The following is a 72,089-nucleotide window of genomic DNA, read 5'->3' as shown; positions in this document are numbered from 1 at the left end:
CTCGGCAGGTGTTGCCCTTCCAGAGGACCCAGCAGCAGTCACATCTGGCAGCTCACCACTACCTGAAACTCCAGTTCCAGGGGATCAGATGCCTTCTTCTGGTCTTCTCAGAAACCTGGCCTTCTCAAATAGTGGAACACTAAAATACATTCAGTTATATACACACAGACATTCAAAAAATAAATAAATAACATTTAAATTACAAATAAAAGATGGGAGGAGGTGGGTCACAGAGGGAGGGGAAACTACATCAGGATGGAATAAATGAGAAAATAATAAAAAGATTTTTAAAAGAATACTGGGGCCGAAGAGATGGCTCAGCAATTAAGAGCACTGACTGCTCTTCCAGAGGTCCTGAGTTCAATTCCCAGCAACCACATGGTGGCTCACAACCATCTGTAATGGAGTCCGATGCCCTCTTATGGTGTGACTGAAGACAGCCATAATGTTCTCATGTAAGTAAATAATACATAAATAAATAATGGGTTTTTTTTAAATGGAGAAAAAAATAATACATTAACCATAGTTACCATGTTATGACACATCTCACAGAGCTTCCTCCTAACCAAACTCTGTACCCGATGACTAACATGTCCTATTCGCCAGTGATCACAATTCTCCACCCAGTATGTTTGTTTTAGACTCTGTATAAAGATCATACAGTATTAATCCTTTTGTAACTAAATTATGTCACTTGGTAGAGTGTCCTCTAGGTTTATCCAGGCTACCACAAATTAATTCCCTTCCTTTTTTAAAGCTGGAACAATTAACATTACTTTAATATGAGAAAACTAAAGCTTCCCTGGTAAGACCGGGAACAAGGTTCGATAATCCCCTCGCGCCATTTGCTTTCAGCATCTCTCTCAAAGTCCTACCTAAAGTAATAAAAAGAATAGAGAAGGCACTTTTGTTGGGAACAATGACAGAGAAAGTCTCTGTCCACAGCAAGATCATTGAGGCGGAAGAACAACAGAAATGAACAAAAACTTAGAATACATTAATATAGCAAACGCATGACCACTTAGGCGTAAAACAAAAACACATAGATCTACGCGATCTGTATGATAAAAAAGACACAACTTTGAAGCTGTCAGTGAACTAAATGAAATGATACCCATCCATGTTCACTGACAGCAAAACGACAAACAAAGCTCCATGAGTATCCAAATGTCAGAGCTTCCCAACTCGATCTATAGACCCAACAACATGCCAATCGGCGCTGTCAGCAAGTTCTCTTGTGGCTACTGGCAAACCGATTCTAACATTTCCATAGGGGACGAAAGGTCTCAGCATTGCCCAGCTCAACACTGAAAAGAAGCTGACCATGTGGTGCACAGCTATAAACCAGCACCAAGGACACTGGAGCAGGACTGAGTTCCAGGTCAAGCCTTGTAAACAGGCAAATGGAAGGATGGCACCAGTCAACTGGATTACTATAAAACTACAATTGGGGGAAAGGGGGAGACATCCTCTTGTAGATGGAGGAGGAGGTATGGGATGGGGTAGAAGAGTCAGAGGATGGACCAGGAAGGGGATAAACAGTCTGATTGTTAAATAAATAAAAATAAATAAATAAATAAATAAATAATTTTAAAAAAAAAAGATGAATTAAAATAACCAGTGTCAAGAAACTAGGAAAGGGGTCAGAAACTAGGTAGAGGCTTGCAAGCAAAGGTCCAGTCGGGTTCAGTTCAAAAAAATAGAAAAGAAAAAAAAAAAAAAAAAAAGAAACTAGGGAAAGGCTTGCATAAAGACAGTCTTCGGAAAGCTGAACGAAGCCATAAAAGGAAGCAAAGGTGGTATTGGAACAGGCATACAGTGCACGTGTACACAGACACACAAATCCACAACAAACCTGATTATCGTCACAACACTGAAAATGGATCACAGACCTAAGTGGAAAATACAAAGTTGGAAAACTCCAAGAAGAAAACTAAATGACGCCTGCTTCGGAAAATTAAAACTCTCCCCATATGGCTCAAAAACTTTAAATTCATTTATTGACAAATATTTGAGTGGACAAATTTATTTATATCAAACAACAACAAAAAACAAGTATCACAAAATAAGCTACAGTTATTACCGACTTGAAATTGATTCCTTTTTTCAAAGATCAGTGCTGGCCCACTGAATTATCATCTTTGAATAAGAAACCAAAAAGAAAAGGTAACATTTTAGAAAGAAAAATTATAGCTTCAAAAGAAATGCAATTCGTTTCATGAAAGCATACATTTTTCTTAATATGAATAAGAAAGGTTAATTACTTGGTAAAAATGACACACATTTTAACTTTAAAAACTACAGCAAACAAACAATAAAAAAAAAACTTGGTTAGTTCTATGCAGGCCTAAACTGAATCCAAGCATACTTACAACTAAACACCTAAAGTAGTTGAGAGGCACGTCTTTTTTTTTTTTTTTTTGGTTCTTTTTTTTCGGAGCTGGGGACCGAACTCAGGGCCTTGCTTTCCTAGGTAAGCGCCTACCACTGAGCTAAATCCCCAGCCCCAGGCACGTGCATTCTTAGTGGGGAGATTTAGGCCTCCCGTCTTTGTTAATTTTATTACCTAGTTCAACAAAATTGTTACATTTCCATGATGCACTATATACAAAGAAAAGTTGTTTTATCAGTAACTTTTCTGTGACTACAAAAAAATTTTAAGAAAAATTCTACAAAGCAAGCAAACTATGAAGCCTAGTGTGACCACAGCACTCTCAGCAGAAATGGGGTTTAAATCTCAGGTCAGCAGCCTGCCTATCAGAGGTGGGGCTGAACAGACTGGGAGCTCAAAAGCTCACCTAGGCCTCTGGGTGTCTCACCATGTACAAAGCTAAAGAGAGACCACCCGTTATCAACTCAGGGCTGATGTGGAAAAATGGAAAACCTTGTCATGTCCTATGATCATTTTACAGGAAAACTAAAAGAAAATTAGTGAGGAAGGTCGCCCAAATAATTTCAAAAATCAGAGCCCGCTGTGCTACTGCACACCTTTTTAGTCTGAGCACTGGGAGTGGGAGGGAGGCAGAGGTGGGTGGACCTCTCAGAATTCAAGGCCAGGCCAGCCTGGTCTATATAGTGGGCTCCAGGACAGCTAGGGAAATGTAGAGACCCTGTCTTAAAAAAAAAAAAAAAAAAAAAAAACATAATTCAAACAAGCAACAGCTATCTTAATGAAGCTTTAGACTCATGTAATAAACTTCTTAGCTACCTCTTAAGTAGAGATCTCTTCTGATGCAAAATTTCATGCAAATGAAGAATACTCTTCCCAGACAAAGAAACAGATTAAAGATTACGAGACTTATAAAGTAATTATACATTTATCAAACTGGAAAGAGTTTAACCTCCTCCTCTGCAAACGCACCAGCCACAGTAGTGAACATCACTGTGGTACTGCTAACATGGTCTCACCCTCAGCATCGAGCAGAGCAGGAGAGGACTTGATGAAAACGGCAAGGGCTGCGGACAGCTCTGTAGGGCTTCCATCTCCAGCTCGACCAAAGGGAACAGGAAGAAAACAACGCAAACGCTGCGGCATCCCTGCCCCAAGGACTCCCCAAACGCCACTTCTCAGCTTTCAATAGGTACACTACCTTACATAAGACACGCATCCTCTCGGTAAAGTGTCCAGTTATGAAACTGCTCGCCACTGAACACCATGAAAACACGTTAACCTGCTCAGGATGACAACTGAGAAGGCAGAGAAGGCTGGGCCTGTTAGAACAGTTTATCCGTTCACTGCACTGATTCTAGGAAAATCTACCTCCGTACTTCCTGTTGTGAGAGATTACACACCTCTGATTTAAAACCTAAAGGAAGGACGACCAGAAGCAGAGCATGTAGGGAGTAAAGGAAGGACACACAGTTTTACATACAATTACAAATATTAAATAAACTATATATATACATGTTATAAAGGAAAGGGGTTTTCCTTAAAACAAAAATGGTTTAAAAACTTTAATCTTCTAAAGACTTTTGCAGTAATATCAAGCTATGGCAATATACAAAACTGAAGTATGTAGAAACATTTTGTTGCCTGTTGTCTCCTGTCCAATCACAAAGTACTCAAAAATTCTTTGACCTGAAGGAAGGAAAAAAAATTAATACAATTCATTCAATTAATTTGATCATCTTCAACTAAAAGAAGAGCTGAACAGCCCAACTGTATAAATAATGATCACGATGGCACAGTTTTTATTTTCAAAGCAAATACCAAGTATTTCAGTAGTAGGATAAATAGCCTAAAATTGTTAATTTACATTTAAGGCTAATAAAAGTTTCAAAAGATTGATATAATTCTAAAAGACTCATAACACTAGTTTTATGGCCTATATGTATATGCATATATACATTAAGGCTGATAAAAGTTTTAAAAGATTGACACTATTCTAAAAGACCCATAACACTAGTTTTATGGTCTCTATGCACATGCATATGTACGTATGTACATTTAAATAAATGACAGATCTCTGACATATAAAGCTTTAATGTTGATAATCAGATAGATATTAAACATCTCTTCAATTCAAACATTTAAAGCTGCGGTATTAAGACACAATTTTCTTATTTTATCTTTTAAGTGAGAATATTTCATCTGTATGTCTATGTACCACGGGTGAGCCTGGTGCCAGGAGAAGCCAGAGAGGGTGTCAGATGCCCTGAAACTGGAGTCACGGCCAGTTGTAAGTCAGCATGCAGGTGCTGGGAAGCCAACTCCAGACTGCTGAGGCGTCTCTCCAGCCCCAAGGCATAAAGTTCTGGAATGTTAGTGCATGGACAAAGCTATGTGCCTTCTGAAACGAAGCCAGACTCTCCTTCTCCACTCTGGACTATAAAATTCTCCTCAGAGGGTAAGGGCTAGTGCCTTGTAAAAACATTCCCCCAGATTCTACGATTATTAATTTTTAAAAAGAATAATGCGAAATGATTCCAGGTCTAAGAAAGTAGGGCGTTTATTTAAAGCTAAGAAATGTGGTGCTGGAGAGATGACTGGGAGTTTTAAGAGCACTTGGTGATCTTGCACAGGACCCAGGTTTCATCCCCAGCTCCCATGACGGTTCACAACCACCTGCAGCTCCTGTTAACTGCAGGGGACCTGACATCTCCTGGCATCCTGGAGCACCATGCACATGTGTGTACTTATATACTCGCAGACAAGACTCTCACACTCATTAAAAGTAAATTAAATTTTAATAGGGACTAGAGAGACCGCTCAGTGGTTAACACCTGCTCTGCCAAAGGTCCTGGGTTCAAGTCCCACACCAGCATGACAGCTCACAACCATCTATGACTACAGTCCCATGAGATCCAATGTCCTCTTCTAGTACGCAGACATACATAAAGGCAATACACCAATGTGCATAGAATGATAAATAAATCTTTTTTTAAAAGATTTAAATAATAAAATAAAATTTAGAAAATGGTTTTACAGGTTCAGTTAAATTGATACTTGGTGTTTTCACAACTGCTATTAATTTTATTTTAATGTATCACATTAATTCTACCTTATGTTTTAATATCATAAATAGTAAGTCACTTGCGTTTTCCACTCATGTATTATTTATATGATGGGGAACCAACCATATATATAAAGAATCTTAAATACTGAGGCTTCCGATTTCTTTGAGATACAGTCTGGGTTTTATTAGAGTAAACAGCCAGATAGCTCATGAGAGAAACAAGCAAACAGAGAGCAACAACAAAACAGCCTCTAAGTTTCTTTCAAAACTAAACAAAGGTGTGGTTTTCTTCAAACCCGAAATCACTAAATTAATTAATGTGGATAAGGATATTTATTATACAATTCTAACTACTACCTTAAAGATTGTCAGCAAGCCTCTTCTCTGTATGTATAGATAATGATCAATTCTCAACTACTGGAGGGTTAAATTACCCTTTGTTATCAGTGTCTCAATGATTAGAACAAGGCCAAATGTGTTCTCCAACAAAGATTTACAGCATCATTGCCCAATCTCCCAACCTCAACTACAAATGAATGAGATGATACCCTACAGCTTGAAGTACCCTCCATACTGAGTTCCTTGAAAAGCACAAACTAGTTTTCTAAGCAATTTATATTAAAACACTGAGAGATGGAGAAAGCAGGAGAAAGGGGTGAGAAAAGCACAACCAATGACTGCTGTCTTCCAGAGGTCATCAGAGTTCAATTCAAAGCCAGGACTCAACCCAATGTAAAACCAAATTTTAAACATGTGTGGCTCACAAACCATCTGTGAAATAGAGAGAGAGAGAGAGAGAGAGAGAGAGAGAGAGAGAGAAAGAGATCTGATGAGTGTGTTCTGTGGTTGGCCCTGAAGTTATCTGTATTTTGTGTCCACTGCCCCTGAAGACAGCTACAGGTGATTTCACCTTATTGAATGTAATAAAGGGGCAGGTACAAATAAATCTTTAAAAAAAAAAAAGAAAAAAGAAAAGCAGGACAAAACTGAGTTTTCTAAGAATTTATGTGTAAAACAGGTTGACATATTGTTGAGTTTATGGGAAGGAAAATCTAGAGAAAGCAGGAGGGTTTGAAAGGTGTTTCCACCAAGAAATCTCTTGGGGCACGGGAGGCTAAAAGCAATATACCCTTTTTATTATTATATTTTTACAACAACTTGTGTGTGTGTGTGTGAGAGAAAAGGAAATAAAGAGAGAGGGTGTGGAAGATAATTCAGGTGTGTGTGTGTCAGGTCAGAGAGAGGAATTCAAAGGAGAGGTGTGTGGACTGAGAAAGAGAGAGAACAAAATGTAAAAGAGAGAGAGAGAAATTTGTGTGAGAGAGCAGAAAGAGAGAAAGGTGTGTGTGTTGTTGAGAGAGAGAGAGAGAGAGAGAGAGAGAGAGAGTGTGTGTGTGTGTGTGTGTGTGTGTGTGTGTGTGTGTGTGTGTGTGTGTGTGTGTGTGTGTGTGATCTGGGGCTCAAACCCAGGGCCTCATGAGTGCCTGGAAGCACCCTGCCCACAGGCTATACCCCAGTCCTCTAATGTAATTTTAAAGAAGCTTTTCCGTAAGAAGCTGTTTTCACACACTAAGAGGATTGTCTTGGATTGGACAAAACAAATACTAGCCTTTTTCTAAACTCACCTTTTCAACCAGACTTTCGTGTTTGTCTTTAAAGTCTTCATTAACATCCAGTGTGAGGATAGGCACCTCTTGGAGATATTCAAAGTTGGTTCTGTTTAAAAAAGATGACCAAATCAGGAAAGCAGTAAATCAAGGAAAACTATGAACAACCCCTACTACTCAAAACTCATTTTATGCTAAGGTTGCCCTGTAGTGGTGCAGCTGGCAGTCTCTTCGTTACATGCGGATTTACCGTCACGTGTACAACAGCCTCAGTTACAGAACATATAAAACTAGGCATATGATGCATCATTCCTCAAAAGCAAAAAACTAAGAGGTTTTGTGTTTCGAGGATGAAGAAGCCACTGGTACAGTGTAGTGCAGAGCAGTTACCTAGTATGTCCAAAGCAATGGGCTCCATTCCCAACACTTCCAAAAAGTAAGGAAAACTGAACCAACCACAAGAGCCATTCGGAGCCTCGGGGCTATGCTGTCACAGCTCCATACTGTCTAAGAGCTGACTCGGACAAAGTTCACGCTATTAACCAGCCCACTGTCTACGTGTTTTCAAGTGTGATTGAAAACACCAGCTTAAAATATATCCCAGTAGCTCCCCTTGGCCACGTGGGATGCATGCCAAGAACTCAGTGAGATTGAAACCACGGGCAGCATGCACTTCATATACACTGGTTTTTTTCTTACATAGATATACATATACAAATTCAATGTTCTTTCTACTTGAAAACTGCCTTTTCCTAGCCACGCTGTGGTCCAGCCTGGTCTACAGAGAGAGTTCCAGGATAGCCTAGGCTCTAGGGAGAACTGTCTTGAAAAACCAAACCACCCAACCAACCAACCAAACAAGCAAGCAAACAAACACCCTGCCTTTTCCTTCCCTCATGTTGAAAGCGTTCCCTTTTCAGCTGAAAGAACAGTGTGGCTTCTCTCTGGCATAAGGTTGCTAATATCCCTCCCTACTCATTTCAGAGCCATTACCAAGGCAAGGATGATTGGTTATAAGCACTGTCATACTGTGACAAGTTACTAATGACAACAGAGCACTTCCTGGATACGCAGGACAGAAGGACCACAAAAGGGTGGCCTCAAGCTCCTGGCCTCCCAGAAAACAGACTACAGACAGGTACAATCAGCTTAGCAAACTTTCTGAAATTTCACATTTAATATTTTTAGATTAAAGCTACTATTGTATAACTAGAAGTATAAAAACTGAAACAGTATATATATCGTCAGGCTATACCACCTTAAATTATTTCTGAATGTATCTTAACATACACAATCATTTATCATTTAAAGCATCGGTTCCATTAGAAGATAGTTACAAAGCCTTCAAGCAAGAGTCTCAGGAAAATGAGCAAATACATGAATAAAAGTAAACGCTTGCGCACGCTGCTACTATGTCTAGGAAATCTGATTAAGAGAATCAGACAGGCAAACAGCGTAAGAGTCTTACTTCAGAGTCCGATGAAGGAGCCAGCTTTCGTGTTTATAGTGAAGCTTCTCTAAATATTCAAGAGGAATGCCTTGCTCTTCATCCCTTCCCCGTATATATATTCTATTTAAGCACTTCTAAAAGAAAGACATGAAAAAAAGTCAAGTAATTATTTGTGTCTGCTATTGTAAAAATGTTATCTTCTGGTATCGTTTCCGTTAGCCGAAAACATGTATTTATTTTGCCTAGAAAACTGAAATACCCAATTTTTCCCTGTGAGTCCTTATTTCAGCCAGATGATAGTTCCAAAGTACTCAAAATTTTGAAAATTAAATCAGTATTCACACACGAAAGACACTAAGTATGACAAAAGAGTAAGTGTAAGAGTAAATATTTACTACATTTTTTTTTTTTTTTTTAGAAATCTATCCATCCTAATTGGGTGCTAAGCACACAAGTTTATGTCTGTTTTTCTGTGCTCCGTCCCTGTAAGAGTGGCTCACCACCGGGTGGACGCTCTAAACTGCCATGCCCTAAAAGAACACAGGACTTTATACCTGTTCTCAGTTTGTATTACTAAGAAGGGTGGCACCAGCCACTGTGGCTTTTCAGCACTTGAAACATGGCGAATGTGGCGACCGAGGAACAGAATTTTCAAACTTTATGTATAATTGTAATAATTATAAACTTAAATAGCCACATTAAATCATGGTATTCTAAATCATTTTTTTCTAACAGTATAAAACAAATGAAATGTCAATCAATTTGTAAGAGCTCACAGACACTCAGATGTAACACACCATGCTATCTCTAGTAAAGCACCCGTCTACAATGTACAAGGTCCTGGGTTCAATCCCCAGCCATGCAGAAAGGAAGAAAAAAATGGATCTCTAACAAACAACATTTAGGAGATAGAGCAGCACATAAACTGGGCCACAGCCTGCTATGAATCCCTTTTCAGTAATGAAGCTATAAATGAGCCAGGTATGGTGGCACACACCTTCAATCCCAGCAGCCCAGAGGCAGAGGCAGGTGCACCTCTAATCACTTGGAGGCCAGCCTGGTCTACATAGTGAGACCCAGGGCAGCCAGGGCTACATAGAGAGCGCTTGTCTCAAAAACAAAACACAAAAGATTTCATAAATGAGAGACTGGGAATACAGCTCAGTCAGGAGAGTCCCAGGACACAAAAAATCTGAGAGAAGGTGGTTAGAAGCAGCCACATCCTCAGGGCCGGACGGCCAGCCATTCTAGACAACCAGTGAGCTTCCAGTTCAGAGTCCCTGTCTCAAAAAACAAGAGGGTGAAAGAGAAATAGTCTTCTACAGGGATGAGCCCCATGATAGGTTATCCAATCCCAAGCAGCCAAACAGCCTGTATTTACAACTCTGTGTGTGTGTGTGTGTGTGTGTGTGTGTGTGCGTGTGTGTGTGTTTTGTGAGTGTGTGTGCGTGCACACATGCACACGCAACAATAATAACTAAAGAATTAGGAGGGCATGATTTTGAAAGTGAGGAAATGGTAGAAGTTGGGAGAGGAGGGAAGTGAGAAAGGACATAAAGAAGAGAATTTAAATATGAAATTCTCACTGGTCAGCCAGTCTAGCTGACCTGACCTTTCTGGATCCATTACGTAATACATGCATAGAATAGGAATTTATCTAACACAAGGGGTCTTTCCAGGGGATCTCCCTTAACTGAAAATGACAAGATCTCTAAGTCTCTTTGCAAGTGCGTCACTTGTACTGAGTCACAAATAATCATAAAATGTTTCTTAAAGTGAACCAAGATCTCTAAGTCTCTTTGCACGTGTGTCACTTGTACTGAGTCACAGGTAACCATAAAATGTTTCTTAAAGTGAACCAAGATCTCTAAGTCTCTTTGCACATGTGTCACTTGTACTGAGTCACAGGTAACCATAAAGTGTTTCTTAAAGTGAACCAAGATCTCTAAGTCTCTTTGCACGTGTGTCACTTGTACTGAGTCACAGGTAACCATAAAGTGTTTCTTAAAGTGAACCAAGATCTCTAAGTCTCTTTGCACGTGTGTCACCTGTACTGAGTCACAGGTAACCATAAAGTGTTTCTTGGAGTGAACCTCAACAGCGTGATATTCGCAAAGCAAGCACTCACTGCTCCCATTGTGTATCCACTGGCCCTAAGAATCCAACGGTAGGGGGCTGGGGATTTAGCTCAGTGGTAGAGCGCTTACCTAGGAAGCGCAAGGCCCTGGGTTCGGTCCCCAGCTCCGAAAAAAAGAACCAAAAAAAAAAAGAATCCAACGGTAGCTAAAACACCTACTCCCAGTTCCACCTCATCGAGCCTATGCTACGCAAGTGGCTTCAGTGAGTCTCTCATTCCAACTCTGATGGGATATGAGGATCTGAGTAAGTGAGGAATTAAGACAAAAAATAAAATAGGACTAGATGAAGAACAGAGAAGACCAAACTCGCCATATCTAGATTTCTAGTTTGTGAAAACTTGTAGTGTTGTTAAGTTTCCAGGTGAGGAGTTAGAGGGTTAGTTGTTTTATTATTTATTTATTTATCTACTTATTTATTTATTTATTTAACTTACTAACTTTACATCCAGCTCACTGCCCCCCTCCTAGTCACACTCTCCCACAATCCTTTCCCCAACCCCACCCCTTCTCCTCTGAGCAAGTGGAGGCCCCTCTGGGTGTCCCTTCACCCTGGCACTTCAAGTCTCTGCCAGGCTAGGCACTTCTCCCACAAGGCAGCCCAGCTAGAAGAACGTATCCCACGTACAGGCAACAGCTTTAGGGACAGCCCCCACTCCAGCTGTTAGGGACCCACATGAAGACCAAGCTACACATCTGTACCAGGAGGCCTAGGTCCATTTTATCTGTATGAGTGTCTGGCTGCATGTACATCTGGCCATCCCATGTATGTAGTGCCCACAGGAGAGAAGAGGTTGTCAAATTCCTTGGAACTGGAGTTACAGGTGAGCCACAATGTGGAATCTAAGAATTGAACTTGGGTCCTCTGGAAGAGCAGTCCTATTAACCGCTGAGATCTCTCTCCATCTTAGAAGTTGGTTTTAAATTGTTATTACTCCAACTAACCAGAGCTTCCAGGGACTAAACCACTACCGAAAGACTATACATGAACCGACCCAGGGCTCCAACTGCATATGTAGCAGAGAATATCCTTGTTGGTGCATCAGGGGAAGGGGAAGCCCTTGGTCCTACCAAGGCTGGACCCCCAGTGCAGAGGAATATGGGGGGGCAATAAGGGAGATGTATAGGGGGAATACCCATATGGGGGAAGGGAGGGGAGGGAATGGGGGCTTATGGACAGGAAACCAGGAAGGGGACTAACCTTTGAAATAAGTAAAGAAATATATCTAATAAAAAAATTTAAAAAAAAATAAAAAATAAAAAAATTGTTATTACTACAACCTTCTTGCAATTTCTGATATTACCTTAAAATTTCAACAGCACAAGCACATGTTTTTTGGTCTTACCTCTGGAGTAGCTCGAAGATAAATTATTCCATCCAATTCAAGGCTTTGGCCAAACTGGCTATTCATCCAGTCATGCCAGTCTTGATATATTGTCCATTCTGTCTCATTCATGCAGTCAGATTCATACAAATTAGATGCGAAAATATACCTGAAAGAGAATCTTTGTCAGCATATACACCCTTTCAAACACCGACACACCAAACAGAAAAGAGAACACGGGTATAAACATGCGCCTAAATCCTGTAGTCTTGTGTGCCTTGGAGGACACACGAGATGGCTTCCCAAGTACGAGAAACGTCTTCTTTGCCAGTAGCTCTCAAATTGCTGGCTAAGGATCCCTGCAGATCCCCACGCTCCTCCCAGTTCTGAGACGCTGGCTTGCCACACACTACCATCCTTCACCAAAACACATCACAAATATGCCAGTGTGGACGAATGCCCACTGTTAGGTCAGCCAATAAAGAGCGACAGAACGTAAAGCAGTGTCGCTCCTCTCACTATGTTCACTCCCAACTTTTTTATCAGCAGTTATAGCTGCTACCACAAAGAATCTGTATAAATGTTTGTATACTGATTCTCAGTCTTTCTGTTGTTGCTGTGCTTAATTTCTAATAGCATACGAACCAAATGACAAAACTTTCTAGACTACTCAACGATTAAAGGAAAGGGGTCCCAGGACCAAGAACTTTATAAGCCCCTATTCTAAGATAGTTTGGGGGTGAAAGCTCCTGGTATAAGAAGGGTAACTCTAAAACACCTTTAGACAAGCTAAATTTGTATCTCCTTTTTCTAGCTGAGAGTCTAGGAGTAAATCCAGATATAATCAGAATGGATGAGGATTTTTAAAGGACTGGAAGGAAAGAATTTCTTTGGAAATTCAAATTAGATGAGCATCTTATTCCGTAGTCCCTGTCCTACTGTCATTAGCAACTCGATGCTAAAGGTATTTTTAAGTGTCATTTTCTATCTAAAACCTCCGCTCAGCCTCTAATTTGATTACCAGGAAATGAGAATAAAGAAAATGTCTCGTTATAAACTCCCAAGAGCCAAATATAAGCCATTTGCATACCTGTCACTATACACAGATCGTTCAAAAAATAATACAGGTTTCTCTGCATCCTTGAGCCTGCCGTTGAGAGAGGCAAGCTGGGCCCGGATCCGGCTGAGACAGGCGTATGATTGGAAGGTAAAAGACCACCGCTCAGGTTTCTCATACATCATCTGAAGAACATTCCCACCGCTCTTCTGAGATGTTGTCAACTCCTATTTTACATCGTCAAAACAAACAAACAAACAAACAAACAAACCGATATAATTGCCAATGGAGTTACGATAACTGTTTTGGTTTTTTGGTTTCTGAGACAAGGTGTCAATCTGTAGCTCTGGCTGTTCTGGAACTCACGGACATCCACCTACCTCTGCCTCCCAAATGCTGGGATTAAAGGCATGTGCCACTATGCCCGTCTATTTAACTTTTTAAGAGGTTCAAAAGAGAAATAGGGGGTGGGGAGTGTGTGCTGGAAATATGGCTCAGTGGTTAAGAGCACTTGTTCTTCTCCCAGAGGACACAGGTCTGGTTCCCTATAACCATGTGGTGGCTAAAAAAATGTAGTTAGAAGCCAGGTGGTTGAAGCACATGTCTTTAATCCCAGAGGCAGAGGCAGGTGGATCTTGAGTTTAAGGTCGGGCTGGTCTATAGAGCAAGTTCTAGGACAGCCAGGGCTACACAGAGAAACCTTATCTCAGAGAGGGAGACAGTGCAATTCCAATTCCAGAAAAATCTAACATCCTCTTCTGGCCTCATGGGCACCTATATGGTACAGACATACATACAAGCAAACACCCATACACATAAAAGATAAATAAATAGAGAAATTTCACAAATAAATCCATAATTACTAGACCATTAAGCTCCTTTTCCTTCCCCTTTTCTAGCATGTCTTATGTTAACTACTGCCTAAAATAACCTTAGATCTTCCTCACAAGTGACTAACAGCCTACAGAAGACATTGGCAATACTTCACAGCTAACGAAAGATACTCAGATTTATGTTTCTGTTTTTAAAACAGAAAAGATAAACAATATGGCACTTACATTGCTTTCCCAGAATAATGAGCTACAGGGCTGGCAAGTTCCCTGGAAGTGTGGCCACTCAAGCCTGACAGGAAAAGTCTGATCCTCGGAATGCACGTACAGGTAGAAAACGCCAAATCCAAAACCTGTCCTCTGACCTCCAACTACTGTGTCAAATTTATGCCCGCATATATACCACATATACACACAAATAAATTTTTATTAAAAAAAAAAAGTCAGCTACTGGGGTACAGGTCCCAGCAACACAAGGCAGCTCTCTGTAATTCCTTTCAGGGAATTTGATGACCCCTTCTGACCTCTGCAGGCATGGTGCACATACATACCCACACAAGTCAACCCATTCCTACACATAATAAAATAATAAATCTCTCAGAAAGTCAGCGACAGCTAAGTGCCATCTGCCTCTCCCAGGTCAGACACATACACGGTTTAACCACTCCCACCACTCCCCAGCTGTCTAGGAGAGCTAACTTAAGGGCTCTTCCAGTGACTTGAGCTCTCATCCTTATAGACAACGCCTAAGTTGAAATCATCAAGGGGTGAAAAGGTGTCAGAGCTTAAAAGAGTGCCCTGTGGGGGCCTCGTGACTGTTGTGAGCGTGTTCTGACTATGGTGAGCCACTCTGATTTCCCTGCAGCACATTTCTCTAGCCCAGGGGGAAAAATCCAAAGTATAAAAACCAAAGTACACTGACTACTCTATGTGTGTTTTCACAACATCTTAAAGCTAAAAAAGATGGCAGGTTAAACCACTGAGCTAGGGTTAAACATTAGGCTGGGTGTACTCATTACCTCGCCTCCTTAGGTATGAGTCTATAACTCCAATCTCGTGATGTAACAGAGAAAAGTCATGCTCCAAACTTGCAATCCAATGCAATGTTGTTAGGACCAATATTTTCAGCATTGAGGAAAAAATATAAGCATAAGAAAATTAGCTTAAAATTCGATGGCTCAGAAGTTAAGAGCATTGGCTGCTCTTCCAGAGGTCTGAGTTCAATTCCCAGTAACCACATGGTGGCTCACAACCATCTATAATAAGATCTTGTGCCTTCTTCTGTCATACAGGCATACATGCAAATAGATGACTCATTTACATACATAAATAAAAATCTTTCTTTCTTGAGACAACTGTCCACGCTGACCTCAAGTCCCCAGCACAGGCAAACCCACCTTAGTCTCTTACTGCATGAATAGAACTAAAGCACTCAAACTAACAGATTGATTTTATTTATTTATCTACCTGCATACCTACTTACTTACTAGTGTTTTATTGCATCTATTTATTTACTGTGTATGTGTGAGGTACAATCATGGCAGACAGAGGTCAGAGGACGGAAGTTCTGGTTAGTTCCTTCTACTACATGAGTCTGGGAACTGAACTGAGGTCATCAGACTTGGTAGAAAATTCCTTTGCCCCTGAGGTATCTTACAGACCCCGCCCCCAGCCTAAAGTTAACTATGCTCTGCAAATACAAGTATGAGAAATATCTTTAGTTATCAAGACCTTATATCCAAAACACACACACACACACACACACACACACACACACACACACACACACACAGAGTTACATATATCCCTGTGTAGTCTAGTCTTCTGTCAACTTTACACAAACTACAGTCATCTGAGAGGAAGGAACCACAATTGAGAAGATGCCTCCATTAGATCTGGCCGTAGGCAAGCCTGTAGGGCCTTTCTTAGTTAGTGGTTGACGGTGGAGTCATCCCTGGGCTGCCAGTAAACAGCCTCTTCCAAGTCCTCTGCTCTCTGCTCCTGTCCTCAGGGTCCTGCCCTGCCAGAGTTCCTGTCCTGATTTTCTAAGGTGATAACCATGATGAGACTCTTAAGCAAAAGAAGACTTTTCCTCCCTAAGCTGCTACTGGGCGTGGTGTTTCAGGACAGCAATAGTAACCCTAGTTAAGACACCCCAGAAGGCTACAAACAGAGATTCTTCTTCTTCTTCTTTTTTTTTTTTTTAGCTGAGGACCACTGAGCTAAATCCCCAACCCCACAGAGATTCTTGCTATTGGTTTTCTTCTATATGACTTACATTTTAAATATCCAATATTTCCCAGAAATGCTCATATTAGTACTTGTATTTTTTTTTCAACTTGCTTCAGACTGAACAAGCATCCTTTTTCTCTAATTTCAATTTCATTTCTCCAGAAATAAAACCCCCTAGCAATCATTATCACACACAGCCACAACTTCCACTTTGATAAAATGGAATTTAACTCTTTTTATTCCCTTACTTGCAATGCCATATTGAAAAGTGTTAGTGGGGTTGGGGATTTAGCTCAGTGGTAGAGCGCTTGCCTAGCAAGCGCAAGGCCCCGGGTTCGGTCCCCAGCTCCGAAAAAAAAAAGAAAAAAAGAAAAGTGTTAGTAACATGAAATATGTCCAAAATGAAATTTTGTGGAGGATGTTATAGTACAAAGAAATGAGAGATAAATTGGTTTCCACGTGACAAAGGGCTGAAGAGATCATAAAATTCAATTACTGGAGGCTTTGTGTTTTCTTATTTGTTTCCATTTAAAATGCAAAAATCACTCAAGAGTTTTAATCTGTAATTAGGTTTTAAAATTATTTCAAGTTTTTAAACTTTAAAAACCTTTTAAACTTGCATATAATACGTAAATCTTGAAATGCACAGCTCGCTGAATTTTTGCACATACAACTAGACTTGAGAGTTTTATTGGAAAGGTGGTGGTGGGGGGGGTGCTATCTAAGAGACACAATACGCTGCTTCTCTAACGTATAGAATTTTAATTTTTTTTTAATGTATGGATGTTTTCTCTGAATGGATGTCTGTACATATATACGTCCTCGGTGTCCTTGGAGACCAGAAGACGGCATTGAAGCTGTAGCTGTTTCGGAGCTGCTCCATGGGTCCAGCACCAAGACTATACTCACGTAGGTTGCCCTGCATACCTCAAACTCGTCTTGGGTACTCTGCACATTGCACCACCTGGCGACGGGCTCAGGAACCACTTCCCAATCCTCACAGACTTGCTTTAAGATATTCACAAACGTTGACTTCCCGGCAGCTGTGGTCGAGGAGAAAGACAATTAAGAGAAGTTGTTAAAAGAGCAAAACACAAGCGATGGTCATCAGTTTTTAAAAGACTAATACTGAACAACACATACATACGCAGAAAAACACGGAGACCTTCCCCTTCCACCTTTTTAAAACTTAATGATGATCTCTAGACAATTGTACTGAACAAAGGTGTTATTGTTTTAGTTTACCTAAGGCAAAGGAACTGAAGAATTCAAACCCTGGTCAAGTCTACCAGGGTCCATCCAGGCTTCTGTATTTTCAAAACCGCCCTTTCTACGGGCTCTGCTTTCTCAGTCTTACGAGCTTACTGGGAGCGACCACACTTCTGACCCTAGCACTTAGCAGGTAAAGAAAAAGGACTCTGAATTCCAGGCCAGCCTGGGCTACATAGTGAGACACTCTCTCTACAAACACATACCTATAGCCCCAGAACTTGGGAGCTCAGGCAGCAGGATTGCTATGAGATGAAGTAACAAACCGGCCTAGAAGGTGAGTGCTAAGCCAGCCTACGCTGTAGAGCAAGAAAGAGCATGCCTCCCTAACCCTGCAAAAATAACAACCAATTTTTTTTAAAGAGGGGAAAAGGAAGCTAGAGTCCCCAATACAACAACAAAAAGTACCAAGAAGGCAGGCGTGGTGGTGTATGCCTTTGATCCCAGCACTTGGGAGGCAGAGGCAAATGGATCTCCTGGTCTATAGAGTGAATTCCAGGACAACCAGGGCTACAGAGTAGCCCAGCCTCAAAAAACAAAACAAACAAACAAAAATGATGATGATGATGATAATGATGGTGGTGGTGGTGGTGGTGATGATGGTGATGATAAATAAACCAATTAAGAAATACCTATAAAAACCAATAAGCACCCAATGCTTAAGAGCTGGTAACTATTGCTATCTGATCATAGTAAGTCCTATGGCTGTGGAAATCTGCCTCACATTTATGGCTCTATGCTCTCTACCAAGCCGTTTAAAAAAAAAGAAAAGCATGTTTTGCTTTTCCAGACCGTCTCCACTGATTTCTGAGCTGCCTAGGAAAGAACAGAACAGAATGAGCTTACATGTAATCAGAACATACTATACTCCCTGTTTTCTATCAGTGAGTCTGGACTTTGTGGCTTAAGAGGGTGTAGCAATACTTCTAATGAGCACCACGCCCTCTCTATCAGAAGTCACCAACTGTGGTCATACAAGGCATCACCAGCCATTATCAAATTCTTTCTTCCTCTACGTCTTACTAGACACACACACACACACCCTATATAGCTTCAATATATTTGTCAAGTGTCCTCTTCCTTATAAAATGGACTTAAGGTTGGCACAGAAGAACTATCTTTGACTTGAGATGTACACTCAAACCTCCGGCACTGTACCAGACTCGTGCACAGAGCAGAGGAAAGGTAGACCCACACGGTGACAGGTGACAAGACAGGGCAGGTGAGGAGCGCGACATGAAAGTATATAAAACACGAAGTGTATCAAAAACAGAAGAGATAAATGGAAAGATCAACTGGGTGTCTACTGAGTTTGTGGGGAGAACCCTGGTGGCTGAAATTCTGTGCGGAAGGGCTTCAGTTTACAGACAGTACTCTATCTAGAAGAATGACTGGAGTGAGCATCGTTCAGGACTAGGCAGAAAAGAGAACATGCTATTCGGGGGTACTCGAGAAACACACCAACGTCATCGCAAACTAGTCAAGAGTCTAAAAGCACTTAAGCCTGTTTCCAACAGTGATTACAACCAGAAAAGGCTCACACAGTCAGACTTTAAAACTAAATGCTAAATTTGACTTCAAGCTGAGCAACCATACATAGTTGCAGTCCCCAAATAGTCACTTCCAGCTCCTTCCTTAACTTTTCAGAGGGAGATCAGAGCGGGACAAAGAGCTAATAAACTAATATTCCATGAAGATGAAAGACCACAAGAACACCTATGAATAGTTTTACAAGGCACGGGAAGAGAGGTGGTACACAAGGCTTTGATCCCAAGCACCCGAAAGCGGTAGAACTCTGTATTCGAGGACAGACTGGTCTACACAGTGAGTTCCAGGCCAGTCAGGACTGCATGGTGAAACCCTGCCTCAAACAGAGCACAACTAAAAAGTCATGGTTAACTAACAGAGTCCTTAATGTCAGAGAAGCACTACCGTTCTAAAAGTCATTCTGAACACACTAAAATGAGCCTCCATAAATCTAAACTACGGAGTAGCTCAGTACCACAGAACATGAGAAAACAGGTTACATAACCAATGACCAAGCAAACTTCAAATTTTAGGAAGAACATAAGAATTACGAACTAGTCTTCGCATATTGCACAATTTTTACAGTAACAGGTTATCTGGACCTGACAAATGACGTCATCAGGTGATGTAAACAACCTTACAATCTAAACAACACTTCCTCCAACAGAGTTGTACTCCTAGTGCTTGCCAAAGCTTGAATTATTATTATTATTATTATTATTATTATTATTATTATTTTTGGTCAAAGATCTAGATGTTTAAGGAAAACCTCAACTTGTAACTGCTAGTAAGTAAGTCAGTCATTTTTCCTAATAATGGGCAAATGCAGGCTACTAATGTGAGGCTCTTTTCTGGTCAGTAGAAGTCAGGGAGGGATGTTAAGCATGGATAGCACAATTCTATCTGTATGTAGAAAGACAGCTCTGGAAGCAAGGAAGCAGGAGGTGGAGCTGCCCATTCACAAATTATTCCAGTGCTGAGAAGATTAAAGAAGCATGAAGGAAAGGAGATGACGAGGTAACATGTTGCCTACTTGGATCCATTATGGTTCGGATCCCAGGGGTTGTCCACTGACATTTACCCCAAAGATGACCTTACTGAGCGCTTTCTCCCGTCATGACACATGGCCATCTTTATCCATCCACTAAGACGCTCCGAGGACTCTTACTAGTAAGATAACAAACATCTCAAAGAACTTATAAGACATGAGGATCTCTTCCAGAGATGTGTGTCTTAAGTGTGGGGCAAGGAAAACACACCGTCTTTGTGTTCTACTCTCTTGATGCTTACATCTGCTCCCCTCTTCAAGAGGGGTGCTTTGAAGGTGGTAAAAATGAGAACATCTGCTGCATACATGAATAGTCAGTACTCGACCTGCAGCCCACAACCTAACAGCTGTTCCAAAACAGGAAACGTTAGTCGGTTTCCCGAGGTAGGACATGTACAAGAATGAGAAATTCATGGTCCCCATGCAAAATGACATGCACAGTCTAGCTTACCCCCAATAAGATTAAGGACAGAAACTCTCATAGTCTTTAAGCCACACCCAATACTTACCTGTATGTGGGAAAGGGAGTAAAAATCTGCACACTATCAAAATCATTAAAAGCTGCTTTCCTCATGCCTCGAATAGTGTTAGGTATTGCTACAGAGGCCAACCAAATGTCAACAACCAGGAAGACGTGGTATATACGGTTCATTGTAATATTACTTAACAATTTTTAAAAACTGTATTACACTGGGCCAGACTCGGGAGGCAGAGGCAGGCGAATCTCTGAGAGTTCAAGGTCAGCCTGGTCAACACAATTAGCTCCAAGACAGGCAAGTCTAAAAAGAGAACCAGTCTCAAAACAAACAAACAGATAAAGTTCTACAGAAATAAACAGCATGAATGAGTCTTAATGGCACTCTAGTCAACTAAACAAGACACAGAAAACCAGACGCTCTGGTTTTGGGGTAGGGCATCGTAGAAAAACAAAACTGGCAGGGATTAAAAAAAAAGAAGCATGTCAGGGCTTGTCAGAGGATGGGAAGGGGGAAAGCGCTGACTACAAAGAAGCACCAAGGGAACTGGAGATGGAAATGACAAAAAATGGTCTCAATTTTGCGGGAAAACCCCAAGTCAGTGAAGACTACCGGAAGAGCACACCTAAAAGGGGGTTCGTTTACCTAAGCTACGTCTCAAGAAAAACAGCACCCCCCTAACCGCGCCCCGAACCCTGGCGTTTTTAAGTTCCCAACAAAGGATGCAGTGGTCCAGAGCGCGCCTCACAAAGCCCCCGCTGGCGCCGGGCCAGACGAGCCACCGCGCCAACGCGGGCAGGGCGGCGGGGAGGGCTCACCAAGCACCAGCCCCGCACCGGGGACACCTTACCGATGTTCCCCTCGATGGATATCTTCTTGATGCGGGTGCCCTCAGAGCTGGTTGAGGGAGAAGAGCAGAACCTCTTAGGTGGGGTGGCCATGCCTAGCTCCAGACGACTCGGACGCGGGACCTGCAGGAAGGCGGCGGCGTCGGTAGCTCGGGTTGCAGCGTCAATCTCGCGCCGGCGGGACCCGCACTTTGACTTTGGCGCGCGGAGGCGCAGGCGACTGGGCGGGCCTGCGAAGGACCCCGCCCTGGCGGCCCCGACTCCCACCCTCCAAGCCTCGCCCTCGCGAGCTCTGCACAGTGTGCAGCTCCACCGGGAGGGCGAGGCGCCGCGGGAGAGGAGGGCAGGGGGCGGGACTTGTGAAGCGAACCCAGAGAGCCGGGCGACTGACCCTGCGCGCCGAGCTGTGAGCCGGCGGGGGCGGGCCTCGCATAAGGAGTCGTGGGCGGGCAGGGGCGGGGCCTGTGCGAGGAGCAGTTTCTAGGGCAGGGGGCGGGGCTTGTACTTTAGATGGAAGGGCGGGGGCGGGTCTTGCGCAATGAGCTCACTTGAGGGCAGGGGCGGTGCTTCAGTGAAGCGCCCAAGGAGAGTCGGGGTAGGCTTTGCAGGACAAGCCCTTGGGACCCAGTCAAGCTTCGTGGTTTGAACCTTTCTGGGAAGAAAAGCAGGAAGTAATAATTTCAAAGAGCCTCAGCAGGTGTCTCTCACAGGAAACGTGTAGTTGGCCCGCACTGTCTTAAGCGTTATTTCGTTAAGGTGCGATCCAATGCGATCTACCAAACTGCCCGGAATGGCAGGAAGTGCCTGGAATGACAGGAAAGGAGGGAGTGGCTACTGGTTTAAAGTTTGAAAGGAGAAGCGAGACTGGAAACAGTCATTAAGGCACCCAAGCTCTCCCCTTTAATTTGCTGTGCTGTTTATAAAGTTACCCAACACTAGGCATGTTCCTCAGCAGCACGGCCGTGACTTAACATTGCATCTCCATCGCCTAACACGTAATTAATGTTTAAAGTCATGTACGTCATGAGCTAGAGACAGGTGCAATTTAATCAGGGTAGAGCTAGTAAAAAGATTACCCAATCTGGAGGTCAAGTTATCAACAGAAACAAAGAAACTTAATTGTTTTTTAACTATCATTTGACCTAAAATATGCCCTAAGAATGGCGACTTACTTTAACAAAATAAAGAGCAGAAATTAAAGTGAGTCTGTGGACTGACTGGATTTAAGGCCCACCCACTCCGTAAGATGTAACCCATACCTGACACTGCTTGGGTGGCAATCCAAATACTGTTCTGCTAAAGTAACTAAACAATACAATGATACCTAGTGACATTGTGCTATACCCATAGGTCAATATCTGGTTTAGCCAGCATCAGAGAAGCTTCCTTCTGCAGAACAAGGGGACAAAACCAGAAACCCACCAAGGGACAAAGTGCAGAGAGAGACCTTGGAATACTCAGCCTTAAATGGAATGTCTCCACCAAACCCCTCTCCTCAGGGCTCTGGGGACCTCATAGAAAAGGATGAGGAAAGAACATAGAGCCAGAGGCGATGGGAGGCAACAAGGAAACAAGGCCCTATAAACACAGCCGGACCAAGACACATTATGAATTCACGGTGAGGCAGCATGCATAGTCCTGCAATGGTGCTAAGCCAGTTGGGGTCCAAGAGCTGAAAGTGGACACATGGCCCCGACCCTAGCCCAGTAGTTATTCCAATTGAAAACTGCTTGCAGATGAAAAATTCGTCTTCCCCAACATAGTCTGACTAGGGATATAAACCACTCTTAAGGACAGACTCCATACACAGCAGTAGATGGCCAACACAAAACTAACTCAATGGCAGTTCTGGAGATCCCTGGCTCTTTTTTTTTTTTTTTTTTAAACAGGAAAAAGTAAAGCTTTTCAATTTTAGCCCAACTCCAAGTTCACAGAAGCATTACAGGAAGATTACAGAGATTATTTTTCTGTGCACCCCCGCCCCATCAGGAGTTCCTTCATATCTATGGTATGTTTGAAGTGAACCAGTATCGATATGGTCTTATTGATCAAAACCATACTTTATTTGTGTTTCTTTACTTTTAATCGAATGTTCTTTTCCTGTCCCAGGATCCCATGCAGGACTCTTTATTACATTAGCTCCCGTGTCTCCGTAGTCCAGTCTTAGTTGGGATGCTTCTCAAACTCTCCTCGTTCGTAACAGTCCTGGGAGTTTGGAGGCACACTGGTCTGGCATTTTGTAGTATGTCCACTGGTTGGAATTACCGCACGATTTCCCCATGATTGGATGGAACTGCACACTCTGGGGAGGGGGATGACAGAGACGAAATGCCATTTCCTTTACCCCACAGTGGTGCAAGCATACCACCCCACTGATGTTAATACCCCGCCCCAGCTCATTACCCTTTTCCAACTGTGACCTTATGAGGAAGTGGTTATGTACAGTCTCCGATTGAGGAGTGGGGAGCCATACTTTGTCTTGCCAGAAGCAGAATGTGGGCCTACATTATGCCTATTTACTCTACAGGGGAGATCTGTCTGTCTCTCACTCATCTGTATCGGTATTAGATTGGTATTAGCGAATGCTAATTTTATACTTTGAGTTAGAGTTCAATACTACTTTATTGTATTGGTTGCATTTTCCCATTTAGCCATTAGAAGGTCTCTCGGTTGGTACCTGCATCTCTTTGACCCATTTCTGTCACTACGGGCTTTGTCTCTCTTGCCAGGCACATCTTCTCACTCTTCTGTGTTTCCCACCTGAGTCTTGGGATCAGCCATGTCTCTAAGGAGCCCGATTCCTGCCTCTGGACAGTGATATTAGACATCGGGATCTGGATGCTAGTGCAGTTTCCTCTGGGAAAAGAAATGTATGTGCATATATGAACCCATTATGTGCATGACTATAAGTATGCCTGTATGTAACCATCCCTGTTTGAACTAAAACCGTTCATAGGAAATCTCTGCCTGGCTGTACTCCATCACCACCTGGACTGTCATGGCCTAACCCTCTTGCTTACCTGTAAGGCTTTACTCCAACAGTGAGACACTTGGTTCCCACTCTGTTGTCTCTTTACCTAACGGTTCAGGTGCACGGTATACAAACAATACAGCTAGTCTGTAGAAAGCACTGACCACCTAGAATATAGTTCTGGATCCCTGGCTCTTAATGCTTCGTGTGGGCATTAGTTTTATTTTTACTCATTTTTCCCCTTACTGGTCTTTATGTATCTTATGACTTCCAGTGTCCTTTAATGGAATTTCTCTGTGTGCTAATTAATATATGTCTCTGTGTCTGTGTTTCTTGTGACTTTTCTTTGGTTCTTTTTCTCCTAGTAGTTTGTTTGCTTCAACCTACTCTGGCTTGTTTGTTTGTTTGTTTGTTTTCTGGTTCTTTTTTTCGGAGCTGGGGATCGAACCCAGGGCCTTGCGCTTCCTAGGCAAGCGCTCTACCATCTGGCTTGTTTTTATTTTGTTTCATTACTATTTGTAGATGCTCTTTGTTTTCTGATGCTAGAAAGATTGGGGGGGAGGGGATCTGGGAGGAGTTGGGGGGAAGGGAATCCATAATCAGAATATATTGTATGAAAAAAAATATATTTCAGTTAGAAGACGAGTGATGGCTCTCGGATTGCCCTTGTAGAGAACCCGGGATCAATTACCAGCTTCCATATAACAGTTCACAATCACTATAACTCCAGGTCCAAGAGGCCCAATGCCTCTTCTGACCTCCACAGGCTCTTGCATGCATAAGGCGCATATATGTACACTCAGGCACACATATACACATAAAATTCTGTGAGTGTGAGTGTGAGTGTGAGTGTGTGTGTGTGTGTGTGTGTGTGTGTGTGTGTGTGTGTGTGTATGTGTGTATGTGTTTCCAGTATTCTTCCTTAGGAGCTCTCATTTTAATGAAGTACCAGAGCCTGGCTTCTGGCCTCTGTGTCTATTAACATAGGTTCATCGGCACACACATAAATGCCCTCCTAAGTAGTGTGGCAGTGGTCCATTAGTTATTGCCACAATCAAAATATTTTCAACCTTAAGGTCTAAGCACAATGCCTCTAAACATTAAAAACCTCCAAGTAATACTTTGATAATACTCTAGAATATAAATTTCCTTTTACAACTTTAGGTTTAGGGTAAATTATTCTACTATTACTGATATTATTTAATGATTTATAATAAAGATAAAATAGATCACTTCTTAGTTCAGTCAGAAGGCCCATAAATATTACATTATTTGTTGTTGTTTTTTCCCTCTCACTGCAATAGTACACACTAAAGTAAGCATTAGTTTTAAGTGCGGGCGTATAGGATCCTTTAAGTCTGAGACCCAATGACATACAATTTCTTAGCTTCAGTTTTCTAGTATGTATGGTACATAGATGGTAACTACCAGTGTCGTAAGAATCATTGAAAGTATTGCCTAACGAGTTTTGAAATGTTCAATATGTTCTATATACCTTTACTTTGCTTTGAATTGTTTCTAACATAGAAATACCTATAGTAAAAATAAATGGTAATGCGAAGTCGGACTCATGGCCAAACAAAAGTATTTATTAGGGTTTTTTTCTTATAAACATTTTCTTCTAAAGAAAAAAAACCTAAAATTTAAATACCTCCCATTCTGCCACATATAAGACTGTATACATTATTTACATCTGTCAAATAAAACATAATACAGATTTTCTGACATTCAGTATTTCCTTTAAAATAATAACAGAGAAACAACTTTGATCAGTAACTACAATTTGCATAATCTTGGCACAATTTACAATATGGCGCCTACGTTGCATTTCATAGTTTAGATCGTTTTTGTCCCATCTAACTATCTTACTAGAGAACCTGTCCCATCACGAGAACAGACTTTTGTCTCCGTGCATAGCTTAAGCAATTGCACAACGCGAATCCTCCTTCTGCTTCCATTACCTGGCACTGGCAGCAGTCCTGATTTTTGTCTTCAGAAATGATTTCTATTCTGTGTTCCTTATATGCTATCTTCACAACATTATTTCTACCAATAATTTTAAGTAATAACTTAAATGTATAGGAAAAAATCAAATATAACAAAAGTATTCCCTAAAATATTAGTGATTTCACCACCCTGGTTATGCATATACAAAAATAACAAATACAGTTTAGTAGCTGTAAAAAACTATTTTCCCTAAAAAATAGTCATTTCGGCAGGACAATTTAAGGAGGAAAGTGTTCTCAAACAAAAATACACAAACCTATTTTACAACCTATATGACTATTTCAAGATCAAAACTAAACTCAAATTGTGCAAAAGTAGAAGAAATTCCATAAAGGAATAATTATGAAAAAGAATTTAGGAAATTGTCATATTATGTCACCAATAACTGCAGCTCTGGTGACATATAGAAACTGTCAACCAAACAAAAGAAAACCTGTATGAATCTCTAACAATGGTGAACTGTAAACTCAGTCTTGAGTGCGTGAGAGCGGGGATTTGTGCACACAACACACAGATGAGTGGAGAAACACAAATCTTAAAGGCCAGTGATTTTGCTTCCTGTGAGTCTAAGAATTTTATCCCAACGTTTTCTACCATGTAATACTATATGCAAGAGAGAAAGGAGGGAGGGGAAGAGCTTGTACCACACTTACAAGGTGGCCCAATATTTTATTGTATTTTTTTCTCTTTTGTCAGAATACAAATAAATCCAACTATGAGTGAGAGACAGAGAGCAGTCTTATACCTTCAAAATGAATTCTCACTGAATAACTTCTTAGGGAAGCCTTAAAAATTCAAACCATTTGCATTCAGAATTCTTTGCATATTTGTTAACACTGAACTTTCCTATTAGATCAGGAGACACATCTCTAAACATTTATTGCCTCACAACAATCACACTGGTAACTGCAGCCCCTATGGACATCTCTCCATTACTGCAAAACAATAATGTGTGAGGTGAGTTAGGAGTGATGCTTAACGACCAGCTGAGTTTAGAACTGGTATGTTCCTTACTGTGTCAGGTAAGTTTCAAAATGAGATGTTTTCCTAGTATGCAATCACATTCCAAATTACAAATAAACTTTTGGTTCAGTGTATTTTCAAAACACAATCAGAATTTAATGTTATAAATGACATATGCTGAATACGTACATAATTTTAAATAGTATTGACAGGTAGGCTAAAATTTGGCATAATAAAAAAATTGTTTCCAATTTTCCTATAGATCAATCTCCAGTCTTTCATTAAAGACAAATTGAAAGGAAGCCTTTTTCACAATAAAACAGAAAACAGTGGAGGTCAATAAAGGCTTTGCTTCTTTAAAGGGCTGCTGTAGGTACTGGACCCATTTCCATACTAGCCTCTCAATCAAAACTACCCAACACAAGTCAAACATTTAGGGGAAGGCAAAAGATAGAAAGCAAGTTCTAGAGAAAGACCTTGGTTTTAAAATTCTATATAAATACAAAGTAATAAAAAACATTTTCACATGTAAATAATAGTTCCTACTTCCCATAGTGACATCAGGAACCTACATTTCTATGATGCCGTCAAGTCTGTAGTCCCCGTCTCAGCAGATTAGAGCCTAAAATATACTCTGCTTTCCACACTGGCTTGGTTCTCAGAAAATAGCTAAGTGAGTGAATGTGGTTTGGTAGTTAATGTAGGTTCTATTAAGCTTCAAAAAATTGTTTTTGTGCAACTAAAAAGATGAAACTGACTTTTCTTACACAGACATAAGTCAGTTCTCAAAGTACGCTCATCTTAAAAGGCAGTGGACGACTTAGTATTTGCATCTCACATAATCTACCATTTCAGTGGTTATCAAAATCTCTGTCAGAGAGGATGCAGACAAAGCTATAAAAGAAATCTGTTGTTTTATTTCTTTCCCCATAAGCAAGAAAAATGCTCATTACATAAAATGAAATCTAAATACCCATATTCCACTTTCTGATAGAGACTGTAGTGCTTCATCTATCCTGTAGTCCAGGTAGTGACTCAGCCTGAAGTATGTGTTAAAACACACTCTGCTAACTTCATGTTGACCATTTAGAGTTACGATGACTAGCGAAACAAAATTTAAAGATCTAAATTTAAATCTAAAAATTTTCCATTTGAAGGTAGACAGAGCTCCACAGCCACCACCACACACATGCTTTCTGTCTGGGGCAGTCTAATAGCATGGCTTCTACGGGGCATGAAGAACGAACAAGGCCATCTGCACTACCTACTGCTACGACAACCACTTCACTTGGTTGGTTTCTCTTCACCACCACTATTCTGACCACTAAATAATTCCTAAATCTTGCTTCATCGTGTCCACATTTAACCAACCAATGTGAGTGAGTAACAACTGTAATAATAATTTACTACATTCAATTGTATGGGATGAGGTTATGAAAGAATAAGGAAAACCAGCTTGCACTTTTATGACTGTATAAAAAGTGGGGTAGCCAGGTATAGCGGTGCATACCTCTAATCCCAGCATTTGGGGTACAGAGCCAAGCAGATCTCTTACAATTTGAGACCTGGTCTATATGCCAGGGTTACATAGTGAGACCCAGTCTCAAAAAATAAGGGAAGAAATAAAAAGGAATAATTATCTTACTTATTTATAAATTAACAGTTCTGAAGAGAACCTAAGAGACATTTATGAGCAAGCTTTCCTGCAAAATCAAGCTTTGATCCTTACTTTATAAAACGACATTTTGTTGGACCGTCAGTGATGCGTGCCTGTAATCTCAGCACTTGGGAAGCAGAGGCAGGCAGATCTCTGTGAGTCTGAAGCCAGCCTGGTCTGCAGAGTGAGGTTCAGGATAACCAGAGCTACACAGAGACCTTGTCTCAAAAAACCAAAACGGGGGGAGGGGTTTACCCATTTTACTCTCAAAGCTAATTTTTATTAAACTGACTTTTTCTTGTATCCTGGTATTTCTTTAGTCATACACCCAACAGCATGCACAACTGCCAGGCCTTTCCCCAGGAAATGTCTACTCTTTCTCACCATATAGACACACACGCCTCCCTATTCCCCAAAACTTGAGTGCTGACTGAAAACATGGCACCTGAGATTCTGACACAGTGAACATAAACTGCTATCCACACGGAGCGATAAGTCCTACTGTCAAGCACTAGTTTCTAGGACTAGTTCCCATCCTGACAGTGTACTACTGTATGTAAGGCTTAAAGGACCAGAAGCAACCTCTTACTCCTCTCTCTACATGCTGCTGCTATGGAAGCCCGTCAGAGGGATGACAGAAAGTCACATACTAAGGAAGACTATTTTAATGAGTAACTATGTGCTTCATTTCCTGTATAGAGAGGAATCAAACAACAGAATTTGGAACAACCCATAATGGTTGACATTATCTATTTAGATACTAAAAGAGTATTTTAGAGAAATCAGCTAGCTGTCAGTTCATAAATAAGCATTACTAATAAATGCCCAGTATTATCTACCTTTTCCAAGCTCTTTTGTTCCTTTTATGAGCAGTACATGGTAAGCAATTGCCATTACAGAAATCAAATGGAGAAAAAGGCAGTTCCTAGTGATCATAACTGCAAGGGCATCTAATTGTATCACTGTCCACTTGTTCATTTTAGACTCTCATCCACTAAGTGTTTGTATACAAATTCACAGCAAGCATTTCTAGTTCACAAGTTTGAAAGTGTGTATCTCTAACTAGAAAGAGGGAAAATTGAGGGAGGCTGATTTATCCAAACTGACAAAATTAACACTCAGTCTTAAAGGAGTATTTCTCAAGAACAAAACTGAAGGGGAGCGATCCTCAGTATTTACTCTAAAACCAAACTGCTGAACCTGTAGTTGATAATGATCATTTGACAGGGTGTCATCTCGGCCAACATTTAAAAGCTATTAACTACTGAGCTGACATTTTCACTACTTGATATCACTACAAAGAAAAAAGATTTCTCACAGTGGAAAAACAAGGAGTCAAGATGCTTCAAACTGCACCAATAATCAAGGTAGTGTATCATTTAAAATGACAGGTAAATACCAGCTCCATTCACTGAATGGAAATGCTAAAAAGTGGATTATTTCCCCAAATAGTTAAATTACATGTTTAACGTCTGTACCTAAAACTAATTACTTATGTTTAACTTCTCATGGAAGCTGATCTCTAAAAGGAAGTCCCCCAGACTGTAAGTAATAGACACCATTCTATCCCAGGGCTCTAAAACAGGACTTTCTAGAATTTGACTCCCACACTAATCCTCTCTGTAATTTCCCAAACTAATGCCTGCTGTGACAGGTCTCACTTTCTTTTCCTCTTTGAAGTACAAAGGGATTCTGCACTTACAGCTCATTTGGCAATTGCTAGGAAACCTCACAGTTCAACATCCTTAATGAAGATGGCGATTCTATATATAACCTGAAGTTTTACACTTACAGTGCACTTACATGTAGAAAGAAGCTGAAATGCAGTATCTATTACATTTCAACATCTTCATATTTCAATATCACAGATATTAAGAGATGGGAAAAGACCTGCTTGTAGAACTTTAAACATCTGTTGAACAGAATATATTAGTCAATATCAAAAATAATTAAGAATTTTGTTGTTTTACATTTATGTTCTACATGCACACCTTTACAAATTATGTCAAAAATAATTAAGAAATAATTTGTTGTTTTATATTTATGTTCTACATGCACAATTTTACAAATTATGTCTTTCTCAACATAGTAAAAGCTGGAGATCAACAATTTGAGTAAACTATGGCTTTTATAACAGATTACTTTATAACATGCACAAGTAAGTGCCCTAGATAGAAATTCTAATATTGTTTCAAGCTCTGTTCAGTCCTATATCTGTGCTTTGCACCTTAGAAGTGAGCCTATCAAGGCACTTAAAACCACGTCAGTCTTTTAGGGACTCCAAAGTGGGCCACAGTCTGCACACACAGGCCCAGTCCATCAGCACTTCAGTCAGTTCGCATCTGTTTCCAGCGCACACTATTATATAAACTCCTCAAGTAACCAAAACCAGGTTCATAAAAATAAAACAGAAAAAAATACTGGATACCACTAAGACAAAATCTGCTCTTTTCAAATGGTTCTCAGCTTCCTCTAGCGACAGAATATGATTTTATATATTCAGAAGAAAAAAGGGAACCCAAGCAAGCCCCAGAACCTAAAACAGAAACACTCTAGACAAAAGTGAAATATAACAAAGCCAACGACACTGTGCGCACGCAGCTCCATCTGAAGAAGAGTGCACAGCTTTGCATCCTCTATCTGTCCTTTGAGGTGAGTTTTTCAATCAGCTCTTGCAGTGGTGCCAACTCTCGTCTGTCAATAAGGTTGAACTCCTAAAAACAGCAAAACATTATTTGTATCTAATTCCAAAACAAATTACCATGAACATTACTGGGTATTAGCTTCTGAAGTAAGTAATCTCTTTTTAAATCATTCATTGCCTTAAGAAAATCACTTAAGATCCCTTTTGCTCTATTTTTACATATCTATAACATTAAGTATCTATAATATTAAAATAATCCCTCCATCTCATGAAATGATTGTAGATACTAAATGTGGTAAACGCTGTTAACCACTTCATGGAATTCCTGGAATAAACTGTATCATTGGCTTCCACTGCCAGTGAGTGGGAGCTGTTGCTTCCTGCTGAAAAGAATACACTAGGCGGTACTGAAATGTCAGTCAAACAGGGATGTGATATCACTGCAAGAAAAAGATTTTACCACGGAAAACTTAAGTCAGGATGCTTCAAACTGTGCCAATAATCAAGGTACTGTTGTTATCTTTTAAAATGACTTTTTAAATGATTTCTCCTGAACTATAATTTTAAAAAAATGAATAAAAGCCACATATACTTCCTATCTTCCATAAGATGGTCCTTTCTCAACTTCCAGTGAAATCCGTGATTAGCACCCATCATATGCCAAGCCTACAATCAGAACTGTAGAGAAGCATCAGCCTTAATTAATACTACAAGCCTGTCCCTCAGATTGATGGAGTCTGGGCCAAGAATATATGGGAATATATACCACATGACTCCATTTTTGTATTAGACATTAAAGTAGCCCTGTCAAATAAAGAATGTCTTCCTGTCTTGACAAATCTCCAGATTAAGCAGAAAAACAGACTCAAATTTAGAATTCTGAAAACTGCTCAGGATTCTACACTAGAAAACAGACCACATGAGGAAAACCAGCTCTGAGTTCCTGGCCCTCAGTTAACCTTTGGCTTTTCCAACCCCAATCCCCATCTGTGTGCAAAGGGGCCTCATGCAAACTCGTAAAGATAAGTTGACTGGCATGTATGAGAGACGTACACATTTCCTATAAAAGCAGGTATCGTTTAGGTACTGCTTATGTCTGAAGTTAGACCTAACAGAGATGTGACCTAGTCCAAAGAATAAACATCAGCCTTGTTTAACTGAGAGCATGTGGGTAAGGGATTCTAGGATCACATATAGTCTAAGGACATAAGATACGAAAAAGGACCTGGGTAAGTATGTTGTTGGCCCTGTAGATCAAGAATGTATGGGGCCAGAGCAAGATTCTCTAAATCCGCAGGTCCAAACAATGGTCTTCTTAATCACAGGGGTGTTGCTAGTACATTGTGATAGGTAAAATGATCTAAATTGACCCCCACTACTTGCTAGTACATAGCAAAGAGTATACTTCATGGCTAAAGAGTAGTGTAAAACTAACACTTCACTCTTTAACACTTTACTCAGGAAGAATATTTTTTTCCTGACCCGACAAAACCTAAACTTTGACAATCATTTTCTGCTGACTAAAATATGAATGAAAATCTTGGAATGAAGTGGGCTTTATTGCTATGGCTCTGCAGAGGAGATTGTCACATAACTCCCCCAGAAAGCTTTGGGAAGTTACAACCTCTCAAAATGTGTTTTTACAGATAATTTAAAAGAAGTGTGCCTTTAGTGTAAGGAGTATGTATTAAGGAAAGTGGACATTTTTCTTCAGTGGAAAGTAAAGACAGCATTAACAGACTTACGCTCACATACAAAGTAAAACTTGCTCTAATTTCTACAGAAACGGACAACAAAAAGTAGCTGGCTCATCTATTTCTAACTCTTTCACCTTTCTTTATTATTTCTCTAATTAGAGAATTAAATAAAAATATACTAATATATACTTCTTTACTCCTGATTCTCCCGCTCAGCCTCCGGAGTACTAAGATTGTGCGTAGGGGCCACGCCTAGCTTCTTAGTCTACACTTTAAGGCCAGCTCTCTGAGAATTACACAAAGAGAAAGTCAACCTGCAGGTCAGCTCAAACTCAAGAGCTCTAGAGCTCACCGTGAGTCTTTCTCTCCTTACCCATGACAGATAGTTATTAGCTTCAAAATCACTTAGAATACCGTTTTAAAAAGAAATGGGGGAGCAGAACGTGATATTCAAGGCATATATCCAGAAAAGAGTCTTGTAATAAAGAGCCAAGATTTTCTTTTAAAGCAGAGGTTTAAAGGAATACTACTAAAACACTTGTGACCAACTGCACAACGTGTCTGCCCAACTAGTCAAGTTCAGACTCAGATTCTTCTATTGTTCTTCTACTTTGGTTGGTGTTTGTTTGTTACTTGCTTCTGTTGGTTTTGGTTGTTTTTATCTGTTTTGTGTTTGTTGAGACAGGATCTTCTGGCCCAGGATAACAGTCTATCCTTGAAGTCATAATCCTTATGCTTCAGCCTCCTGAATGCCACAACTACAGACAAGAACCATCAGACTGACTCACTATTCAGGATTCTTATTTAGCCCCTTACAGCCTAGATATTGAAGCAGTCCAAGCAAGGCACGGCATCTTAGAACCGTTTTAGATTGCCTAACATGAGGTGGGAAAGTAATGAAGTTAAGGAGCAAAAGGCCCATCATTTATCATCATGGGAAGTGTAAACAGGACGTAGATTAGAGATAGCGAAATCTGTCCTGACGGTGTATAGTCACTTATTCATGTATTCATCACAGAATTCTAAAGATAAACAAGAAGCAACACAGGCTTCATGATTCAACCTACCTGAACAAAAAAAATAAAGTGCTTGAAAGATGTATTGAGATGTGCTTCCTCCTGAAGCTGGATCACGGGGTCAAAATGTTGATGATAAATGTGAGCGTAGACTCTGAAGAGTCGTTTGAGTATGGTTTTTGCCACTGACATGAAATTCTTGGGGAATGGAACACCTAGTAAAGAGATAACCGCCCCTCTGTTAATAAGAGAAGAGCACAAAGCAGCATGATTTGTCATCAAGTAGCATCAGGACTGAAAGATGTACTGTGTACAAAGCCCTATTCTGCACGCGCATAAGAGCTTTGTAAAGTTCTTAGCACATAATGAATGAGAGTAAATTCCAGAGTGCCTCTGAAATACGAATGACCCTTCTTTATGGTATAGCATACGTCAAACATACTGCCACTTTACAAATAAACACCTAAGCAGCAGCAAAGTTAAAACTCACACCCAGGTTGCTAGATTTGTTAACATTAAGCTCTATTCAAATATGTGCTAACATAAATAACTTATTAACCATTTCAGTCATGCTTAAAGTGTTTTTCATATAACACACACACACACACACACACACACACACACACACACACACACACACACACACACCCCACAGGCATTCACACACTAAAGTCTTAAGGAGATTCTGACCACCCGTGGTGACTCATATCTGTACTCTTAGCACCTGGAAGACTGAGTGAATTCAAGACCAGCATTGGATACATAGGAAAACCTTGTTTCAAAAAAACCAAAAATAAAATAAAATTTACCCTTGGGATACTATTCTAAGTGCACACCAGACTCAAAAAGACTATTCTTTAATCTGACTTGTATTTTGCATGAAGAAGAAGATGAACTCTACAGAGAATAAAACCATGGTTACTAGGTAAGGGGATAGGTATGAGATATAAGACAACTGCAGAAAAGGTATAGGATAATCAAGTCTAAAGATCTAACATAAAATTAATAATATATTATACTGAATTTTTTATTAGGTAATTATAGCTACTTCCATAACAATAAAAAACAATAAAATGGGTTAACAGGATGCACATTAATTTGTTTAGCATCATGCTATATAACAGATATATGCAAGTTTTTAAATTTTAATAAATATCTGAGCCCATTCAATGGTTTAGCAGGTAAACCACTTGTTCTGAGAGCCCACTAACCTGTGTTTAATCCCCAGAAAGCATGAATAGGTGAAAAGAACAGATTCCACAAGGTTGAACTCTGACCCCCACATGAACACACATGCATACACAATAGTCCTAAGTAAATCCTTAAAAAGAAAAAGAAGAATGCAAAATCCTATATTTTAAATGTTGAACTTGGCAAGACAACCAAACACTGTATTACTTAGTGTCACAATACTATTACCCACTTAACACAAGTAAAAATCACAAGAAATAAACATACCACAAAGCACATTCTAAAATATCCAAGCCATGTTAAGCCAAAAACGGAAGTCCACATATTCTAGACTACAGAGATTAACAAGACAGAGTGCTCCATGAAAACCATTCGCAGTGATCCTCTCTTTAGCTCTAATAGATATTACTAGGAAAAAAACCACAAACAGGACCTAAGACCCAAGAAGATCTAAGATTTCAGAGATAAGTGCTCTTTGAAACATACAATGTTAGTCAAAAGTTGTTTAACAATATTCTACAGGTAAATTTTTTTTTTCAGAAAACATACTCATACGTAGTTTTAAACTGTGAACACATGTGAACTCTCTACTGGCAGCAATCTCGACTTAACAGGTCTATCTTTCAAAGCAAATACACCAAACAAGCCACTCTACCTAAGTCAGGGCAAACCCAGTCTGTTTCTTTCCTCACATATCTTGATTTCAAAATCCATGTGACACCTGGTGGCTCATTCCTGAAGACACACTCAGGAGGCTCAGCCAGGATTGCCACTGACTTGATGCCAGTCTGAGCTACAAAGGAAGACCCTATCTCAAAACAAAAGAACACTATAAAATCTTGAAGAATAATTTTATAAGCCGTAAAAATCACTTCTTTATCATACGTATAAAATTAGATATAAGCCATAAAGTTTGGGAAGAAAGAAAATTAACATGAATAGGGTAGGTATCACTAGCTATCTAATTATCCACTATCTTTTTTCTATAAGATAGGCCAGATTTTATTACCTTCCTATAGCATAAACTCACCTGTTTATCACTTAAAATACAGAGGTATCCTTAATAAATGTAGTGTAAACAAGGTCCCAAGAACACTCTTGAAATGCATACAATTAGAAGTATTTTGATTGATGTGGTAATCTGCTATGGCTCCCAGAACAGTAGTTAAGTTGCCATCTCAAACTTTCTACTAAAAATGAAAATTACTAGATGTTTACAATTCTTTTTTAAAAGGGAAAGAAAGGAGCTGGTGTTGGTGGTGCACACTTTTAATCTCAGTACTCAGGAGGCGGAGGCAGTCGGCTCTCTGAGTTTGAGGTCAACCTAGTTTACAAAGCAGTTTCTAGGACAGACAGGGCTGCACAAAAAAACATGTCAAGGGCATGGGGCTCAAACACACCCAAACACACTCAAAAGGCCTTCTTTTATTAGAAATAATGTCAGCAATATTTTAATCTGAAATATCACAAAAATTTTAGCAAATAATAAATTAAGTCAAGAAGGAAATCACTTATTTTCTATTGTCTACCCTTACAATTAAAACACCAGGTGCAGGGGCTGGAGAGATGGCTCAACGGTAGAGCACTGACTGCTGCTCTTCCAGAGGACCTGAGTTCAATTCCCAGCAACCACATGGTGGCTCACAACCATCTGTAATGGGATCTGATGGCCTCTTCTGCTGTCTGAAGACAGGTAATGCGTGTACACATTTATAAAATAAAAAAAAAAAAAAAAAAAAAAAAAAGACTACTAGGTGCAAGGGTGAAAAAAAAAAATCAATTTACACAAAACAGCTTGCTTATGTCATAACTGGCTAGCAAGCTCCCGTGCCTCTTCTTATAAACTACTTCATCAAAGCAATCCCAAGAAACTGCTCAAAGGGGTAGGGCAAGATAGGAAAGAACCATTGTAGAAACATAAATTCAAATACACCATGTTTATCTCAATTACATAAAATACTTTTACCAATTTTTGATGGAAATAATGTCTCATCATCCAGCTGGTCCTGAACCCACGTCATCAGGTAATCAATATACTTTGGTGCAGAACACTTGATGGGCTTTTTTATGTTTGTTCCATCTGCCCAGTGATACTCATATCTGCAATAGAAAGATTACATCAGAAAAGAGGTATAAATGTACACATACGCATATTATAAATATATACACTAACATGTTTTAAACGATCTTTCAGGTAAGAATGCATTTCCAAATCAACAGTAGTCCATTTTGCATTTACCACAATCCAACCTAAAGAGATCAAATCAAACTTATCTTCTACTTAGATGTTTCCCTCATCTGCCTAGTTTTCTATCTTTTCCTTTCTTTCTCTTTTCTTTTCCTTTTTTTTTTTAAAACAATCTCTCACTCTGTAGACCAGGCTGGCTCACTCTGTAGACCAGGCTGGCTTGAAACTTAGAGATTTACCTGTCTCTGCTTCCCCAGTGCTGGGTTAAAGCACAGGCCACCACGAGCAGCCGCTGAAGTTTCCTTGAGTGCTTTCTCTAATACAGGGTATAAAATACATTGCCAAAGTGGGAGAACTTGCTTCTCTGTCCTATGATGTCTATCATTGAACTTGAAGCTTTCCCTCCTTATATAAAATGCAGCAAAGTTCTTTTTACTTGGGGGCTTTAAATCTGGGATTAAGTAAGAAAAATGACAGAAAATTCAAAGTAAAACTAATGTAAATAAGAAAGGCTCAGTAGTTTAGTACATTTGATAAAGAACCCTTCACATACCCTTAAAAGAAGCTGGCGAGTCAAAAATGCTCATGTTTTGAATATTAACGTTACCCTTTGGTTTAATAAACATTTAATATGTATCTATCACATGAGAAATACAAGGTCAGGAACAAGAAACACTAAAATGAAGTGTGCTCTGAAAAACAAGATTAGTAGAAAAGATGCCCAAAAAGACAAAGAGAGGAGCAAGTGGGCAGGCAATGTGCTACAGAGGAATCTGCTTTTTTCAAGAAGGCAGAGCTAAAGGAAGCAGGGAAATACAATGTGGGAAAACTCCTCTCTGTGGGCAAGAAAGCAGTGGAGACCAAACACAGCTCTCTGCTCTTCTACAGAGAACAGCCAGTGTGTGATTTACCTCCTTCTAAGAGAGTAACACGCCTTTCCTTTGCTCCCACATCTCTGCTGCAAGTTCTTTGATCAGCCGACTAAATTCCTTATGCTCATGATAATATACGGGTCAGTATTTTTCTGGTGAATGTTAGAATATGAAGTAGAATATGTATTTACAAATCACTAAGTAAATAGCAGCCTTTATTAGTAGTAATGGTAAAAGCCGATTGCAAAAGGGCATTGGCTCAACCAATATTGATTGTTGAGGAGGTGGTAAGTGCTATCTTTGAACCAAGACAGATTTAAAAGAATAAAGAACTGAGTGGCACACCTGAAGTCCCAGATTTGATCCTGAGCACATGTGTACACACACAGTGTAAACACGACACAATGAAAAATGGAGTCATAATAAAAAGTGACAGCACTAAGGCTGGAGAGTCGCCTCAGCTCTTTGGAGCAGTCGGTCTATGCTTTCAGAGGACCCAAGACAGGCTCCAAATTCAAGCAGCTCCAGATCAGATGTCTCTGGCCACTGTGGGCATGCACTCACGTGCACACACACACACACACACACACACACACACACACACACACACACACAAATTGACAATAATCTTTTTTTTTTTGGTTCTTTTTTTCGGAGCTGGGGACCGAACCCAGGGCCTTGCACTTCCTAGGCAAGCGCTCTACCACTGAGCTAAATCCCCAACCCCGACAATAATCTTTTTAAAGAGCACATTTATACTGAAGAATCCTAAGCAGCTCTAAAGGGAAAGAAATGTTCAACACGGGCCTGTAACAAGGGTGAGACATTTTAAAATATTAACATAAGATAAAAAGAAGAAAGAGAAGGAAATGTCCAATGACAAATGAGGTGACCTTTCAGAAGAAACAGAATGACTGGCAAGGAGTTTCCAGGAAGCTGGTCGAGGAGATGGAAAAAGATCCAGTGTAAGGAGAGGAAAGGCAGGAAGTGGCTGGAAGGCAGGCACAGTGGTAACAAGCTCATCAGTGACAGGGACGCCGCTGAGGCAGCTGCCAGAACCCAGAGAAAGCCTGGCTAGACACCTTCTCATCTGAGAGCTGGTGACAGTGATAAGAGAAACTGGTCAGAAGCAGGTCTTACTTTGGTCCAGCTGACATCACCGGACAGCTCTCCTCCGTACAGAAGTCTGTGATAGTTCCATACAGCATATTGATTTGATTGAAAAAATCCACAGCTGCAAAGCAAATGTCCATCATAAGTAAATTTAAATAGTAAAAAAATAATATGGCTCTATTTAAGCAGAATTCCAGTTATTTTTCCTACAAAAACAGGTGTGATCAGGAAAGCTCAAAGCAAAATCTCAATTGCTGACCATTAGGAGCTTGTATTAGAGAGCAAGAAAATGTATGTATCAAAGAACTTTATAAGAAAAGACAACAAACCAGAAAATGTAACAATTTAAAATTACCCCTCACAAAAAAGTTTCAAGATAACCATATAATTCTATGGAAAACATTGGTAATAGTGAAACAACAAGCTTGAATGACGATGGGTTGCATTCCAAAGCCGTGGCCACCACCACCAGTGGAAAACTTACTTCAAAATACAAAAAGCCAAGACCCTGTAAATGTCTGTGTGTGCAATGCAGAGGCCATAAGAGGACTGTGCTATTCTAGACAACAGACACTCAGGTCCAGCAGCTGAGACAAAGTAATTATCTGCTTCTATACTGAAACAATGTTCTGTGTTCTGCAATACACGGTTCTACAAAGCCATTCGTGATATTTCTTAATATATGCATGCTGGCAAAATATGGCGGTATATTCATACAAAAACTCAGTGGGCAAGAGTGCTTTCCACCAAGCCTGACAACCTGAATTTGATCTCCAGGACCCACATGGTAGAGAGAGAAACTGTCCTCTGACCTCCACATATTTGTGTGTGCACACATACAAATAAGCATAAAAACTTTAAATAAATTAATTAATTAATGAGCTCTCAAAGGTACAAAAGCACAAACAATGCCAAAAGGAAGAAGAAAAAGGAGCAGCAAACAGGAGGGAAACAGAAGGGACAGGAAGGGCAGGGCAGGGCAGGGCAGGGCAGGGCAGGGCAGGGCAGGGCAGGGCAGGGCAGGGCAGGGCAGGGCAGGGCAGGGCATGCTAGCACACCCATTGAATCCCGGCGCCTGGGAGGCAGATGACTCTCTCTAAATTGAAGACCATCATAATCTACATAGTGATTCTAAAGCAGTCAGGGATACACAGTGAGACCTAGTAATAATGTACACAAACATTGGAAATGTATTCTCACTATCCTTGAAATGTCACAAAAATCTCCTTATAGTTAACATGGTTCTCACCAATAAAATGAAAACAAAAACAAAAACAAAAACAAAAACATTTTATTTCTAACAAGTGTCTTAGGCCAAAACTATAATCACATAATAATAATTAATCACATAATTCAAAAATAGTGATAGCACAGTTCTACTGACATTTCATAAAATTTCATGTTCAGGAACTTAGTCATATAAAGATCAAAGCTGGACTGTGTCATCATCATCGTATTGTGATGTCAGACTATTTCATCATCACTACATAGTGTTACAGACTAAATAGATCATAGAATAGACAGCACCTCAACATTATCTAAAGAGGTCAATGGCCCAATTCAGAGTCTGCTGAGAAACAAAAGGGCAACTTACTGTTAACTGCAACCCACTCATTCAGATCCTCTCCCTCAGGAAGCATAACGGCCATCCGCAGGTTGCCACTGCCCAGCGTGGCTTCTGCATGTTTTAAGAGCTCATACTGGTGAGACCCCTCTGGTATGTTCTTCTTTGGTTTAAAAGTTTTAGAAGAGCGACTACCACTATGAATAAAAAAGAGGGGAAGGAAGTACTGATTATTTAAATACATACTATCAATGGAGTCTACATTTTATTACTAAGTCATCTTAAATATCTAAAAGTTAATAGAAATTACCCTTTTAGCCCCCAAACGTAAACTATACTAGCTACATTAATCCTATTGGTAACACAGTTACTGTAATGACTATGTCATCTACCTAAAATCTATAAAAACTTCCTCTACATTCTCTAATTTAACTCAGGAGGAGAAAAAGAACTTTAAGCTGTAACTAATCCAGCTCTCCACAATAAACCAACCATTCTGGAACTATAATCAATGAAAACGACCCAACTGTAATCTATGAAAAAAAAAAAAAGTACTACCATAATAAATATTAGTAATTTTACCTTTTATTCAGCCCTATTTTTCATTTTAATACATAAAATATATGATGCAGACATACTTTATATCAATAAGATACAAAAATCCAGGAGCAAGGGGGAAAAGAAGCTTAATGTTTCTCTACCCAATTATGGGAAGCTTTGCAATCAACCTTAATGCAGAAGGAATTCTGGGTAAACAGGTAGTTAGTATGACTGAGGTGCTCAAATTTCAGAATATATACATATACATGTAATGTAGTATACCTAACATACACATAAGACAGTCAGTCCTCCATGAGTGAACATGTGTAGAGCTAATCAAACAAAAACTGAAAATACTTGGGGAAGTATGTCTTTTCAAACATACACAATGTTTTGCTGTTATTCTAAACAGAGTATAACAGCACTTAGACTGTGGGAGTAAACAAAGCATGAGTTTAAAAGTCCTAAGAAGGTAAATATGGTATATATGCAACAATCCTAACATTCTATAACAACTTTATAATCTTTGCAGGATCCTGAACCCAATCACTAGTGGATACAAAGGTACAAGAGTGCGTGCGTGCGTGCATGCGTGCGTGCGTGCGTGCGTGCGTGCGTGCGTGCGTGCGTGCGTGCGCGCGCGTTTTTAGAAGCAGTTTTAAAAGATTAACAGCAGAGTGCAGTGGTGGACAACTTTAGGCCTCAGGAAGCTTATCTCTCAGGAAGCAGAGGTAGGCGGATCTCTCAGAGTTCAAGGTTAGCCTGATCTATACAGTGAGTTCTAGAATAGCCAAGACTACAGAGAGAAACCTCACCACAAAAGCAAACAAACAAAAAACATTCAGCCACTTGAATATATGAAGATGAAAACAGAAGCCTTAAGAGAACACAGAGCAATAAAACATTATGGGTCCCATGGCTTTTCAATCCTCAACCCTTTCTCTGAAGTTTAAACTCCACATCCCTTCCCTCTTTCCCCAAGGTACGGCTGTGCTCTTGACCCTACCTGTACATTAGAACCACCAAGGATCCTGAAGTAAGCTAAGTCTACCAACCAGCCCAAACACCCAACTCAAGTCGTGCTATTATTCTACCGACATTCTCATTTAAATGTTGTCTCTTGAGTGTTTAATTAAAATTAAATTGGTAGTTCTCAACTCTGAACACATCTTCCTCCTGTCTTTACTCAGCTAAGGGGTCTCTTTTAAAACATTAATAAGTAGATGTCACTTCTCCTCTGAGAACCACTCAGTGGCTTCCCAATGCTCTCACAAGGTGTAGAACACACTGAAGCATTTATTCTTTTCTTCAGTTGAATGCATTAAACACCAAAATCTCTAATCACACACTTTTATCCCAGCACTTGGGAGGCAGAGGCAGGTGGATCTCTGTGAATTCAAGGCCAGGCTGGTCTACAGAGTGAGTTCCAGGACAGCAAGGGCTACACACAGGAAAACCCTGTCTTGAAAGACACCCTCCCCCACAAAAAACCCTCTCCAAACAGCTCTAAAAGTATGTATTTAATGTTACATAATTTTATAATATAATTTTATATTATATAATATATATATATATATATATATATATAGTTTTCAAACTCAATGTTTATTTCATTTCTTCCTTTTTGCCTCATTGTTTTTTCATCATTGTTTTTCTCAGGGTTTCCCACAAAACTGAGGTAAGTGTTGGACCACTGAGTTACATCCCTGGGTCTTCTCGTGGAAATTTAGTGTCAGTAATATATTTCACCACTGTATTTTACAAAAGGGTATTCTCCCTAATCTCTCTGTTGATCGAGTATGAAAACAGCTCTCCTCAGAACTCCTGTAGGTCAAGTACTGAGGCAGCCCATTACACTCTCCTTAAGCACTTGGCTCAGATCAATATAAGTTAGAATAAACCAGATGGACAGCTCTGACAAGGGCTGTCTCAATAGGAGTGTCTGGGTCTCATTGGCAACTCAAAGCCATCTGCCAACCACACCTCTCTTCCTTCAGGTTCTCTATGGATCAGTCTCTTCTAAGAGCTGATTTTCACCAAACTAAAATCTACTACATAAAATCTTACACTTCATTAGAAAAAAGAATCTGGTTTTGATGTTACAGAATATCAGCTTTCACATGTGTTATTGTGTTTTTGTACTAATTTGTTTTTTTTGAAACATGATGTCATTCTAGCTTACTTCTGCCTAAGGTTCAGCTTCCTGTGCCCTAGGACTTCATTTTGTAGCTCAACGCCATCAATTTATTAGCTATTTTCTAAGGCAAATTCTCAGAGCCTGAATTTTGTAGTTGTTTTCTTTCTTCAATTATAAAGGCCTGATATTACAAAGTATCACCAATTCTGTGTCATGGAACAATATAAAGCCATATGGGAAAAGGCTTTTGAAACTGTAAAGTACTATGCAATTCACTGTTAGCAGGCTTCACTGTCTTTCCTTTTCCTGAACTTAAATAACTCAGAGTAATAAAGAAAGACATGGTGATCAAAGGCCACCATGAGCTAGAGTCAAACCCCAACCTGATCCTCACCTGCCTATACTACATGGGGAAAGCACAGCCTTTGTGTGCAAACAACTGTTTGCATACATGGTTCAGAGACAGCCATACACAGTGCACTCTGCTTGCATCTGTGCGCACTCCCATGCTCGCCTGCACCACAGCTAAAGTGCTCTCAAAACAAGTTCCTGTTTCCTCAGTTGCCAGTTTCTTCTTCTGGCCCTTCAGAAACCACAACTTGGGGTTTGAGGGATAGTCCAGTAATTATGAGCACTGAGCGCTCCTGCAGACGACCCAGGTTCACTTCCCAGCACTGACACCCAGGTCTGTAATTCCAGATCCAAGGAATCAGACGCCTTCTTCTGGCCTCCACACACACCAAGCACAAGTGGTGCATAGATACAAATACAGGCAAAACACACACACACTTAAAAACAAACCAAAACTTTTTTGTTTTTTTCCCCAGACTCTAGAAAATGACTTATTTAAAAAAAAAGAAAAAAAAACACACAATTTAGAGAGGATATGTTTTTTGGCTCTTTGCAAATCACTTTCATGTGCTCACGCACTCTCTCTCTCTCTCTCTCTCTCTCTCTCTCTCTCTCTCTCTCTCTCTCTTTTGGGGGGGGGGTGTGTTTATTACTCGAGACAGGATTTCTCTTTGTAGCCGTGGCTACACTGGGATTCACTTGTAGCCTACACTGGCCTTGAACTCAGAGACCAACGTTCCAACGTTCCGCTGCCTCCTGAGCACAGAGATTAAAGGTGTATGCCATTGCCTAGCTAACACTCTCCTCTCTGGTTCCAATCTTCATGTAATTCAAACTTTCAAAGTCCAGGTGGGTCCTGTGTGTTAAGGGATTCTTCTGAAGCTTCAATGGACAGACAACAAACAACTTCATCAGCTATCTACTGACTTAGGTTCTTTCCCACTCTTGCTTCTGCAAGTAACACTGTAATAGGATTCAATGTGTACATGAAACATTTCTTAGGATGGCTGTGCCATAGAACATATGTTTTGAATTTTATAGTGCTTTTTTTCCCCACAAACAAGTTACACTCTTCAAAAATCTAATTAACACTCTAGTAGAATAGCAAGTCTTTGACTGAAAATCCCTGTTTTTAGTTCCCATCACAGCACCATACCTACAGAGAATTTAGACCCTTAACAACACAGGTACTAACAAGGTACTAACAAGGGGCATTATGTTAATAGTTCACAGTACTTCTCTGAGGCTATTACTTTCAAATAAACATCCAGAATATTCAGGATTGCTTTTCCTGAATCAAGTTGTCGAGCATGGCAGTGCAGTTTGTCTAAACACTCCATCTGAGCAATGCACACTTGCACCTTGTGATCTGCCTTTTTAAAGTTCTAGCATCATTTTCTGTCTCTTGAGATCATAAAGAATGTATTAGCTCTCAAAGGGACACCTATGTTGTTTCCCACAAGCCATTTTTGCTATCATAACCTTTCATTTCAACATTTGCTGCTCAACAATTAACAAAGTTGAATTTTTTCTACATTGGACTGGGACTCTTAAGGCTGAAGATAGGAGAGGTAAGGGGAAGATCCTTACAGGGAGATCAAACCAGGAGCAACTGCAGTGAACAAGAAGATACCTGTATATTTTGACACCAAAGATGTGCCATTTTATAGAAAATCAGGAGCCAATTAACCATCATCAATTAATATCAGCAGTCTCATTTCTTCAAGGTGAAATGATTTACTCTGACCACAACGACTTTTAAATGGAAAATCCAGAACTCAATAATAGTCTATTACCTTGAAATGTCTTCGCATTACTGTTTTAGCTCCCTTAGTGTACAGTCACAATAACAAGGTCTGTCTTATTCCTGAACCCCAAGGAAGTATTCTACTTACTAAAAGTTTTCTTTGCTCTGTTTTAAGTACAAAACTGGCATTCCTATAAGGACCTCCTCCATAAATGACTTGGTTAATAATTCTACTCAGCCTCAGGCTGGGAACTCCTAAACAGGATAGTAATGGTAAAGATTAATAGTAACTAAAATCTCCTCACAAGCTTTGTGACTAAAGTATTTTACATGTACTAGTTCAGTCTTTATAACTCTCATATACAGTGCCAATTTCATATTTTAAAATATAAATTTGAGTCTTAAAATGTTTACATAATTTGCCCAAAATCACAAAAGTTATAAAATAAAGAGCCCAGGATGAAATTTCTAAAGTCCATTTTGGGGACCAAAGAAAGAGTAGAGTAGAGCCTGTGTCTGACATCACCAGGGCCTGCATTCACTCCTCAGCACCAGAGTTGAGTTCCCTTACCCAATCCTCTTACTACTCAGTGCCTTTCTGCACAATTATTTCTAGCAATTTCCTTTTATAATCACACTTTAGTAGAGCCATTCAATAAATGATACAAGGTTATTTACAATGGAGAAGTATAGAAGGTATATTTTAAGAGCAGTATCTTTACTTGGTAATACACCTTCAGTCCCAGCACTCAGGAGGCAGAGGCAAGAGAATCTCTGGGTTCAAGAGCAGCCTGATCTACAAAGCAAGTTCAAAGACAGCCAGTGTTACAGAAAAACCCTATCTGGAAAAAACAAAGAAAAAAAACCAATCCCAACCTAATTATGCCTCCTTTCCTCACATATCTAACAAAAGTACTCAACACCACACTCTGCCAGAAAAGAAAATCAAAACCTGGGCCAAAAGTGAAAATGCTTAATAGTGAGGTAATACTGAAAAGTTTTATTTCTCCTTAAAATCTGCAAACAAACTCATGCTTCTAGAAAGGCTCTATGTGTCTGAAACTGTCAAAAGAGAGTGTGCTCTAGGAAAAAAGCTCAAAGATAAAAGCCAACATCAAAAACATCACGTTGGAGCTGGAGAGATGGCCCTGCAGTTAAGGACACTTACTGTTATTAATCCCAGTCTGAGCACCCACACTGCGGCTAACAGTCATCTGTAACTCCAGCTCCAGAGCAGTCAACATCTTTCTAACCAGTGTGGGCTCCTGCACAGACATGCACATGCACAGTCTCAGGCACACATAAAACAAATATCTCTTTGTACAAAAGATCATCTTGACTTTTAAAAGGATGGTAATATGTACAAACATATCTGCATATCTGCTATAGTTTGCCTAAAATTGTTGTTATTGATAAGTAATATTGCTATTATTGTTACTGTAGGAACGGTTAGGAAATTAACATGGCTGGAAAACATGAAAGAACACTTTCAGCAGACCAGAAATTGAGGATTTTTGATAAGAATAAAAAATTGGGGGGTTGGGGATTTAGCTCAGTGGTAGAGCGCTTGCCTAGGAAGCACAAGGCCCTGGGTTCAGTCCCCAGCTCCGGAAAAAAAAAAAAGAAAAAAAAAATTGATGCGCTCAGGGCTAGAAAGACAGCTCAATTGGTAAAGTGTCTGCTACACAAATTTCAGGACCTGCATTCAGTATCTAGTTCCCCTATTTTAAGAAAAGGGAGGGAAGGGGTTGCATACCTATATTATAATTGTAGACTTAAGAGGCAAGAGAATCCCTAGAGTTCATATCAATGAGCTCCAGATTCAGTAGGAATCTGCCTCAAAGAAAAGTATGTGCTTGAGGAACATACCCAAAGTCTAGTTTCCACATGCATGCATGTATCTGTTCATCTCCTACTAACTATTACCACAGGAAAGCTCCTGTAAAAGACTGCATTCACTAAAAAAACCAAACCATCCAAATTATCAAACTCAAAGAAAGAGACAACACCTTTGTTGAACTAAGAATGGCTGCCAAAGACTCATTGTATGTGAAAGCTTAGACAGAAGAAGTGGCACCATCAGGAGGTGTGGTCTTGTTGGAGGAAGTGTGTCACTGTGCAGGCAGGCTCCTACACAGGTGAGGTCTCCTATGCTCAGGCTCTGCTCAGTGCAGAAGATAATCTCTTACTGACTGCCTTAGGATCAAGATGTAGAGTTCTCGGCTCCTCAAGCACCACGTCCGCTTGCATGCTGCCATACTTCCCACCATGGTGATAATGGACTAAACCTCTCAAACTATAAGCTAGCCCCAATGAAATGTTTGCCTTCATAAGAGTGGCATTGGTCATGGTACCGCTTCATAGCAATAAAACCCTAAGACAACCCCTAAATCACCAAATACTTCAAGAAAACCAATACCATAAAAGAATTAAACTCAACAATACAGTTACTAAGAAACTGAGCAACATGACTAGGAATGACACAAAAAGTCAACCTCTGGTTTCCACACCAGGTGCCCCCCCCCATAAGCACACGTGCATTAAATGTACCTACTCAATGGATTTAGGAATAGCAAAGATATTATACTATCACCTTCATAAAAGGGGCAATTTTTTTTTGAAAGGGACAATTTGTAACTATTTTATAGCAATAAGCAAAAACATGACCTTCATGTTCTTAAGAGAATTTCTTTGCCACAGCATTAGATTTAACTCCTGAAATAGTTGTTTAAAAGCATCCTGTGGTAATAGTCTCTACTCACAAGACTAATTCCATTTCCACTATCCCTTCTTCACCAAAAACTCAATTTGCTCTGTTATTCTTGACTCTTAGCACTTTTTAGTCAGAGAAGAGCAAACTATACATTTTGAAAATTATTTTGAGGTCTATTGCTTGACTGTTCAGGATTCCTGAAGGGGATTTATTAGTCAAAACCATGAGTGGCTTTGTTGTAGTTCTCTGTGCTTTAAGGCTGGTCTTACTGGGTGGTGGTAGTGCACACCTTTAATCCCAGCACTTGAGGCAGAAGCAGAGGCAGAAGCAGATGGATCTCTGTAGCCCTGTGAGTTCTAAGCCTGCATGGTCTACAGAGCGAGTTCCAGAACAGCCAGGGATACATAAAGAAACCCTGTCTCAAAATGTTAGCATATGTACGGGAGCGGGGGTGCAAACAAACAACAAACAAAAACCCCACTCTATCTTCTATGCTGTCCAGGCTGATCACTGATTCCTGGGCTCAAGTCATTCTCTCCTAAGGGTACATGACTGGCTGGTATTTTCTTACCTAAAGTAAAATACCAAAACAACAGAAAAATGTGTCTTTCAACACTTTTACCCCTACCATTTCTACTTACTCATTCTTTTTTTACACTGCTATGGCTTTACCTTGCTACTCTATTTCCACAAAGACTGTAAAGAACATAGACATAAAAACATAATATCTAATAGTTTCAAATTAAGGAAAAGAACTTGGGCAAACAGTTCAAACAAGTAACAACAGAAGAATATTTAACCTTCCCTTAGAAACAGCAGTACAAGGCTGAGGAAAGCGAGCTCCTGGGTGGGTAAGAGCACTTACTTCCAAAGAGCTCACGGTTGATTCCCAGCAAAACTACTAGGCAGCTCACAACCATCAGTGACTTCACGGCCGGGATAAGGGCAGACTTATGAGCACTGCCTCATACAAGTTGCACATACATACTTACAACCAAAATGCCAGCATGCAAATATGTAAATCTTAAAAGTAAAGAAGCTGGGTGAGATGGCATACATCTACAAGTTTGAAGCTAACCTAGGCTTCATAGTAAACCCCAGGACCTCTGAATTACAAAACAAAACAATGTATAATAATAATAATAATAATAATAACAACAACAACAATACAAAAACTAGCAATAAGGCTATTTACCTATGAGATTTTCCAAATAATGCCATACATTTACTTTCCTTCAAAGTCTTGCTCTTAGTTTCCAATCTCAGAAAAACCAGAGTACCATTAATACATAATATAATAAAAGTACAGAAATTATCTATTATTTATTGGAAATGCTGAAAATTGTTAAAAAAAAATAAGCCTCCAACAGCTATCAAAATGCTGCAATATTCATATCATTGTTGTACCTAACTATAATTTATGGACTGAAACTTTTTATAAACCCAGAATCTTTAGTTCTCCCAGTATTTCCTGAGAATTGTTACTAAACACAAACTTCATTACCTAGATGCACAAATACCATACTTATGGAATCTCACACTGCTTTCATTCCTTAGATATCTACCATAGGCGCTCACAAGGGTACGGGGCAATCACCTGGGGCAGCTGCACAATACCTGGTGCCAGGCCACAGGAAGTAACTAAGACAAGTCAAAACAGAAACAAAACCCCACTAGGTAGCAAATAAGTAAATGAGGACAACTGGAAGACAGATTTTTAGAAAGTGAACAACGGGGGAGGCTAGAAGGAACCCTGTTTTACAGGCCTGAGTGCTGCAAACTCATATAATACATAGACATATACAGATGTTTTTAATGGACATGCATTTGTATGGGTATCTATGTTCTAGCAGTATCCAGGGAAATGACTTAGGAACAGCAAGACATGTATAGCAGTAGGTGTATATGGCATCTATATTTTGTTTTCTAAATACTATTCTCCACTGAATGGAATCAAAGCCCTCAGAGAACTGGCCAGATCCAAAGCTGAGGTAAAGGAAGTGTAAGGTAACCCCAGAAAAGCTTGTGTCAAAAGTGTGGATGTGGGGTTGGGATTTAGCTCAGTGGTAGAGTGCTTGCCTAGGAAGCATGCAAGGCCCTGGGTTCGATCCCAGCTCAAAAAAAAAAAGAACCAAAAAAAAAAAAAAAAAGTGTGGATGTGGGGCTGGAGAGATGGCTCAGTGGTTAAGAGCACTGACTGCTCTTCCAGAGGTCATGAGTTCAATTCCCAGCAACCACATGGTGGCTCACAACCATCTGTAATGAGATCTGGTGCCCTCTTCTGGCCTGCAGTCACATATGTGGGCAGAATGCTGTACATAAAATAAATAAATCTTAAAAAAAAAAAGTGTGGATGTATTTCAAAAGAGAGGTGATCATAAGTGAAAAGGACACAGAAACCAGCATGAACAGGGCTGTCAGCAACCAAAACTGGGACAATCTGAGCACCACCACCGTTAGTAATAGCAGATTCAGACCCTAAGAGACTGAAGAATATTAAGATGGACTCCCCTTCTCTAGAATGTCTTATGTTTGGGTATATATGGTGTATGCAAGCAAGCACAAGTGTGTGTGGGTGTGCACGTGCAGAGACCACAGGAGGATCAGTTGTCCTATTACATCACTTTCAGCATCAACCCCTAGGCTGGGTAGCCAGAGAGCCCCAGCCATCTCCATACTTCCCCACCCCCAGAGCTAGGTTTTACAGGGGTGACTGCTAGGGACTTGGACTCAGATCCACCAGGCCACCTCCCCAGGGTAAGGAGAATCTCTTGTGAACGGTACAGAAGCATCACCTGCCAATTAAAAAGAAAGCCTATGGCCAATGAGCTGAGGCAAGACACAGGAGATGGGAGATCTAAGAGGGAAGGGGAAGGAATGGGTTCTGGGAAAGAGCCAGGCAAGAGGGAGATTCACCCCAAACTCTAGAGTCACATAAACCTGAAGAGAGATAACGAACCATGTAGAAAACATAGAATATCTTATGTTTACAGGTTATATAAAAGTTACGAGCTAGGTCAGGGAACAAGCCAAAATTTATGGCCTAAGCTTTATTCATAAGTGTGTGTGTGTGTGTGTGTGTGTGTGTGTGTGTGTGTGTGTGTTACACACAAACATGATTTGCTAATCCCTGGGAACAACTCTGAGATTGCCTAAGACATTAAAATGTCTGCAGTGAGAACTTCAGCTATGGATAGCCAATAAATATTGTTGGCTACAGAATCCTCAAGACTTATCATGCCACCCTTTCAAATGGCAAAGATAGAAATTTATATTACAGTTATAATTCAAACTAACTTATAAAGAAAGACAGATGCCTTACTTGCTCAAACAAGCACAGAAAATTATCTTTAGCTAAATTATGCACACTGCACATTCCATACATATATGTCATTACAGAAATGTGTATTACCTGTAAAAAGTTTATATGTTCACAGAGAAAAATAACCAAAATAGCAGCCCTGAAAAGATTCATCTCAAGGATGCTAGAAGGATGCTGGATGCTGAGGCATATTTATCCCAGCATCCTGCTACCCAGACTCAGACCACCTGATTAGCCGGCTCATCAAATGGCTAGCTACATCGTCCAGCACCACATATTTTTCCAGCAAGAACTTCAATTAAGCCCTGAACTTTCTCAGCATGCAGAGACTGGACAACAAATGTTACAGCTAACTTTCTTAAGACTGGCCAATCCTTCTTAAAAGGGAAAAAATATCCATAGGAAGGGATACGGAAGCAAAGTTTAGAGCGGCGACTCAGAGCCTGCCCTACATGTGGCCCATATATATACAGTCACCAAAAGTAGGTAAGATTGATGAAGCTAGAAAGTGCATGCTGAAAGGGACTGGATATAGATCTCTCCTGAGAGATACATCCAGAGCATGTCCAATACAGAGGTCAATGCTAGCAGCAATGCTAGCACCGAACTGAGAACAGGACCCCCTTGGGGGGAATTAGAGGAAGTATTGAAAGAGTTAAAGGAGCTTGCAACACCATAAGAACAACAATGCCAACCAACCAGAGCTTCCAGGGACTAAACCACTACTGAAAGACTATACATGGATTGACCCAGGACTCCAACTGCATATGTAGCAGAGAATAGCCTTGTTGGGTCACCAGTGGAAGAGAAAGCCCTTGGTCTTGACAAGGTTGGACCCCTAGTGCAGGGGAATATGGGGGCAGTAAAGGGATGGATGGGGGAATACCTATGGAGGGGGGGACGGGATGGGGGGAAACATGGACAGGAAACCAGGAAAGGGAATAACATTTGAAATGTAAGTAAAGAAATATATCTAAAAAAAAAAAAAAAACTGGCCAATATCCCAAATTTGGGAGTGGGGGGACTCAAAGAAAATGATAACCCCAGGCAGCAGAAAAAAATTTCAAGAGAATAGCACCAATTCCCAAGGGGTAGAGGTGGATGGTTTTGGATCATTCAATGATGGATGTTTGCTGTTGTTTAAGGGGGTGGTTACAAGTTGTTATGTGGTCTTGGACAGGGAAGAAACACAATGAGGACTCTATCCTTTCTTCTCTCCTATCTAGTATTGGGGGGTTTGGGGAGGAAAAGAGGGAAATTATAGGAATAAAGGGTAGTTTATTGAATCTACTCTGAAAACAATAGAGCTACAACTAGCCAAAATTCTTATAGATCTTTGTATATTGATACAAAATTAAAGTTATATTGTTTATATTAGTATGGACTTTGTATACTGATAAAGATTTAGAATTATATATTTTATACCATACTATGTATTATGTTTCAACTATTAAAGTATTGTACCTATGCAATATTAAGTTCTAGTTCTTTTGAAATCTGCTATTACAAACCGTTCAGGATGAGTAAGAAATGCAAATTAGTAGTCAGACAACCAAACTCATTGTTAAGTAGATACTAGTCTATTTAATTACAATAAGATGTTTTCTTTTTTTTTTTAAGGATTTATTTATTTATTTATTTATTTATTTATTTATTTGTATATTTGTATATTGGTGTTTTGCTTGCATGCATGTCTGTGTGAGGGTGTCAGATCCTCTGGAACTGGAGTTACATACAGTTGTGAACTGTCAAGTGGGTGCTGGGAATTGAACCCTGGTCCTCAGTGCTCTTAATTGCTGAGCCACCTCTCCAGCCCACAATAAGATGTTTTCAAAGTTGAACAGATAATAGCTAGAAACAAACAATTCAGATATACTATGGGTAGACAGATGGTCTTCAAAAACCTCACAGATCCACAGGAAATGGCACTTAAGGATGTTTTATTAAACAAAAGGCATTTTTGACAATGAGACCGGTCTGCTCCTGACAGCACCCCCATTTTTCTTCAAAGAAGATGATGAGCATTGAAGAAACTCCACATAGAGTTTGCTTCAAATGTGACAAGTTGGCCACTAAGCAAAAAACTGCCCTTGATTCAATGGCTGACAATATGCTGTCCAACTGGATAGACAAGTGAAATACAGGGAAGTCAACTGCCAAGCTTTGTAAGGACAAGGTAGACAAGTGCTTCACAACTCCTGCTTCACAGTGAATGTCTATACAAGTTCTGAAAGAAAATGATCTAAGTACAGAACTCTAACTCACCAAGACAGGATAGACAGTAGAACATTTTTTTTCCAAAGTTGTCAAATACACACAGACTGGACATTGTGAGTCTAATTCTTACCTCATGGATTTCATAAGTGTTTTTACCTCATGGTTTTCATAAGTGTTCTTATGGTATATAATTTATTATGTAAGGCAAAGAACCTTTTTTTGGAGTAAAAGGGGGAAATGTATAGAGAAAGAAAAAAAAAGCCTATGGCCAATGAGCTGAGGCAGAATTAGAAGGTGGAACATCCAGGAGAGAGAAAGGATTCTGGAGGGAGATTCATTCCAAACTCTGGAGGAGACAGTTGCATTAACCTGAGGAGAGGTAACTAGCTGTGTGGAAGACATAACACAGAACAAACAGGTTAAATAAGTTACAGACAGGCTAGCCAGGAACAAGCCGAAGCTTATGGCCTACGCATTTATTCAGATATGACGAAGGCTCAGAGTTGTTATTTCTGTGCACAAAGAGGCCAGGTGGAAAACTCCAAAGTTACACCCCAGCCCTTTTATTACCTTAGACTGAGTAAAGGAGGAACAATTCCGTAGTAACCAAAACAGCAGCAGCCTCCTCACAGGGCTGAAGGGCAAAGGGACAAGCAAGGCTGCTCAGGCCTCTCTTAACTCCACAGCCCTACCTTCCAATACGCATACAGCTCCACACTGGTGATCACACTTCAATTATCAACTTTAAAGGAACAAAATCCCTATCTTTTTTAAGATTTATTTATTTTAAGTATGTGAGTACACCGTCACTCTCTCCAAAAGACAGCATGGGATCCCATTACAGATGGTTGTGAGCCACCATGTGGTTGCTAGGATTGAACTAGGACCTCTAGAAGAATAGTCAGTGCTCCTAACCTCTTAGCCATCTCTCCAGCCCCCAAACATCCCTATCTTAATACAAACTAAGTTTCCTTACATTAAACCCTACATAAATTTGTAGGTGATGAGAGAATTAGAACTCTTGAAATCATTATAAAAATAAGTTAGATAAAAAGCTAGGACACACGCGCGCGCGCGCGCGCACGCACACACACACACACACACACACACACACAAAAGCTAGGACACTAAAGGGAATGAGTTAAAACTAGAATGAGGACAGAACCAGTTACATAGAATCAGAATATTTATACAAAATACTAATTACAAGGAGGAACAGAAAGGAAAAGTAACAGCAAAACAGCAAAGGATCCTGGTAGACAACTTAAACACCAAAATCAAGACCACCAGTAATAATAAGGGTGGCTCACACCTTCACCCACACTTGGGAAGCAGAGGCAGGCAGATCTCTAAGTATGAGGCTAGCCTGGTCTACAGAGTAAGTTCCAGGACATCAAGGGCTAGAGAAATCTGGGGGCGGGGGTTGGGGGAGACACCACACACCAGTAATAGACAAAATACACAGTATTAGACAAATGTGATCAGATGCCATAAAAAACAAAAACCAAGCACTACTTCAGTGACACTTCTACCCCATACACATAACCTATGTGCATAAGAAAACAGAGAAACTAAAAGGGACGGACATTCTATAGAAATGGCCTCAAAGGGTAAAGGTCATGAAAGAAAACTGAAGAAATATTTTAGTTAAAAAAACTGTGGGGCTAGCAACTTGAGCTTCTTGATCAAGCCCTGGGTTTCACCTCCAACACTACAGGGGACTGAAAGAACTCTATGTGTGTCCTATCTGTGTGTGTGTGTCTGTTCATATGTGTCTCTGTCCACCTGTGTGTGTCTACCTGTGTATATGTGTCTCACCTCACTCTGTGTGTGTGTGTGTGTGTGTGTGTGTGTGTGTGTGTGTGTGTGTTACTCTGAGATGTTAAAGTTACTGATAGGATCTCTAGGTAAGGAACATCTGTACAATCTTTGAATAGTCTTTTTAAAGATAGAAAACTTATAAAATAAGAAAAGTTTTTGATTTTGGTTTTTAAGACAAGGTTTCTCTGTATAGCCTTGGCTGTTCTAGAACTCACTCTGCAAACCAGGCTAGCCTCAAACTCAGTGATTCACCTCCCTCTGCCTCCCAAGTACTGAGATTAAAGGCTTGCACCACCATGCCTGGCTAAAATAAAATGTTAATTCAGCAAAAGGATAGATTTTACAGCTGAAATTTGTAATTAGTGTTATAAAATTTAATTATTATTATGATAATTACTTGAATTCTAATTAATTTTTCTGATTATTTACAGCTTACTATGGAATCGGAGATATTATAAAAACAGTCTTACATTCATTAGTGCTATAGTTTGAACATGGGCAGCAATATTCCCTGAAAGGTTAATTTGCTAAAGGGGCTGTTTTGGGGACCATGATCTTGTGTGGATCCCTCAAACTCTGGCCATCAGGCTTGCATGTATACCCTTTGACCAGCTGAGCCATTTCACTGGCCCAAAAGTCTATATGCACCGTCACAAAGAAACTGACATGTCTACATATGGGAAGGATCATTTATTTATCGGTGACAAATTACAGTTTGTATAATGTGACAGAAAATACTTGCAAAGTTATACCAAAAATACAAACTATAGTTATCTGGGAAGCTTTAGTTATAAATTATATTCTCTGACTTTTTGAGGCAAGGTCTCACTATATGTCTATCACAGGCTGGTCTCAAACTGGAGTCCTCCTGCTTCCTGAAGATTACAGACATGGACCAGCAAGACCATCATTGTTTTCTTTCTTTTCTTGTTTTGTAATATCTCCAGTAAACTAATTTAATACTAATGTAAGAATGAGTTATAATATTGTTTTAAAGTTTCTCCTTTGTCTTCCTGTTGTGTTAATGACAAAGCCCTAGAAAAGGACTCTACCAGTACAAACATAATACTAACTGCTAACAGAGACTATTCTGGAAACAGCTTTGACTTGAAAACCATCTTTTAAAAGTACATGTTAGGGCTGGAGAGATGGCTCAGAGGTTAAAAGCACTGTCTGCTCTTCCAGAAGTCCTGAGTTCAATTCTCAGCAACCACATGGTGGCTCACAACCATCTATAAACAGGTCTGGTGCCCTCTTCTGGCCTGCAGGCATACATGCAGGCAGAAAGCTGTATGATGTATTCATAATAAATAAATGTTTAAAAAAAAAAAGTAAATGTTATATGAACTAAGGATTAGATCACTGATAGCACACCTTCTTAGCCAACAGGAGCCCTGGCCAGCATGAGGGGTGGGGGAGGATAGATATAAACATAAACATGTCATTGAATCAATTACCCACAAGACAGTATAGGATCATATCCCAGATCCAGACAAATCAATTATACCTTATACTGAGTACATAACGTTTTTTTTTGTGCCAGTTTCATATCTAAAAAGTTGGATTCCTGATAGTCATTTAACTAAGTTCTCTAAAGTACTGAGTGCCCAGGCTGGAGAAATGGTTCAGCAGCTAAGTACACTTATAGGTCTCCCAGAAAACCCACGTTCAGTTCACAGTACCCATCCATCTGTAACTCTGGTTTCAGGGGATCCAATGCCCTCTTCTGGCCTCCAAAGGCACTCCATGCTGCATGGTTCACAAAAGACAAGCAAAACATTAACATATATAAAATAAAATGAATAAACTTTTAAAGTACCCAGTACCTGGCTCACACTAAAAATTCACCTATTTTGCTATTAATTAACTTGTGATAGAGGAAAATAGTAATGCACTAAAATCAGCTAACGCATTTGCTTCAAAGTGAAAAATAGGGATGGTGGGTTAGACACAGAAAAGAGGACAAGAGAGAAAAACACATGAATGTGAACTCAAATAAAATGCTGGATCTCAGCAGGGCAGAGGTGGTGCACACCTTTAATCCCAGATGGATCTCTGAGGTCCATGCCAGCCTGGTCAACAGAGTGAGTTCCAGAACAGCCAGGGCTACACAGAGAAACCCTCTTTTGAAACAAAACAAACAAAGAAAAGCAAACAAACAAAAGGCTGGGTCTTTTTTCTTACATTGTTACTGTTACAATAGAAAGATGGAAGGTATCCAACACAGTAACTAATACATAGTTCCTTCCTTTCTCCCTTCCATTTCCAAACCACTTTGGTTTCTCCTGTATAGAAGTAGAATGACTAACATTCATTCATATCCCTAACCATCTCTTGATACATAGTTAACTACATTATTTTAACTCTATCAAAAGTCTTAGGTCAGAAAATAACTTTCATTTTTTCATTACTTCTCAAAAGACTCTTAAAATGCTAGAAACAAAAAGAATACAACATAGTTTTTAATGACTAATTACCAAGAATCACTTTTATTCTAATTCCTCTGCATTTTATATACATAAATTATATATAGAGAGAGAACCTACCACCAACAACCACAAAAACCTTAGTAAAGAAATCTGTTTTCAAAAGACGGGACCACAATCCTCAGTTGGTAGGTTATTGTAATTTTTGTCTCTCTAGTAAAATAGTGAACTTTGAAGAGCCCATTTGCTGAGAAGTAAAATGTACTATTTCCTCCTTTCTTTCTTAGAGAACTCTTACCTTTCACTAAATAGCACCCAATTGTTTTCATAAACCTCCTGGAAACCAACCTAGAACAAACTGCTTCCTAGGCTTCGGGACCTTCTGAGTGCACTATGCCCATTAGAGATGACTAATACGTGGTCTACTGTCTCTGGAGTACCCAGACTCTCCATATAGGCATTTGAGGAACTGGGTCTACAAAGTCAATTGAAGTTTTTATCCGGTTCCTATACTCACCATCTGGGAGTTCACATTAATCTGCAGATACGCAGAGGTCAATGTACAACACAACCAGTTTAGCTCAGCCTTTTCACACAATGCAAGTAAAATTTACCCTGAGCATCTGTACAAAAGTTATGCAAAAGTATCACTCTGGAGAGCTGTGTGCCTACCAGGACTGCCCTTAACCTGCCTCCAGTCCCTAGACAAGAGTTCTTTACCCTGCCTTACTTTGTTCTACAGCACGTCTGTTGTTCTTCCACACTAACTTACTGACAGTTAATCCGTGTGGTCACTGAGTGAAACATAAACTCCACTAGGCAGGAAGTGCATCTATCTTATCCTAAGTATACTCAGTGTCTGCGCTAGTGCTAGAGCACAGTAAGGTTGTGGGGTCTGTGATCACTAAAGCTTTCCTTCTCAGATGACTCATCCTGTCCTACCCTATCTCTCACTAGCCTATTTCCTCTGCTTCATCTACTTACAGTAACTTTCCCAAAAAGGTTTCAAGAACCAGAGGATATCTATACTTAACTCTTAATTTTTCTTTCTCTGCTTCCCCTATATAATATACTATCAAATAAAAATTGCCAGATTAAATTTTTGTTTCTTTTTTAGTCAGAGTCTCACTATTAGCCCTGGTTGGCCTGGAACTCTCTAAGTAGACCTGGCTGGCCTGGAACTCAGAGATCCACCTGAATCTGCCTCTAAAATGCTAGGATTAAAGTCATATGCCACCATGCCTGGCTCCATCCACATTAACATTTTTGTTTTGCTAAACTAATAGGTAAAACGTGTTGAGAGTATGTTAAGGGCAATTCTTACCTGAGAAAGCTTTCTATTTGTGATCTTGCTAGAAAAAGTGTTCCCCAAATAGTACAAACTATCTAAATGATCACATTAGTTATAGCAATAGTCTTACATAACTAATATTCATCAGTTAAAAATGAACTAATCTACCCCGTGTCTGCACTTAATACAGCGGCACATAAAAACAGGACACTATTACATTGTATTCAGGAAGCAGCACTAACCCCTTTCCAATCACCCAGTTTCAGCCAAATATGGCCCTCCTACACTTCAACCATGTTAGCTTCTGAGTTCCAAAAGACACACGACTGTCAGCACCAACCATCCACGCTGCGATCTGACAGCTTTTACATTCTTGAATACAGAACACTCAGCATGGGAGGCTTGGGTATGTTGACTAAAGGTAAACTATGAGACAGACAACTTACTACATAGGCCACTGGGTCTCTCTCCTCTACTACTGACAAACTCAGGATCAGCCCAGGATAAATTTACTATTGAGTTCAAACGTTGTCAGGCAGGTTGACACAAGCCAGACCCTGTGCCTAGGAGAAAAATGTGTCCAGGGAGAGACTTTTGTCATGTTCAGCTTTGCCCCAAAACCCTAAAAGAAATGGTACCCTAAATATGAGCATGTGAAAATAGGGGTGCTACCATGAAATGGCTAAAACTATGGGAGTAGGAAAGAGAATTTAAAGAGAAAGGCATGGCTGAATTGTTTGCTCCACAACAATAAAGTAGCATTTATGAGGTGGATTACAGTCCTGGAGGGTCTGTTTTTATTTTGGTGTTAAATTAGCTTTCCAAGGACCTGGGTGACTCTGAGAAAGCTTTCGAAAGAGTTACTCTTCAGTGTAACCTCAAGGTCCTGAAATTCTAAACCCTTGCTGTCTTATTTGTGTGCCTTGATTCCCACGTTTCCCTCAAACTGGTCTGAAATACATGGTGAGCAGAATGATGCCCAGCATTAACTGCAAGGCTGGAGCATTAACTCACAAACGACTGGAGAACTACAGCTCAGGACCTGAATTAACAATCCTGGGCACATTAATAACCCACGTCCTATCTGGAAGGTAAATGAGAAAATATGACCTCTACAAACCAAGAAAGCATTGCAAGAAGCGGGGTGCTCAAGTCCCAGGCCCTCAAGCAGCCCTGTTTTGAAATCACCTCTATGGAACTTGGCTCTCAATTTCTCAATCCTAAGACCTGACAAAGATGTTAAAGGGGTCTGAAGTAGCCAGATAAGAACAATCCATCTTCCAGGCTTGAGACTCGGAAAACAGCGATTGGCAGCTGGCACTGAGCCGGAGACCTGGCAAGCATTGGATGACAGTCAGGAGAGTGGAGGTAATTGTGGAAATACACAGATGCACACACAAGTGGGAGGTGAGCTTGCAAACACACACACACACACACACACACTTCTATATCGAGAGAAAGAGACAAAAAGACAGAGACAGACGGAGACAGAGGCAACAAACAGGGCAGAGAAGCGAAAACCAAGCTGGGTAGAGAAATGCAGACAAGGACACTGGAGTCCATGGCCCAGGTAGCACAGAGGACTGAGAAGCACGGCCCAGACAGCAGCACCAGAAGGATGAGAAGGCAGAGGCCCGACAGCACCAGGAGAACAGGGAGGCAGGGCCCCCTTCAGCACCAGGAGGATGGGGAGGCAGGGCCCACTTCAGCGCCAGAAGGATAGGGAGGCAGGGCACCCCGTCAGAACAGGAGGGCAAGGAGGCAGCACGCTCCCCGCCCCCTGACAGCACCAGGACAAGGAGGCAGGGCACGGGTAGCACCAGGAGGACAGGGAGGCAGGTCCCCGGACAGCATCAGGAGGACGGAGAGGCAGAGCTGGGCAACACCAGGAGGACAGGGAGGCAGGGCCGGGCAACATCAGGAGGACAGGAAGGCAGGGCCCCCGACAGCACCAGGAGGACGGGGAGGCAGGGCCGGGCAACATCAGGAAGACAAAAAGGCAGGGCCGGGCAGCACATGGAGGTCGGGGCCTTCGGAGGTCGGGCCCAGGGGGCGGCGGAACAAAGCCGGCGCGACCGGGCTACTTACAACAAGAAGCTCATGTCGGCCGCGGCGTGGGCTGCGGGCTCGGCAGAGCGAAGCTTGGGGCAGCGGGCCTGAATCAGAGGAAAAGCAAGGGCGGGAGGAGGACGCGCGCCGGCGGCGGGGCGGCCACAACTTCTTCGGCTTCGCTACTTCCAGCGGCCAGCGGACCGGCGGGCGGAAATGGAAGACCTGGATTCGGCTAGCTCGGCGGAGTGGAAACGGAGCGGCGGAGGAAGCGCCGCCCGCCGCGTCCTCTCCGCCAGCTCCGCGCCCCCGCGACGAAGTCTCGCGAGAGCGAGCTCCGGCGCCCCGCCCACCTCGGGATCACCTTCGGGTCACCTCGGCCTCCCACGCTGACCCGCCGCAGGTTTGCCCGAGCACGTGGCCCGGGGTCGCGGCCCGGCGTCCGGAGCAGCTCCACAGTGACCGGAGCCCAGCGGGGAAGTGGACTTCCATTCCAAGACGCCTGGGTCTAGTAGAGAGGGAGGGAGTCGCCATCAAAGAGGACAGCGGAAGGCCCTGGACTTGCTTTCTGTGCTCTGATTTCGGCAAGCACCCCACGAACTGAGCTAGGGAAACTGAGGGAGCCAAGGAGAACTGAGGTCCAGAGTGGCAGGGAGGCTGATTATCCGTGGCCATATGGATTTAACCAGTTGTGGAGTCCCTTCTAAGACCTAACGCACAAAACTTATTATTCAGCCTGGCACTCGGAGGATCTTTAATTCTCACATGCTTAAGAGGCTGAGGGCCAAGCTTTATATTTAGATAAGAATGGTTGTCTCCTGAGATGGTTCAGCCACCAAGCCTGATAGCCTGGAACCCACATAGTAAAGAGAACCAGTTCCCACAAGTTGTCCTCTGATTTCCACACAAATTAAATAAAGTGGTTAGTGCGTGGTGGTGCTTGCCTGAATCGCCACACCTGAGATTGAGACAGAAGGATCACAAGTTTGAAGTAAGGCAAGACAGCACAGGAAGATTGGGGGGAGTGGAGGTTGCTTGACTTTCTACCACATGACTAGGATAGGACCGCATTAACGATCGACTTAGAAAAATAAGGTTCACTTTTTTAAATATAGGAGACAGTAGTCTTTACTCTCACCTGATAGGAAATTTAATGAAACAATGTGCATATATTAACCCAATTTGAGCTTACCATTCCAAAGAAGATACTTGAAGGCGATACAAATATTAAATGTATCCTATTTCATTGATACACCTGTAGCCGGCTGTGTTGGCTAATTGGTTTTAAAAACCTAAATGCAAGAAACCAGAACCTTGCATTATCTCAAGAACAGCAAATAATAATTTGCAAAGATAACAGAGGACCAGGTATGGTGGCACATGCCTTTAAGCCCAGAACTGGGAAAGCAGAGGTAGGCAGATCTGTGAGTCCAAAGCCAGACTGGTTTACATATGGAATTCAAGGCCAACCAGAGATACATGGTAAGATGCTGTCCAAAAAAAAAAAAAAAAAAGAAAAGAAAAAGGATTTACTGTAATAAAAACAATAGGTTGGTGATGTAATAGCCTTGTTTTCGAAACTTCATGTAATACTATATGGTATATAATTCCATAAAGGTCTTCTAAAGGTGAGATTTACCTCACCAGGTTAGAGACCATTTGAGGAAGAATAGTTGAGTCAGAGCCCCATTCTCACCCACTCTCTATTGTGGTTCTGGCAGCCAGACATGGCTATGTGCTTAGAAAAGGCTGCAGGGGCAGGTAGATATGAGTTTGAAGCCAGCCTGGGACTATATTTCCAGACACTAACTCAAAGAAACAGTAAGGTGAAGCTTCTGATTATTATAAAAATCTTTGGATTGGATTGGCTTGGTTTGTTTCTTTTTATTTTTTGAGACAGGGTTTCTCTATATAGCCTTGGCTGTCCTAGACCTTGCTTATAGACCAGGCTGGCCCTGAACTCAGAGATCTACCTGCCTCTGCCTCCTGAGTGCACATACTACCACCACCTCACTATTACATGATCTCTAAGAAAGTTTTCAGTTCTAAAGTTCTGTCCTGCCAAAGGTTCTGTCCTTCTAAAACCTGGCCCACAGTTCTTACCTGCTTCCTGATTTCGCTTAGGTGGCCCTGCCTTTGGTTTGATGTAAGTCTATGCATCTTATACTGAATCAGGAAAAAGACTGGCGGAGGGAAGGAAGCCTCTGCCAGTCTAACTGCTGAGTACTGGTCTGTCACATCACTGGAAATGCCTCGTTGACTTGGCATCCTTAAAAATGAGAGAAATGTCATGTTACTAATACAGAATGTTTAAAGTCTGTAAGGTTAGACTTTAAATCAAGCAGTGACTGTCTTCGGTATACTAGAAGGAATTTGGGGATCAGAATTGCATTCAAGTTGATGTTTTTAATAGTGATAATTTCTCCTTTATCCCACTTTCTAAAATTTCTTTTTCAATTCTGGAGTGTGAACATACCAACATTTTCATCTCTCTCTCTCTCTCTCTCTCTCTCTCTCTCTCTCTCTCTCTCTCTCTCTGTGTGTGTGTGTGTGTGTGTGTGTGTGTGTAGAGTAGTGTGTATATAGGTGCTCCCATGTGTAGAGTCACAAGGCTGATTTTAGGAGTCTTCCTCAATTGCTTTCCACCTTTATTTGGTGAGGCACAGACTCTTAGGTGACCCCAGAGCTCACTAACTAATCTAGCCAGCTTCCTATGGAGATCCCAACCAGGTCTTCCGAGCCACAGGAATTATAGGTGGGTGGCCATGCTCACCTGGCATTTACCTGTATTGCTATGTTAGTGACATTTAACTACGAAGCCATCTCCCCAGACCTGAAGTTTTGATTCTATTTATGTGTGTAAAGTGTGCCTACATGTTTGTATGTGCAGCATGTGTTTCAGATGTCCTCAAAGGTCAAAAGGGGACATTCAGTCCTTGGAATTAGAGTTACAGTTGGTTGTCAGCTGCATGATAAAGGTGCTGGGAACCAAACCTGGGCCCTCTGCAGGAGAAGCAGGTCCTTAACTGTTGGACCACTTCTCTAATCCCCAAAGGTTAGGTTTTTTAGAAAGTTACTCTGTCAGGTTGTAGAGCCTGGGCAGAGTGGGCAGGAGAAAAGTGGCATCAGAAGAGGGTAGAAATAGGCAGAAAGAAGACAGGGGCTTCCAGTCCTCAACATGTAATCCAAGAGTACAAGAAGTTAAGAAACATCAATAATAATACAAAATTAGAATAAATTTAAATATTGAGCATACACAAAAGGCCGAAGGTCACCACACAGCTCACGATCAGCTTTTTACCCTGCTAGCATTCCACATGGAAGTCACTGTCCCTTGTAGAGAACAGACTGTAGGTATACAGCATTTCCAATGCCGTAGACTTCTGAAATTGTCCAATTGGTTCTCAGTAACTAAGAGCTTATTTAAGATGGTATTGTTCATAGAAATGAGGAAAGAAAGACGATGTAAAACCAACTGCTCTTGAAATTGGCAGTATGGATGAGGAAAGAAAGGAGCCAAGGGTGCCTGGGGTTTTTGCCTTGGACGATTAGAGGGTAATGCTGCCATTTGTGGAAGAGAAGACGTGGGTCAAATTAGGAAACACAGCCAACGGCTCCATTTTGGACATGTCCACTTCGAGGTGTCTGTAAGATCAAGTTTTGGCCTCCCTGTGATGCCTAGGAGAAATCTGAACCCAGAACATCAATGTAGGAGTCTTCAGTAACTGCATGGCTTTTCAAAGCTCAGAAGGAGCTTTAAATAGGAAATTATGCCAGGTAAAAATAGAGCAAGCAAGTGTTGAACATCTGTGTTTCTCCTTTCTTTAATTCTCTTCCCAAAATAGAAACAGCGTCTCATCGAGCCTCTAGATCTAATTTACCAACTCATAAAAACTACAGGTGAGAAAAGGATGTTAGGTTTTTTTAATTAAAATTATACCACACGCAATCAGCAAACTTCAGAATGTGGGGAAACTGTGCCAGACCCTATTCCTTCAACAAAAGAAAGCCATGGAAGTTGGTGGTCAGCTTTCTGTTACTGTGACAAAATACTTGATAATCAGCCCAGTGGGGCTGAATTATGTTTATACCCATAGTCCTTTACCAGAGAGGCTTCTTTCTGTAGTAGGAAGCTGTTAACAGCTTATAACTGGTTAAAGTACTGAAAAACAGTAACTGGTAAATATTCAGCCCAAGCGAGACATCCATAACAACCCACCACATGTATATAAAGATAAATTAATTCCGCTTTTCCTTCCCAGCCTCTGCTCCCAGAATGACCACTCTGCGATTATTATTGAATGTGTGGTCACAAGCTTCAACTCATTCCTAACTAGCTCATAACTTGTTTAACCCATTCAAACTATTCTGTCTACCTTTGGTGAGTTACCTCTCCTTGAGTCCCAGCCCACTTCTTCCTTCCGGTCTCCTTAGCATGTCCCTCAGCATCTCAGTTGAATCTCTCTCTACTACTTGCTGGTTTGTGTCCATTTCCTCACTGCGCTCTTAAATCTCTTTTATACTCTCACTAGTTCCCAGAATCCTCTCTTCCTGACAGTGTCCCACCTCCTATTTCCTGCCTTAGCTCATCTGCCATAGGCATTTGTATTGACAGATGATGCTTGTAAGAGATTCTGTCTACACACATGGCTCAGGAAACAAGGAGTGGAAAGGATATAAGAGCTGGAGGGCAGGAAGGAGCTCTGTGAAAGTCTCCGGACTGCTGCAGCCTCTGCGCTTGCAAACGCTGCAGCCATGATTGCCTGAAGGAGATCAAGTCTGGATCAATCAATCAGCCTTCCAGACGGCAGCACTAATTGTACTCAGTGGGTTCAAAATGAAAAAGACAGCAAAATGGGAAGGGGATATGGGGGAAAGGAGGGAATTGGGGTTAGACTTGATCATGATACATGTATACAGATTTGAATTGCCAATGAATAATAAAAGATGTTTTCATAAAGTTGCTAGAAGTAATAGTCTTTTTTTTAATTAAAGGAACCATTCAACCCTCACTAGCATCTTTTTGCATCTACTTTTTTTTTTTCTTTTCTTTTTTTCGGAGCTGGGGACCGAACCCAGGACCTTGCGCTTGCTAGGCAAGCACTCTACCACTGAGCTAAATTCCCAACCCTCTGCATCTTTTTAAAGATAGTCTTTCAACTATAAAACTAAAACCAGACACTACTAATGTCAGAGGGGAAAAATGCTTACTTCAGCCCAAATTCTTAAAAATCCTTAAGAAGCCATTCTCGTTCGATTCAGAAAAGTGCTCTACTTCTGGAAGAATAGACATCAAAACCTCAAATCTAGGAAAAGGTATCTGGTGACAAAGCCTTTGTAACCTGATAAGATGCATTGTATAGATAGTTATGGTAATTATTACATCTAATTAGTTCATTACATAAGTCTGGTTTTGCAGCTACCATTTGTCAAATATTTCTATGAGTCAATCACTTTAAGTTTTACACATTTTATTTCTTGTTTTTTAATTTGCCTCATAATGCTTCATGGGGCTAATATTAGTGTTGCTTTTCCCATTTTATAGACAATGGAAGAGTATAACTTGCTCAACCAGATCCCAGCTAGTAAGAACAACTGAGCTTAGGAAACTCCATCTCCCCCCTTGCTCCTTCTCCCAGATAGACTCAGTGAAAATGAATATGTCCTAAGTAGATGAGGCATGTCACAAATTCTACTTCCTGTAGCCAGCAATTCAACCTGACTTTGTCTCATCAAAGATAAACTGCAGTTACAAATGCTTACGGAGGGGGTTGGGGATTTAGCTCAGTGGTAGAGCGCTTGCCTAGCAACCGCAAGGCCCTGGGTTCGGTCCCCAGCTCCGAAAAAAATAAAAAAGAAAAAAACAAACAAACAAATGCTTACGGAGACAGAGTGATTTGACCTAGAAAAAATGGAGGAGTCCATGGAGATGCGCAAGAGTGACTACTGTGCAGACATGGAGACCTGAGTTAGGTGCCCAGCACATATAAAGCCAAGCATAGTTGGACATCGTGGCCCAAGTCCTTGATACCAGAACAAAGGAGGGAGAGGCTCACAGATCTCTGTGAGCCTCAAGCCAACCCTTGCTACATGAGATGCTGTCTCAAAACAATAACAAGCAAACCAAACAAACAAATAACAAAAAACAAACACGGACACACTGGCCATGGTTTGTATCCACAACACTGGGACACAGGAGGAGATGGGGATTCCAGAGGTTTCCTGGCTCTGTAGCCAATCCAGCTAAAATGGCCAGGTCCCAAATCAGTGGGCAGTGGGCTAGGAAAACAGCTAGCATAGGTCCTCCATATGTGCACACAGAGGCAAGTACAATTATACATGTGCACACGCATTCAACACATGAGGCACAAGAGGATGGTATCTCTTGATGTATTTATTTTTTAAAAAGACAAGAATAATAAAAACTTATTTTAAATAAGTCTTTGCTGAAGAGGGAAGAAATCTCTTGGTCACAAACCTAATAAAATACTTCTATTTGAAGTTGTTCTGTCTTTGCAGATGGGGTCTGTGCATAGAGTGACTAGATTTACTTAAACATTGAGTGTCTGTGAGGGGCTTCTATGGACAAGAAGGGGTATGTATGGAAGACATACCCCTATCTCAGGAATGCTATAGCTAAAAATAAGTAAATAAGCATAATTAAAAATTATATTGTGAGAGAAATGTAACTTTTATTTGCCTGATGTAATTGTCGTCTCTGAGGCTTACTGCCTCCAACTGTTAACCTAGGCCTCGTCCTGGAAGCTTCTAGCCACAGTCTTATCTAAGCCCAGAATGTTTTCTGCCTCTGTGACTTCCTGCTGAATGAGTTCATCCTTTCCAGTTCTTTCTGAGCTCTGGATGGCAGGTTCGACTCTGCTGTTCTGGATCAAACTCTTCACAAACTCCTCAATATGGCTTCTCTTTCTCTCCCTCTCCTGAGTGGCTCTGCTTGGCCTTGCATTAACTCTAACAATCTATGCTAACCTTCTGGCTCCTACTCATTCCCTGGCTCGTTATGTTCACCCGTATCTAGTTTTTCTCTCTTCAATCTGTCTCTGTACAACTGTCCTGGTCAAAACTGCCTCTCTGCACTAACCCATAAGTATCGTCCCCGTCCTCTCTCTTTTCTCATAAGAGCTGGGCATATCCTACTCTGTCAAATCTTTCTCTGATTCATCACTTTGTCTGCCACTCAATTAGACATCACTTTTAAACAGGGTCCTTCCTTCTACAAACTACCTTTATTTTGGGAGATTAAAGGTGTGTACTAAGGGTGTTTCTGTATTCCAGCCAGAAGGATTAAAGTGTGTGCTAAGGGTTAAGCCACACCACAACTAGAAATGGCTTTTTTTTTTTTTTTAGGTAAATAAATGACACAGTCTTGGGGTTCACGGTGTGATCAAAAGTCCTGCAACAGAGAAAGGTCTGTGTTTATATGTGATTGTGTATTAAAGGGATATCTCTTGCCAGGTGTGATGGAATATGCCTTTAATCCCAGCACTGAGGAGGCAGAAGCAGGTGAATCTCTATGTATAGAGGGCCAGCCAGATCTTCTCAAATAAACAAAGGGTGTCTCTCGTTTTGGTGATCAGAGTATTGGATCCTGTGTGTTCAGAGGTGAATAGTGTGGAGGGAGGACCTGGAGATGTAACTCTGTGGTAGAGGGTTTGCCCGGCAGGGCAGGCCCTGGGTTTAACCTGTAACGTTCTCTAAGAAGACTGGACACTGTGAATTTACTTCTCACATTTAAATGACCACTGCCTTTATTGGAAGACATGGTGGCACAAGCCTTTATTCTCAGCACTTTAGAGGCAGAGGCAGGCAGGCAGTTCGAGGCCAGCCTGGTCTATGTAAAGTTCCAGGACATCCAGGGCTAATAAGAGAGACCATGTGTAGAAAAAACAAAAAGAACAACTACTGTTTGCATTTATAAACAGCATAACTTAATACAAAATATGTTATAAATAAAAATACGTTACAAATACAAAATAAAGAGTTAAAAAGAGTGAGATTCTTCTCACTTTTGAAGCACAACAGGGAAATTGATTCCACTCCCCACCCCCACAAGAGTGAGCTTCACAGGACTTTTTAGGAAGTGCTATTTTTAGCATAAGTTTGAGGATCTCAGTTCATAGGACATTATAAGAGCTTTCACGTGAGCCGGAATGGTACTCAATACCAGAATGGTACTAAGTCCAAGTACTAGATCAATCCCAAAACCTGAAAAAAAAGTTACCAAGATCTCAGGATAGATGACATCACCTGCTGACCTGAGTCTGATACCCAGATCTCTGGTGACACTAATACTGGCCCATGCACTGTGGCCCGTGCACTGTGGCACATATATACTCTCCCCACACACACACACACACACACACACACACACACACACACACACACACACACACACACACACATGCGGCACATACTTGCACTTAAAATATAATATAAAATGGACCTTGTACTTTTTTCAGTAAACGTTGAATTTTATTTCTCTGTCAAAAAGTTTAGCGTTGCCCAAATTTGTCTTCCCCACAAGATGTAAAAGCAATTACTCCTTTAGTCTGCTGCATGAAGGTGAGAAAAGAGAATCCTTTCAACGGTATCCAAAGTCACCTCTCACAAATGCGCAGGCCATTGCCAAGACCCCAAGTCTAAAATTAACTCTACCAGCTGTGATGCAGTTTGCTAAGTACAACACATGCAGTCAGGGAACTCCGTCAGCTTGGGTCGTGTGCTACTTTAATCCAGTCTGTTTGCTTGAGGTGCCCGTTGTGCACAAGACATGGTAACAAAGCAGCCCAGATATATACGGAGACCAAACAAGTCTCTCCTTGAATCTCAGAAAAGCCTGGAAACGGTGTGGGGGATGGAGGAGTTTGCCAGAAAGGGGCTTAACTTTTAACCTTGTGGACGGTTCTCAGAAAGCAGGCTGCTGATAGGCTGTCAGCGATCAAGAGATGCAGATGGCATTTCAAGGAGGCTATGTTTTTAAGCCCATCATCTCCTCGAGGTCCTGTAGCCCGAAGGACCATATATAGACATAAAGAGCATCCCGAGTGGGTGCCACTTAAAAATACTGTAAGACCCAGCAGCTGTTGCTTTCACCGGCACAAGTTCGCAATTGGCTGAGTAAAACCTCGCTTGCTGTGAGAGCAGCAGCCGGCTGGGTGGTGCCTTGGGTTTACGCTGTTTCCTCCTGCTCACTCTCTACCTCAGAATCACAGACAGCAACCCTCCCCCGGGCGAATGAAAGGAATCAGTTATGACAATTTAAGAATTTGCATAAATTTAAAGAATGAAATGTGTCACCTTCCAGAGGCAAAGACTGGAGAAATGCTGTGAGAGTAGGCTATGTAGTGAGTTCCCGGCCAAAGAAAAGAGGGAAGAAAGAGGAGGAGAGGAGGAACAAAAAAGACGGTATTCATCTTGTACATAGCTTTGAGTCTCTGCCTGTAAGACTGCTGGAATCCAAGGACCCCAGGCACTCCCTCATCTTGACCATTTGTTCGCCCTCAGCAATGGCCGTTGCTACACCTGCTTCTTGGCATGTCTGCATGTTTTCGTTAGTTGTCATAGTCATAACCATAGCAACCTGAAAGAGCTATAATCCTCTTAGAGCTGGACAGATGATGTTCATTCCACCTTATACAACACACTTACCCTGCCCTGCACCGACCAGTAAGAATCTGATCACATAGAGCCAAACCACTTCTTATGCCTCGGAGGAAATATTGCAATCCTTCCCAGCTATTACTGTGCTTGAGGGCTCTATGGTCTCAAAGGGTCCACGAAGGAATCCCTCTGGTATGTTTTATAAAACCAAGGATATGTTTAATAGAGCATGTATGGTGCGGTGAGGGGGAGGGTACCTCAGCAGGCCCATGCTAAGGCATCGCCTCCCCCTCCCCAGGTACTAGGGCGTGTAGTATAGAATAGGGTTTATTTGGGGCATGGGAAGAGGAGTTGAGAAGAGTAGAGAGAGAGAAAGAGAAGGGACAGAGAAAGAGAAGAGGCCCTCGTGGAAAGAGCGGAGGAGGGGTTGAAAGCAATGAGGGAGGAAGCGAGGAGAGGGAGGGAGGAGGGGAGGGAGGGAGGGGGAGGGAGGGGAGAGAGAGAGGCCAGATAGTCCATTTTATAGCAAGCTAGGCCTACCTGGCTGTTGCTAGGTAACTGCTGGGCGGAGCCTAATAGGAATGCTAAGGTATTAACACCCTCCCCGTCAAACAACCCCCACTAAATCAGTTATCCATTTTGAAATCTGATGTGTTTTCAATAGTCTATAATTTTGATGCTATAAATATAAATATATTCTATATTTTCCCACCA

General features: G+C 40.9%; 2 protein-coding genes across 2 annotated transcripts; both read right to left on the bottom strand.

The window, feature by feature from the left end:
- Positions 1-3,938: 3,938 nt before the first annotated feature.
- Dck (deoxycytidine kinase) lies at positions 3,939-21,353 on the bottom strand. The gene is made up of 7 exons (XM_032916539.1): positions 21,263-21,353; positions 17,020-17,135; positions 13,064-13,257; positions 11,995-12,142; positions 8,532-8,647; positions 7,082-7,172; positions 3,939-4,078 (listed from the first exon to the last, which is right to left on the bottom strand). Exons 1-7 carry the CDS (start codon positions 21,351-21,353, stop codon positions 4,052-4,054), a joined length of 783 nt encoding a protein of 260 aa, XP_032772430.1. The 3' UTR covers positions 3,939-4,051.
- A 4,446-nt stretch (positions 21,354-25,799) lies between these two features.
- Positions 25,800-62,603, bottom strand: Mob1b (MOB kinase activator 1B). The gene is made up of 6 exons (XM_032916006.1): positions 61,797-62,603; positions 41,174-41,340; positions 39,607-39,700; positions 37,373-37,506; positions 34,267-34,430; positions 25,800-31,572 (listed from the first exon to the last, which is right to left on the bottom strand). Exons 1-6 carry the CDS (start codon positions 61,808-61,810, stop codon positions 31,495-31,497), a joined length of 651 nt encoding a protein of 216 aa, XP_032771897.1. The 5' UTR covers positions 61,811-62,603; the 3' UTR covers positions 25,800-31,494.
- Positions 62,604-72,089: the final 9,486 nt, after the last annotated feature.

Source organism: Rattus rattus, chromosome 11 (genome assembly GCF_011064425.1).
Source record: "Rattus rattus isolate New Zealand chromosome 11, Rrattus_CSIRO_v1, whole genome shotgun sequence".
Taxonomy (NCBI): Eukaryota; Metazoa; Chordata; class Mammalia; order Rodentia; family Muridae; genus Rattus; species Rattus rattus.
This window is presented reverse-complemented; position numbering and strand designations above follow the sequence as displayed.

Coding starts and splice junctions, on each gene's coding strand:
- Dck (XM_032916539.1), bottom strand. CDS start 21,353: ATGGCCACCCCACCTAAGAGGTTCTGCTCTTCTCCCTCAACCAGCTCT. Junction 17,136..21,262: donor ATCCATCGAGGGGAACATCG/GTAAGGTGTCCC, acceptor CCTCGACCACAG/CTGCCGGGAAGTCAACGTTT. Junction 8,648..11,994: donor ATCTTCGAGCTACTCCAGAG/GTAAGACCAAAA, acceptor TCTTTCTTTTAG/AAGTGCTTAAATAGAATATA.
- Mob1b (XM_032916006.1), bottom strand. Junction 37,507..39,606: donor GTGATGTCAGCTGGACCAAA/GTAAGACCTGCT, acceptor TTTCTATTGCAG/ATATGAGTATCACTGGGCAG. Junction 31,573..34,266: donor ACTTTATTTTTTTTGTTCAG/GTAGGTTGAATC, acceptor TGCTGTTTTTAG/GAGTTCAACCTTATTGACAG.